This window comes from Callithrix jacchus, chromosome 3 (genome assembly GCF_049354715.1).
Source record: "Callithrix jacchus isolate 240 chromosome 3, calJac240_pri, whole genome shotgun sequence".
NCBI classification, from domain to species: domain Eukaryota; kingdom Metazoa; phylum Chordata; class Mammalia; order Primates; family Cebidae; genus Callithrix; species Callithrix jacchus.
Genome location: NC_133504.1, coordinates 14,338,889 through 14,410,977, shown reverse-complemented (window position 1 = coordinate 14,410,977; position 72,089 = coordinate 14,338,889). Strand labels below are relative to the sequence as shown.

Here is a 72,089-nt window from a genome sequence, read left to right as displayed (position 1 = left end):
AGGGAAACTTATAACACAAAATGCCCATATGAGAAGCAAAGAAAGATCTAAAATCAACACCCTATTGTCACAATTGAAAGAACTAGAGGAACAAGATCAAACAAATTCGAAAGCTAGCAGAACACAAGAAATAACTAAGATCAGAGCAGAAGTGAACGAGACAGAGACACAAAACACCCTTCAAAAAAACAATAATCAAGGAGCTGGTTTTTTGAAAAGATCAACAAAATAGATAACCATTAGCTAGATTAATAAAACAGAAAATAGAGAAGAATCGAATAGATGCAACAAAAATGATAAAGAGGATATCACCACTGATTTCCACAGAAATACAAGCTACCAACCCAGATTACTACAAACATCTCTATGCACATTAGCCAGTAAATCTAGAAGAAACAGATAAATTCTTGGACACTTACACCCTTCCAAGACTAAACCAGGAAGAAGTTGAATCCCTGAAAAGACCAATAACAAGGTCTAAAGTTGAGGCAGCAATTAATAGCCTATCAACCAAAAAAAGTGCAGGTCCAGATGGGATCACAGCCGAATTCTACTAGATGTGGAAAGAAGAGCTGGTAACATTTATCTGAACTTTTCCAAACAATACAAAAAGAGGGAATCCTCCCTAACTCATTTTATGAGACCAATATCATCCTGATACCAAAATCTGGCAGAGACAAAATGGAAAAAGAAAATTTCAGGCCAATATCCATGATGAACATTGACGCAAAAATCTTTAATAAAATACTGGCAAAGTGAATGCAACAGCATATTAAAAAGCTTATCCATCATGATCAAATAGGCTTCAACTCAGAGATGGAAGTTTGGTTTAACATAATGCAAATCTATAAACATAATCCATCACATAAACAGAACCAAAGACAAAAACCACATGATATCTCAATAGATGCAAAGAAGGCTTTCAAGAAAATTCAACAGCCTTGTATGCTAGAAACTCTCAATAAACCAGGTATCAATGGAACATATCACAAAATAATAAAAGCTATTTATGACAAACGCATAGCCAATATCATATTGAATGGCAAAAACTGGAAGCATTCCATTTGAAAACTGGTACTAGACAAGGATGCCCTCTCTCACAATTCCTATTCAACATAGTATTGGAAGTTCTAGCCAGAACAATCAGGAAAGAAAAAGAAATAAAGGGTATTCAATTAGGAAAAGAGGAAGTCAAGTTGTCTCTAATTGCAGATGACATGATTATATATTTAGAAAATCCCATCTTCTCAGCCCAAAATCTTCTTAGGATGATAAGCAACTTCAGCAAAGTCTCAGGATACAAAATCTATGTGCAAAAATCACAAACATTCCTATACACCAATAACAGACATAAAGAGAGCCAAATCAAGAATGAACTGCCATTCACAATTGCTACAAAGAGAATAAAATACCTAGGAATACAACTAAGAAAGGATGTAAAAGACCTCTTCAAGGAGAACTACAAACCACTGCTCAAGAAATTAAGAGAGGACACAAACAGATGGAAAAACATTCCATGCTCATGGTTAAGAAGACTCAATATCATGAAAATGGCCATACTGCCCAAAGTAATTTATAGATTCAATGATATCCCCATCAAGCTACCACTGACCTTCTTCACAGAACTGGAAAAAAACACCTGAAACTTCATATGGAACCAAAGAGAGGCTGCATAGCCAAGCCAATCCTAAGCAAAAAGAAGAAAGCTGGAGGCATCACACCACCTAACATCAAAGTATACTACAAGGCTACATTAATCATAACAGCATGGTACACTTACCAAAACAAAGATATAGACGAATGGAACAGAACAGAGGCCTTGGAAGGAATGCCATACATCTACAACCATCTGATCTTTGACAAACCTGACAAAAACAAGCAATGTTTAATCAATGGTGTTGGAAAAACGAGCTAGCCATGTGCAGAAAGCTGAAACTGGACCCCTTCCTTACATCTCTTACACTAAAATTAACTTCAGATGGATTAAAGATTTAAACATAAGACCTAACATCATAAAAACCCTAGAAGAAAACCTAGGCAATACCATTCAGGACATAGGCATAGGCAAGGACTTCATGACTAAAACACCAAAAGCAATGGAAACAAAAGCCAAAACAGAAATATGGAATCTAATTAAACTTAAGAGCTTCTGCACAGCAAAATAAACAATCATTAGAACTGGCAACCAACAGAATTGGAAAAAATTTTTGCAGTCTACCCATCTGACACAGGGCTAATATCCAGAATCTACAAAGAACTAAAACAATTTACAAGAAAAAAACAACCTCATCAAAAATTAGGCAAAGAATATGAACAGACACTTTTCAAAAGAAGACATATATGACAACAAACATATGAGAAAATGCTCATCATCACTGGTTAGAGAAATGGAGATCAAAACCACATTGAGATGCCACCTCAAACTAGTTGAATAGCAATCATTAAAAAAATCTGGAGACAACAGATGCTGGAGAGGATGAGGAGAAAAAGAAACACTTTTACATTGTTAGTGGGAGTGTAAATTATTTCAACCATTGTGGAAGATGGTGTGACAATTCCTCAAGGATCTACAAATAGAAATGCCATTTGACCCAGCAATCCCATTACTGGGTATATATCCAAAGGATTATAAATCATTAGATTATATTAGATTAGATTATATAAACCATCAATGATAGACTGGATAAAGAAAATGTGACACATATACAACATGGAATACTGTGCAGCCATAAAAATGGATGAGTTCACATCCTTTGCAGGAACATGGAAGAAGATGGAAACCACCATTCTCAGCAAACTGATAGAAGAACAGAAAACCGAACACTGCATGTTCTCACTCATAATTGGGTGTTGAACAATGAGAACAAATGGACACAGGGAGGGGAACATCATACACTGGGGCCTGTTGAAGTGTGAGGGGGCTAGGGGAAGGATAGCAGGGGGTGAGGGGATTGTGGAAAGATAACATTAGGAAAAATACCTAATGTAGGTGATCAGTGCAGCAAACCACCATTGCATGTGTATACTTATGTAATAATCCCACACGATCTACACATGTACCCCAAAACCTAAAGTATAATAATAAAGCAAAAAAAAAATTTATGGCTATATTAACATATGATTATAAATTTAGTGAAATCTGAGTTTTAATCACCTCCTTTTACTATAAAGATTGGGACAATATCAAGAATAATGGATAATATCCACCAATGTGTTTTCTACTGATAACATAATAACATATTTTCATAACTTACTTTGAAATATGATAGGAGATATATTTTAAGTTTCTGGAAAGTTCCTGAATGCCATGCTGTTTCTGATTTTAAAAGATCTCCCAGATCTTAAAAACATTAATAGAAACAACATGGTCATTTAGTCACAAGTATTTTCTGTTTGTTTATTGTACTTCCATTTTTACTTAATCTAAGTACTCTCAGTTCTTGATTGGAGCTTAATGATATTAAATATTGATTTTTACTCTCAGATATGTTTTATACACCACCTAACAAAAATGAAATGCTTGTCAGAAAATATTCATTCACTTTATACCTATAATTCTTTTTCAGCATACATGTACAAAAAGCTTTTGGTCCAAATAATAGAGCCTGACAGGATTTGCCCCAGGTAGGCCCTGGAAATATTTTCCTTTGTGCTAACATTTCTTTGTGCCTATTTCTTTGTCACTAAGTCTGGAACAAAGGAACTTTTCCAGAACCTTTGCCTTGTGTGGCAGTCCATAAATAAGGCACTATAAAACTGAGCCAGACACAACTTATTTGACAACATGACTATACTCTTCAGCTTAACCTTCATGCTGAACCTTGTATACATTGTCAAAAACACTTTTATTTAGCACTAGGGTTTTAATTTTACTTTTCTAGTGCTTTTACAAGTTACAACAAATCAGCTATTATATAGAGAAATCCATATAGCATTAAGAAAAAGTATAACTAACATCTTTCAAAAGCCATAACGGAGATGATTCTACTTAGTCCTTTGACATTCCTTGGCCTTTGTTGCTATGATGAACCCTACCCATTTAAAGCATCTATGTCACCACGCATATTAACTTCATCATACAACTCAGTGCTTAACTGCACATAATGGTATTCCTTGCTAAAATTGTACATAACGCACCCCCAAAATTGGTAGAATGTATCATCATAAATTTCACAGCATACATTCTGAAGTAACATCAATATGAGGATGAATTGGGACAAAGCTCTACTTAGGCAAATGGTTCAGCTGAATGAGTCCGACCCATAACTTGCAAATTTTGGAGCATGGACAGAACAGAACAGTAAACAGCTCAGGATATTTGCTAATGTATATTCACCAAGTACATGAAATTAATTTAAATATGTATTTTGAACCCATTGTTTCTTCAAGGTACTTATATTTGAAATAGAGATTAGTAATCAAACTACTTATTTTTAAAATAATACATGTGCAGAGTTTGGTTATTGATCAAAGTATAAGATTAAAAGATCAGTTTCAACACATAGAAATTAGTAAAAAAAAAAATTTTAAGTACCTAGCATGGAATTTTTCTATGATATTGCTATGGTATTATAATAGATTTTTTAAGTTGAGCTTTTATATGTTGCGTGATATGCACAAATATTATCAAGTGAGTTCCATTGAGTTCAGGAAAAAAAAGGTTATATGATGACAGGAGTATCACTTATGTCAATATTTACCCAAAGCCATTCTATTCTAATTAAAAAGCTAATTAATGCAAATGAATAAGAAGCAGTTCAATAAACAGAACCATATAACTAGCTTGACTTTTGTTTCATCTAAAACTAAGCATTTTTCTTTTATTTATTATTCTTATTTGCTGTCTTTTTTTCCCTTTACCTCTAATCCTCAATGCATTTTGTTAAATTCACACCCTCATTACGTCTTTTATTAAGATAACCCTACCATTGCTTACTGAGTTTCTTGATACTTTTAAGAGAAATGCTAGACAAAATACATTCTCTCCAGGAAACTCCTAAACTCTAACCTTTCAGGGTCATGGAGAGCAGCAGTTTGTTGGTTTGGAAAGTGACCTGAGTTCAGCTCTTCTCCAAACAGGCCTTCAGATATTATCTGTGTAATGGATCAGAAGACTGCTCTAACCCATAGAGCTCAACAGGCCTTCAGATATTATCTGTGTATTGTATCAGAAGACTGCTCTAACCCATAGAGCTCAACAGGCCTTCAGATATTATCCGTGTATTGGATCAGAAGACTGCTCTAACCCATAGAGATCAACAGTTGCATGTTTTTTATCACTTTTTAACTTTCTATGAATTACATTCATAGGGAAGGGATTATATGCATCATACAGAAATGGCTCAAAGATTCTTGAAGACTTTTTAAAAATTCCACATTAGCAATAGAAAACTATAAAAAAAAATATGAAACAGAAGTTTATAAGGCTAAAGTTTTTCAAGTCCTAATTAAACCTGTATACGTCTTATATTGAAACTCAATGATCAGTATCTTTAGCTATTCCAGAAAAACAAAAGTTGCAGAACAATCTTAGTGTTTTCAGCTGAGAAGATTTATTAATATGGTTATCTTAAAATTGCAAACATTTCACTGTCATTGAACATTTTTATAATGATAATTAATTTTAGAAGGCAACTTGCAAAGTAAATTTTTAAAAATTCATGTAGCATGAGGTAGGTAATCTGAGAAGTTTTATTTCCTCCTTGTGAAGTTTAGTGATTTAATTACTCATAAAATGAACAAGGTTTATTAGAGTGAAGGGAAAAACTACAGTGAATTCCAGAAGTATTTTAAGAAAACAACATTTTAACTGCTGTTTGTGCTACAAAGCAACTTCACAAAAGTGCTCGCTGTTTTATGTATTGTTTTTCTCACAGAGGTTCAAACTTAAAGATCCCAACATGGCCCCAGCTGCAAAAGCACATCTTCCAGTTTAAATTAGATTGACAACTTCCTATAGTCAAGGAGCAAGTTTCAGGCTTTTAAGACTATATACACTCTTAGTCAAAAAAGTCACTTTCCAAATTAATTTTAAATGAGAAAATTAAGATTAGAATTAGTATCTAAAGCTTTAGGACACTTTATGAAATATATTGTTGGGACATAATTTTAACATATCTTGTTTGTGTTAAATTGTTTTCTCCTTTGTGCAATGTGATTTGTTTGCTATTTATCAACTATGAGTTAGACAATCTTTAATTAACCCAACAAGTTATTTGATTATTTGGGGAGTGATGAGGTTTGATAATTGGTACTTACAATGATTGTGTGTGCTGTCAAAAATACTTGAGTGACCATATTTGACATATTTAGTTTAACATGCTGTTGTAGAGCAAACACATAGATGAGCCAAAAACATGCTGACATAATTCGTATATATTTTACAAAATGCATTATATATTGTTGCTCCTTAAAGCATCCTTGTAATACAAAATTAAATTCTCTAAAAGTAGACACAGGGAGACAGAACTATCTGGCATTTTCCCAGAAGCAGTTGCCAGTTGATTCTGCCTCCTCCTTCACACACTCACTACTACTCCCGAGTTATTAATGAAGCACTAATAAAATCAGACTCTTCACCTGTCAGATTAGTCAGCGGTTCACAGCAACAAAGCCTTGCTTTCCTCGGGCTTTGTTAGGTACCCGTGCAAATCGCTGTTCATGGATACACCTTAAAGGCAAGCTGATTGGAAAAACTCAGTGGTGCTTAGAATCAGTAGCGGGAAGCAATGCAATGTGACTAAAACAATCTATAACTGTTTCTAGGAGTAAACTTTATTAACGACTCTTCTAATTTTCTTTCCTTTTTTTTTTTTTTTTTTTTTTTTGAGGCAGAGTCTCGCACTGTCGCCCAGACTGTAGCACAATGGTGCGATCTCGGCTCACTGCAATCTCCACCTCCTGGGTTCAAGCAATTCTCCTGCCTCAGTGCCCAGCTAAATTTTTTTGTATTTTTAATAGAGACAGGTTTTTCACAGTGTTGGGCAGGATGGTCTCGATCTCCTGATCTCGTGATCTGCCCGCCTTGGTCTCCCAAAATGCTGGGATTACAGGCATGAGCCACCATGCCTAGCCTTCTAATTTTCTTTTTAATCGAAGACATTATATTAACCTTAAAGCACATTTTAGATTTTTGTTCTTTGACAAAATGGCCTTAATTTTATCACCATATTTCTTTGTCTATTTTAAAGTCTCCTTTTATTCTTCTCTCTTCAAATGAATACAATGTATTTCATTCTCTGCTTCCTACCTCTTTGGGCAGCACCCTTCTCAAGGAATTTTTCTCAAAGAATTCACGAGGCTCATATATAAGTGTGTGTGTGTGTGTATATATATATATATAGAGAGAGAGAGAGAGAGCCAGGTGTGGTGCCTGTGCGCCTGTGGTTCCAGCTACTCAGGAGGTTGAGGCAGGAGAATTGCATGAACTCAAGAGGTGGAGGTTGCAGTGAGCCGATATCAAGCCACTGCACTCCAACCTGGGTGACAGAGTGAGACTCCATCTCAAAAAAAAAAACCCAAAACTAAAAAACAAACAAACCAAAAAACCCTTCTGTTTTGCATTTGTCTCTTCTTTTTTCCTAAACTGAGAATTCCAGTTCTTGATGATACCTGAAATATATCCTTAGCATATCACATAATTACTCATCTACTTAATTAATTATATACATACAAATTCTAATAACACCAAAACTACTTGTAAAAATTGGCTGCTGAAAGTAGGTTTTTTCAGTTACCTTATCAATAAGTTACATCCCTTTGATAATGTCTAGTCAAATTATTGTGTTTTAATATTGTTTGTAGTCATTCTGTCATCAACTAAACACATACTTTATTTCTTTGTTTTATTTCATATTATATTTTTTTTAGGGATTGCTTTTTTGGAAAAAAATTGTTAATAATTATGTAAAATATTTCCATGTAGCTCCAAAGTACAATACACAAAACCAGATATGTTCTAGTCTAGCTTGTCACCCCGTTGTATCGATCCTATTCCTTGTCTCTTGCTTTAGCAAAACATTTTTAAAAGTTATTATTTATCCTTTCACTCTTTAATTAAAAACTTCAGATGCATAAACAATTATGTTCTCATATTACTTATATAAATAGCAAAATAATTATATATTGATATCTCTATATATTATTTTTACACTTTTATTGTCATATTTGTTCAGTTGTTTATTGCATTTGATTCAAGAGAGTAACTAAAAAGAGAAATGAAAACATTTATTTGATTGAGTCAGAGGAAACAAAGATGCCACTTAAAGCTTTATATATATTTTAAATGACCTTGCAAATACTAACAGAAATGGCATGTGCTTCAAAAGAAGTACCATCATATCTAAGATGGTGAGAAATTAGTTATGAAATAAATTAAAATATTTAGTGATTTTGTCAGAGTGGTTGAATTAGATAGTTGTGTTTTTTTGAACTTATTAATACTTATCTGTCATTTTTAAGATGTAATATTTAGTAATGAAGCTCAAATTTGGTTGCTTTAGTTCTATTTTATTGTGAGAAAAATAAAATCTTTCTCTCAGGTAAAAAATACAAATGTCATAAACTGATTGATTAAAGCCCCAAGGTTTTATTTAAGTAATAATACTCAATGTCCACAAAAGAACGGAGAGCTTCATATCCTCCATTATTGATGTTGAGATCATGAGAGTATGAAGTAATACAGTATTTTCAGGGTCATTTAGAAACTGTTCTGCTTATGTGGCAAAGGTTTGACCTCGCCATTGTAATTCTAAAATGTTATCCTAATTTTATCTCATACAGATGTGAAAGATAATATATTCAAACATATTCACTTAATGTTTTGTAATAGCTCCCCCCACAGAAAGAAAGAAAAATAACTCATCTTCTACCAGAGGCAGTTTTATAAATTAAGGTTTATCATACAATTAAATGCTATATTGCCATGATAAAATAAACTATATTTACATATTCAAAGATTGCTAATATGTATCAGAGAGTGAAAAAATCTTTATAATCTGTAAAGAGAATATAGAAAAATATGCCAATTGTTAACAGGGGTTAACTTTAAGAAATGGGACTTGGATGTGAGTGAGTGTGTGTGTGTGGGAGTGTGTGTGTATTTTGGGAGAGGCATTATATTATATATAATTGTGCATGGTTTGGATTTCTACATTTACATTTCCAACAGTTCTTTTAGGTATTTGAATTTTTCTTTAAGAATTGCAATTATACATTATTAAAATGACTTCTATCTGGTAGCAACATGCTTGAGTTGTAGATAATGTATCAGAAAAGTCATTAAAAAGGAAATAACACTCATTTATACTCAACTAAGAAAACTTATAAATTACAAAGCACAGATCAAAAATCAATGTTTTCATGCATTTAACAGTCATGTCATATAATAAAGAACACTGTGAGCAAACAGTAGTAGAATCAAGTTCATTACTGTTCTTTGGTTTTGCCAAATTTAAACAATTATCTTTCAGCCCTGCTCCATATCATTTCAAACATTTTAAAATATATATAAAGTAAGAACAGGTAGATTAGGGAAGATCAGGTAAGAAAATTAGGCATTTTTTTCTACATCTTGTATATATATATATATATATATATATATATATATATATGCTTTTCTCTCTCTCTCTCTCTCTGTCTCTCTCTGTCTCTCAATGTGTGTGTGTGTGTATGTGTGTGTACAGAAAATTTATAGAGAGGCTTGTTACCTTCAGATAAATGACATTTGTTTGCACTATACACACTTAAAAAAACAAACAAACTGAGGCCCGGCACTGTGGCTCAACCTTGTAATCCCAGCAGCTTGGTAGACCGTGGTGGGCAGATCACCTGAGGTCAGGAGTTTGAGATCAGCCTGGGTAACATAGTGAAATCCCGTTTCTACTAAAAATACAAAAAACTAGCCGAATCTGGTGGCTTGCGACTGTAGTCCCAGATACTCGCATAGCTGAGGCAGGAAAATCACTTGAATCTGGGATTGCCACTCCGCTCCAGCTGTGGGCGACAAAGCGAGACTCTCTCTCAAAACAAAACAAAACAAAAAGCATAAATGAAATTTCCATCTTCATTGAACTAGACTACTATAAAATTTTGACAATTATAATTTATTATTATTCTATTTTATTTAAAATTCTTGGCATTGAATGGGCTCAGAAGGGTGTTGGCTTCCACAATAGAAGATTCCAAAGAAAGTCTGGATAACAATTTTGTCAAGGAACAGTTTACATAGGTCACGTTGTCCAGTGACTGAACCAGAGGCATGCAGACAGTGCTGGTGTGAGAATTTCAGGCTCCAGGAACAAATGGCAGAGTGCACATCCTGACTCAACATCTAGCCCTGTTTCAGTGTTCCTCATTGGTAAAAGGAGATTTTAATCTTACAAATTTCAGACTTCTCTTCAATATTACATGTTACATGATTCTAGGTAGTCAATATGAAATGAATCAGTAAGAAAATGGCAAAAATCAATTAAATGTGTGGTGAAACATTTACTTACCAAGTTCTGTTAGTGGTACGGACAGAGTTATGGAAAAATGGGTCAAGCCAGAAAATGTTCTCTACTGCAGAAGACTCAGATTCAGACATTTACTGGTAATTTGGATCAGTAAAGTGTGCTGGATTTAATGCAAAAGAAATGGCAAAGGTTGTTGCAGATATGCATTGCATCCAGCTGCTTGTCACCATATGGGAATGTGGATCGTGTTGATACATTTTTCCAATTTTCAAAGAAGTCAAGAATTAGGACCCTTTTGTGAAATTTCTCAATTTCTATAATACTGTGATGGTTAAAGCATGCCTGTGGCTTAAATACAGACTCTGAGTTGCCCATCAGTGGCTCCTATTTCCAGAATTATGTCTATGAAAACAGCTAGAATTAGTAGTATAGTCATTTCCCCTTGGGTGGATCTGTGGTTTTGAAGATCACATCATGGAAATGAAATGAAACATAAATGTACTTGTCACACTTACTCAATATCTAAAAGGAAAATGAAAGAAGACGGTGGACTGCATTTTCCTCAAGCCACTATACAGTTTAGAAAGTAGAAGATTACAATTTAACAGATTTGCAGTACTGGTTTTGGAGTCTTATATATACAGTATCTTCCTAAGATAATCAGTTACTTATGATTTTTTGCGTGTAAAGCTGGGGCTAAGTTACTAAACAATGCTATTTACCCTGGCTTGATGCACTACAATTCTCTCTGGATTACATTTCTATGATCTAGCTTTAGGCACCTTTTTTGCAAAATAGAGAAAAGCATCTGAGTTGCTTCATTTAAATCAACAATTAAATATATGGCAAAGTGACAGGAGACATATCAAATAATATGTAACTGTAATCATTGACTCATGTGCACTATCAGTTATAGATAAAACATATAGCTATGACATGTCTGTACCATGTGTGCTTTTATTCTCCTTTTTTTTGTACCATGTGTTTTTTTTCCCTCAAAAAGAGGAATAAAAAGCATTTGGGGAGCTTTATGTATGAAACTTACTGACCACACAGGGCTTTATTTGGGAATGCTGCTGTGCTTGTTCCAGCAGTCGATTTTACTGAAAATGTCTGTTGAGATGTGATGGCTTAAATGTTTTCATTACCAATACTATGTCATGGTACATTTTTCATATATACAAAGTTTTAGTGCAGAAGATTGGCAGATATTTTTACATAAAATTAAAAACTAATAGAAAAATTAAGAATACTGCACTGTCTTAGACTTATTCCTCATGTTACACAAAGAGCTTTTTTCAGCATGTAAATACATAATTGCAAATACTTTCAAGGTAAGATGTATGTTAGCACTGAGAAGAAAGGATACTTTGAAACCGTGTTGTTCAGTAAAACAAATGTAACCAATCATTGTAGAATATTCAGATTATGACACATAGAACTTGAGATGATCCAAATTTCTCGTGTTCTTTGTCCAATTAGTCAAATATTTGCCAATTTTCTCATGCAGAAATAGTTGAACATGTATATATTGGCCATTTTATGTGACAGCCTGTCAAATCTCAGAAGCTCTTCCATTGGTCCTCTGATCCATATTTGCTCCTGGGAAGTAGGAAGGCGTGATGGCCATGGGAAATGTGTGCGGACAGTGGACTCGTAACAAATACTGTCTCTGAGAGCCACAACTCAGAGATAATACAACTAGTCCAAAGATTTGTTGTGTTTTTCCCATGAGACAAAGTCATTGGAAAAGCTTCAATAAAAATTGTTTTTACCATGTTTAGCTTTCAGGTTTGTTTGTTTTTGTTTCAGATGCAACATATCCATTGTTTTGGTCTTACCTGTAATCAACCAAAGAAAAACGATTAGGTTTAACAATGCAGAAGAACATTAATAAGCTGTTAGAAACCAATGGTGATCTGTAGCCTCTGAAAAACAGAGTCTGTGTTTGTGACTCGAATATGCAGGGCATGGGGATACATGGTAACATTCACCTACAGCCAAATGTTCTGAAATCAGCAGTTCTCTCTGCCTCCTCTACTGCAGCACTCAGTTCTGAAGAGTGCACATTCCAGGCATGCAGTCAAGATCTGCTGATTGAATGTTGTTAAGTGCACAGATTTCTCATACACGTACTTTTCTATGACATCTTGTTTTTCATAAACTAGGTAATTTCACCTTATACAAGTTACAAATTCTCATTGTTAAAAGGACACAGACATATTAGAAAAGTAAGGACATTTTAAAAGCTAGCTATTCTGTTTCACCCATTAATATTTTGTTATAACATCACAAGAGTAAATTGTGATAAACTCTATTTGTTTCAACTACAAAGAGCACTAGCCAAATAGCAAAATATAAAAGTGTTAAACTGAGTTTACTGGGGGCTTTCTGAACCACTGCTCTTTGCCTAGCCATACACACACACACACACACACACACACACACATACACATACACACATAGAGAAATATATGTTTTGTACAAATTCGAGTTACTCAAACATTGTATTTAATGATTCTTTGCCTTAGGGGAAAACAGGGTAATGAAGAAGCTTTCAAAGAGAAATATACTGCTCTGTGTGTTTTTAGTGCCATAGTTTTTGCTGATTACAAAAGTTTTGGCATTCATTGGTTATTACAGTTTTAATATGCATTAATATCATCAATTAATTAATATGCACTACTTTTTCTGGTTTTAGTTTTTCAGTTTTCTTTTCATTACATTTTTTCTTTTATCTTGCATTGCTTTAATGTTACTTGAGCAAAAATATGGACAGAACGATAAATTTTAATTAGTATGTCTTTTATTCCAATGTATCATTCATAGAACTCTTTGTTGCATACGAAAAAATAAAGAAAACTACTGCTGTACTGAACTTTAACTTTTGAACCATTGCTATTATTGGACATATGTTGGCACGTAATCCCCAAGGTCATAGTACTAAGAGGTGAAGGCTGTTGGGAGTTGAGGAGGCCCTGAGAATTCCACCCTCATGGAACTCTATCACTTTTACACTTCCACCAAGTGAGGGCAGAGCATTCATCCCTTCCTCCTTGTAAGGACAAGGTGCTATCTCAGAAGCAGAGCCTGGGCCCTGGCAGACACTGAATCTGCTGGTGCATTGATCTTGGATTTCTCAGCTTCCAGAACTGTGAGAAACAAATGTATATTATTTATAAATTACACACTCTGTAATATTTTGTCATAACAGCAGGGATGAACTGAGATACCCATTAACATTAATATTTTTCATTTGACTGTAGTTAATAATTAAATGTTATATATTAGAGAACAGTACATTTGTAATCTGTCCTTAAAAGTCTGAATCATTGTCCAAGTGAAAGAAAGCTCCATAATCTATTAAAGAATATTTTGACATGTTACAAAAATGTTCTGAGAAATGTTAAAAATTTCTTATTTAAATTTATCTCATTAGTTGATTTGCTTCTAATGTACAGTAGGAAAAAAATGAGTGTGCAACATTTTCATAAATACAAACCTCACAGACAATGGATCTTCACTAAGGCTGTATCTATGAGGACACCAATTTAGAGGTTAGAGTCCCAAAAAGTATTGTCATGAGACATCTTGACAAATAATTGAATTTCTAAATAAAATATATTGATAGTTTTCCTGTATGAAGAGATTTTTTTTTTTCTGATGGCTACCAATATGTCAAGTTCAGGAAGACAGACTCAGTATACAATAGATCCATTCTCTGAATGCAGATTCTAGGTGAGACAAATTTGAGTTGTGTCAAAGCATCAAGATGATTTATACATAACCTTCTAAAATGAAGAAACCTGCCTGTAACAAGTCATATGTCATTTTATACATTATGTTTTATTTTTTAAGTTTTATAATAATAGCTCTAAATATTTAGACAAATAAGCTGTAGTTACTGTTAATCATTAGTTTTGTCATATGTTCCCCAAAAGGAAATATTCTTTTGATTTCTTTAGAAACAAATGAAAAATGTGATGTATCACAGTTGATATATCGGCAAATGAAAGGCCTTTAAAAATAAATTTCCTCAAGTAGTAAACACGTTGTCAAGAACTACGTAAATCAGCTGTGATCGGTCCTGCATTCCTCCCTGTCACTGGGACCTCACGTAAGTCTACTGCACTTCCGGAACTTGCCAGTTTTGTGACTAATTTTACACACAATAAAACTTCCTCGGGCTCTTCGTTTGACAGGGATGACTGCACAGCACTGCTGGTATCCAATAGATCATTTCTGGTATGGTTTCTTGCTTGGTCATTGCCAGTTTCAAATTGTATTGAATTTGAACAAATAAATACAAGATAAATAGATTTCTCTAATGACCTTAAAACAAATAATCCAGTTAAGTTTCATCTCTGAGCTTTTAAAACTTGGAAATACTAACAAAATTGTCTTTTACGTAAGCCAAGTAAATGTAAAGGACACTGTTCAGTGTGTCACAATGTGAATATTATAAATACATTAAAATTTGTTGATTATGCAGTAATGTCAGCATGCTTTCTACTCTTTGTAATCAGTATCTGACACTGAAGTACAAACATCAAGTACATGAGCATGAAATTGAGAGCCTAACAACCAAACACAATGATGTCAAAGTTAAGTTTAAAATGGATTATATTGAAAGAAAAACTTGCTGTGTGACTTTATCAATTGTTAGCAAAATCAACTTTACATATTTTCTAAAGAAATAAACAGTCCATTACCACTTAGTGGATATTTCAAATGCATTCATTACAGTTGCAGAAATTGACCTTTGTGGCTATTAATAGTAATAGTAATTTTTTATATTAATATTATTAGCAAGAAGTAGCACATTATTTCCTAAAGGACCAGATGTTGGTATTTTAGGCGTTGCAGGCCAGAGGTCTTTACAACTACCTAATTCCATGCCTGAAGGCTATCATGGAAAGGATATAAATCAATGAGTGTGATCCAATAAAATTTTGTTTACAAAAGCAAACAGCCGGACCTCTAGATCAGTGGCATTTCATAGTTCTGTAGTGTGTTTCTATTTTCACAAATTAACATGGCAATCTTGTGTTGCCTAGGCACGGATATTCACCTTTGCAGATGCGGAAACAAGAATTCTCATATGAAGCATAATAAGTGAGACTCAAGGCTCCAGATTCTACAACAGATGCTTCCCATATTTATGCCTAATGAAGTAAGCTACTCTGAAAATCAAAATGTGTATTTTTAAAATACAAAACAACTTTCTACCTTGTTCTGAACTTTGTCATATAAGACCATGGAGACAAATAATAGCACAATCTCAGATCCCAGCCAATTTATCTGACATATGCTTAAAATTTAGGAATGAAAGCCCTCAGCCATGTTTAGGAAGACAAATGCAGACACAGAGGACTTGACAGCTGTTGTTACTTCATTGAGAAGAATTAATTCCTTATTCAAATACTATTAAAATATTTATGGAATGAATTAATACATGAACAACTTTAAAGATATGATTAAGTATGTTCTGAAAGAAATAATTAGGAATGATAATAACAACATAGTTTTATGTATATACTGAACCATTTGGTTTCAATTTATTCAACAACTACAAAACAATGATTGAACACAAGGTCTGAGTCAGATATTTCTACAGAATCTGAGAAAGTCCAGGCATAATTTCTATTTTGAAAAGGCTAAAATATAAAAGAAAGACATGGGAATTTTAAAAGGCAATAAAAAGAGAAAATATATGTTTTAGACATAACTAATAGCATAGGTTTTTAAAAGGTAAGTGAAATAACAATATATTTAAAAATATATGCAATGGTCAAAAATATACTTTATCTTTTTCAATCTACTAACTGATTATTACTTACAATTTTACAATTTTGTTTAAAAGTACATATCATTTAAGAAAAAGAAGAAATAAATTAGCAAAACAAAAGGAATCGAAGTCAATCTGAAATAAAAGCATGTTACTGAAATAAATGCCAATATATTTTTTAGACACAGCAAAGAAAGTTATTTTCATATGTGGATTTTGTGGGCTGTCACTTTATTGAGTTCATTAATTAGTTCTAATGGGTTTTTGTTTTTTTGGTTTTTTTTTGAGTTGATATATCAGCAAATGAACTGGTCTTGTATCCCAGAGTGAAATCCGACTTGGGTACTTCTAATATGCTATTTAATTTGATTTGCTAATATTTTATGGAGGATTTTTGCATCTGTGTTCATCAGAGATCTCGTCCTCTATGTTATTTTGTGTTGTAGCATCTGCTGTAGTTTGACATTTGGTCCCACCAAACCTGGTGTTGAGTAGGACCTAGTGGGAGGTGTTTGGTCATAGGGGGAGATCCCTTAGGAATGGCTTGGTTCCATTCTTGCGGTAGCGAGTGAGCTCTTGCTCAATTAGTTTCCACCATAGATGGTAGTTGAAAAGAACATGGCACTTTCCCCTCTTTCTTGCTTCGTCTCTGTACATGCTGGCTCTCCTTCGCCCTCTGCCTTGGGTGGAAGCAGCTTGAGGCCCTCACCAGTAGCAGATGCTGGCACCATGCCTCTTGTACAGCCTGCAGAACTCTGGGCCAAGCAAACTTCTTTTCTTTATAAATTACTCAGCCTCAGATGTTCATGGATGTAACACTAAACAGACTAAAACAGTATCTTTTTCTGACTTTGGAACCAGGCCAATGCTGGCCTCATAAGATAGGCTTGGAATTGTCTTAGTTCAGGCAATTATAACAAAGACTATAGACTGGCTGACTTATAAAAAACATAAATTTATTTCTCACAGTTCAGGAGGCTGGAAATGCAAGATAGAAATGCTACCATGCTCAGATTCTGGTGAAGGCCCCCTTTCGGGATGCAAACTACTGACTTCTTGTTGTAGCCTCACATTGCAGAAAGAACAAGAGAACTCATGGGAGTCCCTTTTATAAGAGTATTAATCCCATTCGTGAAGCTCTAACCTCATGAACTCATTACTTTCCAAAGGTCTCATCTATTAACACTATTACATTGGGGGTTATGATTTCAATATATGAATTTGGGGAAGAACACAAACATTCAGCCCATAAGAAGTGTTGTTTGTTCTATTTTTTTTGGAAGAGTTTAAGGATTTGTTTTAAATGTTGTTTAAATATTTGGTAGAGTTCACCTGTAAAGCCATCTGGTCTTGTGATTTTCTTTGTTTGAAATTTTAGATTGTGGGGAAAGGGCCAAGATGGCCGACTATAACCAACAGCATTTGGAGGCTCCCATGAAAAAAAAATCATAATAAGCATGTGACTCCTTCACCAGCAACCAAAGTATACAAGTTCTCTCATAAAAATTGACTAGGAGGCCGGCGTGACCTACGGAGGGAAGGAAGAGCAGTGTGGTGTGGCGGCCAACCTGAGAGCCACAGGGGAAGAGGAACCACCTGCCTCCAGCCAAGGGAGGCGTGAGTGAGTGCACTGTCCGGCCAGGAAATCTGTTTTTCCCATGGAACTGTGCAACCAACCCATGGATCAGAAGATCCCATTCCTGAACCCACACTACAGGAGCTTAGTATACCAAGCCCAGAATGCACAGATTCTTACAGCCTCTCAGCCGGAATCTGCTTAAACCCACTGAACTCCTGGGGGAGGGGCGACCAGCACTGGCTGCGGCTGCCTGCTGTCAAGCCCTTTGAGCTCCTTGGGGGAGGGACAGCAGCCAGCACTGGGACTTTCAACTGCCTAACACCTAAGCTCTTTGGGCAGGGGAAGGGCAGCACCCATTTCTATAGCTCCAGGCTGCACTTTTCCCCTGCTAGAGCCAGGGAGGCTGGAAGGCTTGGTCCCAAGGCTTGTCCCCGCAGTCCAACACAATGGCTGTGGCAGTCTGCAGCAAGAGTGCATCATCAGGCCTAACTGACCCATCCTTCCCCAGTCCACTGGGCTTCCCTGCAGGTTCTCCAGTAACTCCAGTCACAGGGACAAAATTGGAATCTCTCGGGGCCCAAGTCCCTAGAGGGAGGGGTGGCCACAGTCTCTGCACACCAGCAGACTTAGCCTATCTTTCTGGTAGTTCTGAGGAATCTGGGCAGCCCAGATGAATGGGTTTCCCCACAGTGAAACATACCATCTCCACCAAAGGACAAAGTGCTTTATTAAACAGGTCCTGCTCCCCATGCCACCCAGTCAGGTGAGACCCTCCAAAAGGGGTTGTCAGACACCCTATACAGGAGCGATACTACTGGCATCAGGTTGGTGCCTCTCCAGGTCAGAGGTCCCAGAAGAAGAAGCAGGCAGCCATTTTTGCTGCTCTCCAGCCTCTTTGAGTGACATCTCCAGGCACAGGACCGAATCAGATGAGTAGGGCCTGGAGTGAATCCCCAGCAAACTGCAGCCGCCCTACAGAAGAGGGACCTGACTATTGAAAAAAAAACAAGCAAAAAGTGACAACAATAGCAACAACAAAAAAAAGACGCCACCCTCCCAAAAAAAAAACCCCATCCAAGGGTCAGCAGCCTCAAAAACTGAAACTAGACAAACTCACAAAGATGAGAAAGAATCAATGAAAAAATACTGAAAACCCAAAAGGTCAGAGTGCCCCTTCTCTTCCAAATGATTGCAATGTCTCCCTATCAAGGGCGCAGAACTGGACAGAGGATCAGATAGACAAACTAACAGAAGTAGGCTTCAGAGGATGGGTAATAAACTACAATGAGCTAAAGGAACATGCTCTAACCCAATGTGAAGAAGCAAAGAACCTTGATAAAAGCTTAGAGGAATTGCTAACTAGAATAACCAATTTCGAGGGGAACATAAACAACCTAACGGAGCTGAAAAACACAGCACAAGAACTTCATGAATCATACAAAAGCATCATCAGCCAAATCAACCAAACAGAAGAAAGGATATGAGAGTTTGACAACCACTTTACTGAAATAAGACATGCAGACAAGAATAAAGAGAAAAAAAGAATGAAAAGGAATGAACAAAGACTCCAAGAAATATAGGACTTCATAAAAAGACCAAACCTACAATTGATTGGAGTAACTGAAGGAGATGGGGAGAATGGAAACAAGCTGGAAAACACAATTCAGGATATTATCCAGGAGAACTGCACCAACCTAGTAAGACAGGCCAACATGCAAATTCAGGAAACATTTAACACAGGAGCACCTAGATTCATAAAACAAATACTTAGAGGCCTACAAAGAGGCTGAGTGTGGTGGCTCATGTCTGTAATCCCAGTACTTTGGGAGGCTGAGGAGCATGGATAACCTGAGGTAAGGAGTTCAAGACCAGCCTAGCACACATGGTGAAAAACCAATCTCTACTAAAAATACAAAAAAATTAGCCAGGTGTGGTGGCACGCACCTGTAATCCCAGCTACTCGGGAGGCTTGGGCAGGAGAATTGCTTGAACCCAGAAGGCAGAGATTGCAGTGAGCCAAGACTGGGCCACTGCATTCCAGCCTGGGCAACAGTGAGACTTGGTCTCAAATAAGAGAGAGAGAGAGATAGAGAGACCTACAAAGAGACTTAGACTTCCACACAATAATAGTGGGAAGCTTTAACATGCCATTGTCAGTATTAGACAGATCAATGATAGAAAGTTAACAAAGATATTCAGGACTCAAGCTCAGCCCTGGATCACGTAGACCTAGTAGATGTCTACAGAACTCTCTACCCCAAATAAAGAGAATATACATTCTTCTCAGTGCCACATGGCACTTACTCTGAAATCAACCACATAATGGGAAGTAAAACATTACTCAGCAAATGGAAAAAACTGAAATAATAACAGTCTCACAGAACACAGTGCAATCAAATTAGAACTCAGGTTTAAGGAATTCATCCAGCACTTTGGGAGGCTGAGGCAGGTGGATCGCAAAGTCAAGAGATCGAGACCATCCAGGTCAACATGGTGAAACCCCATCTCTACTAAAGATACAAAAACTTAGCTGGGCATGGTGGTGCATGCCTGTAATCCCAGCTACTCAGGAGGCTGAGGCAAGAGAATTGCCTGAACCCAGGAGGCAGAGGTTGTGGTGAGCCGAGATAGCGCCATTGCGCTCCAGCCTGGGTAACAAGAGCGAAACTCCGCCTCAAAAAAAAAATTAATTTAAAACCACACAATTTTATGGAAATTGAACAACCTACTCCTGAATGACTCCTGAGTAAATAATAAAATTAAGGCAGAAATCAAGAAGTTCTTTGAAATGAATGAGAACAAAGAGACATGTACCAGAATCTCTGGGAAACAGCTAAAGTAGTGTTAAGAGGGAAATTTATAGCATTAAATGCCTACATCAGAAAGCTGGAAAGATATGAAATCAACACCCAAACATCACAATTAAAAGAGGTAGAGAGGCAAGAGAAAACTAATCCAAAGGCTAGCGGAAGATAAGAAATCACTAAGATCAGAGAAGAATTGGAGATAGAGACACATACACACACACACACAAAAAAAAAAAAACTCCAAAAGAATCAACAAATTCAGGAGGTGGTTTTTGTGAAAAAAAATAACAAAATAGATAAAATAGATAGACCACTAGCTAGACTAATAAAGAAGAAGAGAGAGAGGAATGAAATAGACTCAATAAAAATTGATAAAGGGGCTATCACCACTAACCCTACAGAAATACAAACTACCATCAGAAACTACTTGTAAACACCTCTATGCAAATAAAGTAGAAAGTCTACAAGAAATGGATAAATTCTTGGATCTATACACCCTACCAAGACTAAACAAGGAACAAGATGAATCCCTGAATAGGTCAATAACAAGCTCTGAAATTGAGGCAGTAATTAATAGGCTTCCAACTAAAAAAAGCCCAGGACTAGACAGATTCACAGCTGAATTCTACCAGAAATACAAAGAGGAGCTGGTAACATTCCTTCTAACACTATTCCAAACAACTAAAAAGGAGGGATTCTTCCCTAACTCATTTTATGAATCTAGCATCATTCTGACACCAAAACCTGGAAGAGACACACACGAAAAAGAAAATTTCAGGCCAATATCCCTCATAAACATTGATGCAAAAATACTCAGTAAAATACTGGCAAACCAAATTCAGCAGCACATTAAAAAACTTAGCCACCATGATCAAGTAGGCTTCATCCCTAGGATGCAAGGCTGGTTCAACATACAGAAATCAATAATCGTAATCCATAACATAAATAGAACAAAAGACAAAAGCCATGTGCTTATCTCAATAGGTGCAGAAATGCCTTTGATAAAAATTCAACATCCCTTCCTGTAAAAATTCTCAATAAACCAGGTATTGATGGAACATATCTCAAAATAATAAGAGCCATTTATGACAAGCCTACAGCCAATATCATATTGAATTCCCTTTGACAAACAGTACAAGACAAGGATGTTCTCTCTCACCACTCCTATTCAACACTGTATTGGAAGTTCTGGCCAGGGCAATCAGGCAAGAGAAAGAAAGAAAGGTATTCAAATAGGAAGAGAGGAAGTCAAGTTGTCTCTGTCTGCAGATGACATGATTTTAGATTTAGAAATCCCCATTATCTCAGCCCAAAAACTTTTGAACTGATAAGTAACTTCAGCAAAGTCTCAGAATATAAAATTGGTGTGGAAAAATCACAAGCATTCCTTTACTCCAACAATAGGCAAGCAGAGAGCCAAATCATGGATTAACTCCCATTCACAATCACTACAGAGAGGATAAAATACCTAGGAATACAGCTAACAAGGGATGTGAAAGACCTCTTCAAGGATAACAGCAAACCACTGCTTAAGGAAATAAGAGAGGACATGAACAGATGGAAAAACATTGCATCCTCATGGATAGGAAAAATCAGTATCATGAAAATGGTCATATTGCCCAAAGTAATTTTTAGATTCAATGCTGTTTCTATCAAGCATTGAAGCATTGACATTCTTCACAAAATTAGAAAAAGCTATTTTAAATTTCATATGGAATCAAAAAAGACCCTGCATAGCCAAGACAATCCTAAGCAAAAAGTACAAAGCTGGAGGCATCACGCTAGCTGATTTGAAACTATACTACAAGGCTACAGGAACCAAAAACATCATGGTACTTGTACCAAAACAGACATATAGACCAATGCAGCAGAACAGAGACCTCAGAAATAACACCACACATCTACAACCATCTGGTCTTCAACAAACCTGACAAAAACAAGCAATCGGGAAAGGACCTCATATTCAGTAAATGGTACTGGGAAAACTGGCTAGTCATATGCAGAAAACTGAAACTGGACTGCTTCCTTACACCTTATAAAAAAATTATCTCAAGATGAATTAAAGACTTTATATTTGTAAAACCTAAAGCCACAAAATCCCTAGAGGAAAACCTAGGCAATACCATTCAAGACATAGGCATGGGCAAAGACTTCATGACAAAAATGCCAAAACCAATTGCAGCAAAAGCCAATTGACAAATGGGATCTAATTAAACAGAAGAGCTTCCGCACAGCAAAAGAAACTATCATCAGAATGAACAGGCAAACTACAGAATGGGAGAAAAGTTTTCAATCTACCCATCTGACAAAGATCTAATATCCAGAATTTACAAGAAACTTAAACATACTTTCAGGAAAAAAACAACCCATCAAAAAGTGGGCAAAGGTTATGAACAGGCACTTCTGGAAAGAAGAAATTTACATGGCCAACAAACATGAAACAAAGCTCAACATCACTCATCGTCAGAGAAATGCAAACCAAAACCACAATGAAATACCATCTCATACCAGTCAGAATGGCAATTATTAAAAAGTTAGGAAACAATAGGTGTTGGAGAATCTTTGGAGTAGTAGAAATGCTCTTACATTGTTGATGGGAATGTAAATTAGTTCAACCACTGTGGAAGGCAGGATAGCAGTTCTTCAAGGATCTAGAACCAGAAATACCATTTGACCCAGCAATCCCATTACTGAGTATATACCTGAAGGATTATAAATCATTCTACTATAAAGACACATGCACATGTATGTTTATTGCAGCACTGTTTACAATAGGAAAGATATGAACCCAACACAAATGCCATGAATGATAGACTGGATAAAGGAAATGTACATATACACCACGGAATACTATTCATCCATAAAAAGGAATGTGATCATGTCCTTTGAAGGGACAGGGATGAAGCAGGAAAACATCATCCTCAGCAAACTAACAGAGTAACAGAAAACCAAATACCACATGTTCTCACTCATAAGTGGGAGTAGAATATTGAGAATATATGGACACAGAGAGGGGAATAATGCACACCAGAGCCTGTTGCAGGGTTGGGCGGTGAGGGAAAGGAACTTAGAGGATGGGTCAGTTGGTGCAGCAAACCACCATGGCACACACATAACTATGTAACAAACCTGCACTCTCTGCATGTGTATCCCATTGTTTTTATCAGAAGAAATAAGTAAAAATAAAATATAGTAAGATAAATGTAAAAAATATATTATTAACTCCTTTATTTCTTTTATTGTTAGATTAATGCTATTTCTTCTTGATTCATATACATATATATCCACTAACAAACTGTCCAAAAAGGAAATTAAGAAAATAATGTTGGCTGGGCAGGATATGAGATTCTAGGCTGAAAGTTCTGTGCTTTAAGGATGTTGAATATTGGCCCCCACTCTCTTCTGGCTTGTAGGGTTTCTGCTGAGAGATCTGCTATAAGTCTAATAGGCTTCCCTTTATGGGTAACCTGGCCTTTCTCTCTGGCTGCCCTTAGTATTTTCTCCTTCATTTCGATCCTGGTGAATCTAACGATTATGTGCCTTGGGGTTGCTCTTCTTGAGGAATATCTTTGCGGCATTCTCTGTATTACCTGGGGTTGAATAGTATCCTGCTTTGCTAGATTGGGAAAATTTTTCTGGATAATATCCTGAAAAGTATTTTCCAGCTTGGATTCATTCTCTCCATCACATTCAGGTACACCAATCAAACGTAGATTGGGTCTTTTCACATAGTCCCATATTTCTTGGAGATTTTGCTCATTCCTTTTCATCCTTTTTTCTCTGTTCGTGTCTTGTCATTTTATTTCATTAAGTTGGTCTTTGACCTCTGATATCCTTTCTTCTGCTTGATCCATTCTGCTATTTGAACTTGTGCATATTTCACTAAGTTCTTGTGCTGTATTTTTCAACTTCGTTAGTTCATTTATATTCCTCTCTACATTGTCTATTCTTTTCATCATTTCATCAAACCTTTCTTCAAAGTTCTTAGTTTCTTTACATTGGGGTAGAACAAGTTCTTTTAATTCCCAGAAGTTTCTTATCATCCACCTTCTGAAATCTACTTCAGATAATGGAACACAGTCCTTTTCCATCAGGGCTTGTTCCGTTGCTGAGGAGGAACTGCAATACCCTGTAGAGGGAGAGGGGTTCTGATTTTGGGTATGCTCGGCCTTCTTAGGCTGGCTTTTTCCCTTTATTATAAATTTATCCATCTGTCGTCTTCACAATTACCGCCTTTCTAATTAGGTTTCTGATCTTGTATCCTGCCAAACTAAGCGTCACAATTGAAGGAAAAATAAAATCTTTTAAGAACAAGCAAGTACTCAGAGATTTTATTACCACCAGCCTGCTTTACAAGAACTTCTAAAAGAAGGATTATACATAGAAAGAAACAACCAGTATGAGCCTTTCTAAAAATATACCAAAAAGTAAAGAGCATCAACATAAAGAAGAATTTACATCAACGAATGGATAAAATAGCCAGTTAACATCAAATGGCAGTAACCCTAAATTTAAATTGACTAAATCCCCCAATCAAAAGATACAGCCAAAACCTAATGGTATATCCAAAGATACACAAAGACTCAAAACAAAGAGTTGGAGAAAAATTTACCAACCAAATGGAGAGCAAAAATAAATAAATAAACAAAAAGCAGGAGTTGCAACTCTCACATTTGATAAAATAGCTTTCAAAGCAACAAAGATACATTGGTAAAAGGATCAATGCAACAATAAGAGATCTTAATACCCAGATACATAAGACCCATAATGAGATTTAGACTCAATGAGACAGAAAATTAATAAGGATATCCAGGACTTCAACTCAGATCTGGAACAAGTAAACTCAATAAATATTTATAGAGTTCTCCATTTTAAATACACAAAATATTGATCGGCCATTATTAATACCCATTTTTAGAATGAAGCAGTATTCCTGTTCTCTCTCCCTCTTTTTCTTCCTCTTTCTTCCTCTCCTTCTCTCCTTTTTTTACTTTTCAACATCCTAGTTCCTCACCTCTACTCAATACATTCCTCTGAACACCTGATTCCTTGTGATTCTCCCATCCCACTAAAACCTCCAATCCATTAAAAAAAAAAAGAAAGAAAATAATGTTGGCTGGGCATAGTGGTTCATGCCTATAATCTCAGCACTTTAGGAGGTGGAGGTGGAGGTGGATACAGCAGAATCTCCTGAGCTCAGATATCTGAAACCAGTCTGGGCAAGAGAGGGAAATCTTATCTCTATTAATAAAGAAAGCTTAACTGAGTGTGGTGGTGCTCCTGTAGTCCCAGCTACTTAGGAGGCCGAAGTGATAGAATTACTTGAACCTGGGATACCAAAGCTGCAGTAAGCCATGATCATGGCACTGCACTCCAGGCTGAGAAACAGAAAGAGACCTTGTCTTTTTTAAAACATAATTTCATTTTCATATCATAAAATAAAGTAAAATATCTAGGAATGAAATTAACCAATGAAGTAGAGGCTTATATACTGAAAACTATAAAACACTAATATAAAAATTAAAGCTAGAAAGTCATCTCATGTTTATAGATTGGAAGAACTAATATTGGTATAATGTCCATACTACCCAATGTGATCTACAGATTGAATTCAGTGCCTCTCAAAATCCCAATGGCATTTTTTACAGAAACTGAAATAACAATTCTAAAATTAATACGGAATCACAAAAGATTCTGAATAGTTAAGGTAATCTTAAACAAGATAAATAAAACTAGAGACATCATACTTCTTGATTTCAATATGATATAAAATTTAAAAGATATTTCAAAGCTACAGTCATCAAAACAAAATGGTATTGGTAGAAAAACAGACATATAAACCAATAAGCAGAATAGAAAACTCAGAAACACACACACATACACATTTAAAGTTATAACGTTAAAATAAAGTCATACCCTTATCTCACACCATACACAAAAATCAACTCAAATATGTAAAACTCTATATGTAAAACCCAAAACCATAAAATTTATAGAAGAAAACATAGTGAAAAATCTTCTTGTCATTGTTCTCGGCAACAATTTCTTGAATATAATACTAAAAGCAAGGGCAACTAAAATAAAACTAGACAATTGTGACTATACTAAACTTAAAGCTTCCGCATGGGAAAGGACACCACCGACAAAATGAAAAGGCAATCTGTGACATATAAGAAGTATTTGCAAACCATATATCTGATTAAGGGTTAATATCAAAAATAGAAAACTCCTAAACTAAATAATGAATTATAATAATAACCCTATAAAAAAATAGGGAAGAGACCTGAATAAGCATTACTGCAAAAGAGTAATGTCACAGATATATATGAAAAAGTGCTCAACGTCACTCATCATCAGAGAAATGCAAATTAAAGCCACGATGACATATCACCTCATACCAGTTAGCATGGCTATTATAAAATAAATACATAAATTCATAAATATTGGTGAGAATGTGGAGAAAAGGGAACCCTCATATACTGTTGGTGGAAATGTAAACTGGTATAGCCTCTATGGAAAGTAGTATAAAAGTTGCTCAAAAAATGAAAAATAAAACTACCGTATGATTTGGCAATCCTACTTCTGAGTATATATTCAAAAGTATTAAACTCGAGATCCTAAAGAGATGTTTGCAACCCCATGTTCATTGCAGCATTATTCATAATAACCAAGACATGGAAGTAACCTAAATTTCCATCAGTGAATGAATGGATAAAGAAAATGTGATATGTATCTATATACACAATAGAATATTATTCAGCCTTAAAAATAAAAGGAAATCCTGTCATTTGCCAGAACGTAGATGAACTTGGAGGACAATATACTAAATGAAATGAACCAGACATAGGAGGACAAATACTACGTGATGCCACTCAGATGAGGAATTTTCAATAGTTAAACTCAAAAGAGGCAAATAGTAGAATGGTGGTAGCTAAGGGCTGGGGTAAGGGGAGGTAACAAATGGGAGGTATTACTCAAAGAGTTCAAAACTTCAGTTGCAGAGATGACTAAGTCCTAGAAATCTAATGTACAGTATAGTGCCTATAGTCAATAATACTGTAGTTTATAATTAAAAATTTGCATAGTATTCCATGGTATGTGTGTGCCACATTTTTCCTTATCCAGTCCATCCTTGATGGGTGTTTGGGTTGCTAAAAAAGGATGAATTCATGTCCTTTGCAGGGACATGGATGAATCTGGAAACCATCATTCTCAGCAAACTGACACAAGAACAGAAAACCAAACACCGCATGTTCTCACTCATAAGTGGGTGTTGAACAATGAGAACACATGAACACAGGGAGGGGAACATCACACACTGGGGTCTGTTGGGGGTGGGGGCTAGAGGACCAATAGCAGGGAGTGGGGAGATTGGGCAGGGATAACATTAGGAGAAATCCCTAATGTAGATGACAGGGTAATGGAGGCAGCAAACCATGGCGTGTATACCTATGTAACAATCCTGCATCAACTACACATGTACCCCAGAACTTAAAAAAATTGCTAAGGAGATAGGTCTTATGTAAGTATTCTTATCACTAATAATAATAATAATATAGAGGGCAGAAGAAAAGTTATTTTTATGGTTTTATATAAAAAGATTATACATTTTAAAAATGTACACTTTAAAAGTTTAAATCAGTACAAAGCTTACACATACCTATATTTTAAAAACTAAAATGTGAAATTATCAATTATTTTTACTGTAGAAATGTAAATCCCAGGGTTTATCTTTTAAAATGAAACCAAAAGTTTATATTACAAGTGTAATGTCACATTAAATTGGAAGCATTGTATATTAATCATCTGCTTACGTATTTAAGCAACAGAAATTTATGTTATAGGTGTAATATTTTTATTTTAAAATTAGATTTAGTAAGTTATTATTTGACTAATTTACCACCATACTTAAAAACTTTGTTATGAAAGAAAAGTTACACATGACACTGGGAACTTTTGACTTTTATTTCCTGATTTTCAATTTGTGGGAAGGGAGGAGAGGGCAGATATTTTGATATAGAGTAAAAAGTGATAAAGTATTTAAGATAATGGGAATAAAGATTGCTACAATATTCAGGATATAAGTAAAAACTGGTAACAGTATTTCACCTCTTTAAAAAATTTGTTTAAATAGGTTTTCTAAAATCCAAATAAACAGTACTCTATTATATTCTTTCAATTAAGTCAATTACTAATTTTTTGAAATTTGGGTTCTCTTAATACAATTCTAGTTTCAACTTGAAAAAGATAAAAGACATAAGAAGAAAATAGGGAAAAAATGAGATGGGAGAGGAGAAAGGCAAATTCAGATATAACACTATGCAGGAAAATTATGAATGCATAAAATTTAGGTTCTTTTGGCCTTTTCCTTCAGACTAACACATTTGATAACGTTCTTATTCTGCCCCCACTATCTCTCAACCCCATTGCAAGAAGACACAATGACAAAAATACTAATAGGCCTGATTCACATCCTTAATGACTGTCTGAAAAAGAGTTTGTCATGATGAAGGATATGAATCATGTTCATAGGAGGACATTTCATATTTATGGTAACTGTCCTGCTTGCAGGAAATGGAAATGTTAATTAGTCTTTTTACTTCATAAAAATAAATGTTTCAGAGTTTGTTTTCGTACTTTCAAATTATTTCCTAATGAATTACACAGACTGTCTATAAATGTGTACTCAAATGCAAAGTTAGTGTAATAGATATGTATCATTGTCATTATAAATTACTGTTCCAAGCTAAATGGGAAAATATCAGTGTCCCTGGAACAATATCAATCTGTCATAATTGAACACATATATAATATTTGTAGTGTGGACCCCTTATTAATTAATGATATACAAATGACTAAAATTCTCCTGGAAAGATATGAAATATGATCTTCAGTAATCACACAATTTAAAATTATACTTTGTCTTTTACCATCTTGAACACGCATGTCTTTCTATTCAATATACTTCATTGTGTGAACACTAGTTGCTTTAGTCATCTTGCTCACTTTTTGCCAGAGGGTGGATGTGAGACACCTTTGTGGTTGTTCTTAATATTTTGGAACTTCATTATTGCTTATTTAAAAAATAGCTTCCTACATGCTCAATAACATATACACTTGAATGGCATCAAATAAAATTAGAATAAGTTAAAAGGAGCACACCAGAGCATACTTATTTTTTGTTTGTTTAAAGGACATCGTATTTGAGGAAACATACAGAAAGAAGAGAAGTCTCTGGAACCTGAACAACAGGATGGAAAGAATCAAAGCTGTACTAAGGTAATCCACTAGTGCTCTCTTAGCAATCTCTGATTTTCCAATATTTAAGCCTGTATTTCTTTTCTTTTGTTCCAATTAAATTTTATTGTGTATATTTAAGGTATACTTATAAGACACAAACAGTAACAAGGGTACTATAGTGAAACAAATTCATATATACATCATCTCATGTAAGTACCCCATGTTTTTTTTGTTTTTGTGGCAAGAGCAGCTAAAATCTACTAATTTAACATGAATCCCAAATACAATAAAATGTGATTCCTTACAGTCCTCATTTTGTACCTTAGATCTCTGGACTTGCTAATTCTACTTTCTGTTCTTTAATTATTGAATTGTGAACCTTGAAGTCTGATTATTTCACTTTATAAAAATTATTTTATAAAATGATCCTTGAGTCAATTCCTCAGCCATGGGAAATATAATAGTAGGTTTTTGGATTGTTTCACTTTGTTGAGGCTAAACTAAGCTGAATAGTAGGAATTGCAGGGTTAAAAGAGCCTCGAACGTTAATCTTAAATAAGCCCCTAGCTCAGATTGCCTTCTCAGGCTGGTGAGCCATCCTGCCTACCCTTCAATAATCAATCTGACAATTTTGAGGACAAGGATGCAGCATCATGGGAGACAACAAAAATACTCAAAACATTCCTAGAGACTTGGAAATGAAACTAATTAGAGTCATATTATAAAGAAATTGAAAGGGGGTAAGAAACAAATGGGTAAATGAAAAGTGTTATTTGCTGCTAGTAAGAATTTACATGACTCTTCTCAGCTGTTCACTACCTCACATTTTAGAATCATTATTAAAAAGTTACTTTCCTCATATCCCGCTATCAACATTGAAAAAAATCAAGAAACTGTGAGGATATGAAATATATCAGATAACACACTTGCAGTTTATTTATTTATAGTAATTATTAGTAGTTTGAGGCAGAGTCTCCCCGTCACCCAGGCTGGAGTGCAGTGGCAAGATCTCTGATAACTGCATTTTCCACCTCCTAGGCTGAATCAATTCTCCTGCCTTAGTCTCCTGAGTAGCTAGTGGCACGAGTCACCACACCTGGCCAATTTTTGTATTTTTAGTAGAGATGGGGTTTTGCCATGTTGACCAGGTTGGTCTCACATCCCTGGGCTCACACAATTGCAATTCAGAAAAGACTGTTCTGCCTTCTAATAAAGTAATACTGAAATAATGCAAAAGTGTTTATTTATTGATAGATACCTTTAGGAAATCATGATAACATTGCTATGTGCCAGGTATGATCATGGCAAGTCAATTAATCTTTTTCTTCTCCATGGATAAACTGAATATTATAATAGGAGCAACCTCATAAATGTGTTATATAAATTAAATGTATGAATGCATGCAATGCCCTTTAAAAAGAACTTGGGAGCAAAGTAAGAACTCAAAAATGATAGAGATTTTTATTATAATTAAACAATATTTGTTAGGAGAAACAAGAGGATTTAAATAAATATAGGACAATAAACACTGGGGACTATAAGTGGGGGAGGTAAGGAGGGAAAGGCTTGAAAAGCTAACTATTGGGTACTATGCTCGCTACCTGGGTAATGGGATTAATCCCACCACAATCCCAGCATCATGCAATATACCCATGTAACAAACCAGCACATGTACCCACTGAATCTAAAATAAAAGTTGAAATTATTAAAAAATGAATAAATAGGCCGGCTATGGTGGCTCACGCCTGTAATCCCAGCACTTTGGGAGGCCAAGGTGGGTGGATCACCTGAGATCAGGAGTTCAAGATCAGCCTGGCCACCATGGCGAAACTCCATCTCTACTAAAAATACAAAAAAATTAGCCAGGCGTGATGGCATCCCTGTAATCCCAGCTACTCAGGAGGCTGAGGCAGGAGAATTGCTTGGACCCAGGTGGTGGAGGTTGCAGTGAGCTGAAATTGTGCCATTGCACTCACGCCTGGGCAACAAGAGCGAAACTCCATCTCAAAAGAGGAAAAAAAGAAAAAGAAAAAAATGAATGAATGAATAACAAACAAATAAGTAAATAAATAAAGGGAAAGCGCTCTGGGCATTCAAAGGAGGAAGAGATTCCTTCTTCCAAATGTCACCAGAATGTCTCCCTCCTTCCTCCCGTTATTATCTCAGAAGTTAGATTACTTGCTAAAGAGCTTGAGTTTATAGTCACCCAGACCCTTAGTTCCTTAGGTCCAGTCCATAAAGAAGCCTTAAGCAAGCTAATTGATCCCTTCAAGAACTGACTTCTTACTGCAACATATATAAAATGTTTGGTACATAATTACTAATTCATGCATATTGATTTCTCATTAAAAGTCTCATTTTAATAGAATATGACATTGATTGAATGCTGTTTTGGGGTATTAGTAGAAAAGAAGGCCTTAAAAATCAGAGAGAATTTGCTCAGATGAAAATAATTCAGTTGAATTTATTAAAAGATAGAGTAAATTGGAGAAAATAATAAGGATTATTCAAAACATATCAGTCATGTTTAGTGATGTAAAAATGTTAGTACTGTATGTATAATCTATGTTAAGAAAAATGTCAAACTTTGGGATCTTGAATGTTTTCAATGATCATTCTGATTTTCATTTTTAAATTATTTCCATATGTATGTATGACCTTTTGTGAAAATGAAAAGAAAATGCTTCTTACTCCCACAGGGATTGGGAATTATGATTATTTTTCTGTTTGTGATCATTAAGAATGGAAATGACTATTTCAGACCAAGAAAAGCAACCAAGTTCATGATGATGACTATATAGTATAGTATTATCTCTATCTATCTATCTATCTATCTATCTATCTATCTATCTCTCTCTCTCTCTAGTATATGTATATATATGGCTTAAATATGTATATGGTTTATATATATAATTTATATATCTATATGGTTTATATATATAACTTATATATCTATATGGTTTATATATACATAGTGTGTGTGTGTATATATATATATGAAACCCCCATACACATTGACTTTTAGTAAAATAAAGACTTTCATTAGTGAGAAATTTAAGAGAAGTAAGCTTTTGAAAATTTAACACAGTAAAATGAAAAAAAAACTTGACAACAGAAATGTTCAGGGAAATAATAAAAATATATTACTAAAATATTTATAGTGTAATATAAATACATTATTTTATGTCTTTATATATACATATTTTACATTATATATAAATAATATATTTATGTGTATGATTTTATATATGATTATATATAAAATATTTATATATATATAAATATACATTCATGTTTTATACCATTATATTTCTATATTTATTTCTATGTGCTTATATATTGATTCATGTTTATGTATTTTATATGCTTATTTTATTATTTGTTCTTCCATTACATTTGCTTTTCTTTTTTCTTTTTGTTTTTTGGAAAAAGTGTATTTATTTAGGTAGAGAAAGAGGAATAAAAGGGGAAGAGAGAAAACTTCCACAAAGAGTGTGGAAGGGGACTCCAGAGGGGAAATCAGAGAAGGAAAGCTCCCTTCACACTGAGTGAGAGAATCCAGAAAGATGGAACCCAGAAGAGGAAAGACAGCTTTCACACTGGGTGGAAGAGAACTGAAAGAGAGAGAGATGGCGTTTAGGAGGGGAAGACAGGCTTCCACGAGAGAGTGTTCATGCAAGGGGTCTTTGTTTTTTTTTTAAGTCTCTTTAAACACTCTTAACCTTTCAGATCAGGGTTATGTTATCTCAAACTCATGGAATTCTAGTCTATGAACTGATTAAGCTTATTGACTCAAGTGCCAGATTGTCTAGGTTCTAATTCCATGTCTGCCATTTACAGTTTGTGTGATCTTGAACAAGTTATGGAACATCTCTGCACCTCGGTTTCACATTGGAAAACTGGAATAACAATAACGCTTAGCTCACTGAGTTGTAAGGATTAAAATAGTTTTTAAGTAAGAGTCGAGGACCTGAAAGGATCTGTGGTATGGAGAGTCTGCCATCATCACTAAGTTTTTAGCTCCCCCAGACTGGGCTCGTTCTTCTGCTTGCCTGTTCATGATATCTGGAGATTACTCTCCTCTTTCTCTAGCAAAGCTATTTATTAAACATGTAACATTTTATATAGAATTGCTGGGTGTTTGCAGTTGAAGGGTTTCACATTAGCCAAGCTTGGCATCTTGCTGAATGTAGAATCCATTCAGGATATTTCTTATATCTACATTTGGACAGAACTTCTACCACAGGTAAAAGTTTATGTTAGTTTAACTTATTTTTTTTTACTGTGTGGACCTTTTACTATAGTCCCACACAATTAAAGAAAATAAGTTAAACTAAAGTAATTGAGGCAATTAAACTTACTGGGTGTAACTGTAACTTACCATAGCTTACAGGGCATAACTGTAACTTACTTACCATAGCTTACAGGGCGCGACTGTAACTTACTTACCTTGACCTATTGGCGTAACCTACTTACTGGAAGTAACCTACTTACTGGGTGTAACCTACTTACTGGGCTTAACTTACTTACTGGGCATAACTTAGTGGGTGTAACTTGCTTACTGTAACTTAAGTACGTTGATCTGGTGTAAACAACTTTGGCTTCAGAAAAGTATATAATGAAACGTATTGCAAAAATAAAATTGCTGCTTGGACATAGCCTAAGCCAGCTTTCCAGACTCTGCTTTCCTTTATTCTTTCACTTCCGCGCACCCTCTCCCTCAGGTTGAACGAGACATCTATGCTGGCAGTCTTGGGGACTCCTGCAGGTCGGTAGTCCCCCTGCAGATGTGCCGGACCCCAACAGTCTGGGTAATTTTTTGTATTTTTAGCAGACACAAGGTTTCACTGTGTTAGCCAGGATAGTCTCTATATCCTGACCTCCTGATCCACCCACATCAGCCTCCCAAAGTGCTGGGTGTCTGTGAAAAAGTGACCAATAGCCTAGGAATCTTATCATAAGGATAATTTTCCTTATTTTTAATTAAAAATTCAAGTTTTTCTGCCAAACAGCCTTAGGCATTTGAGCATATATTCGAATGTCTTCCCATATTCATATCTTCTACTTCTGAGAAACAATCATAGCTTTAGACAACTTAAGGAATAATTTCTGACCTCTTCTAACAACAGATTTGACCTTTTAGTTATTCTTCTCTCACTAGTAGGAAATCCCCAGAGTTTCTTTTTTATGAAACAGCTAAAAAACATCTAGTTCAACTGCCATCAACACATCATCTATTCAATTGTTGTTACTCAACTCCTGGGCCCTTAAATTCTCTAAATCTGAGAATCATGATTTCAGAACGGAAGATCATGCTCTTCCTGGAACATTTTCAGTGGAGGATTAGCTATAGCGGTTTAGCATAATGTGATGATTCATGGGGTAGATTGAGTTTATAACTTTGTATCTTTATGAAAGTTTTACTTAGATTATAAAATCTCTTGGAAAACACTAAAAGTATAATTCTGGAAAAGTACAATAACCACATATTTCAAATAAATTGGATTTTGGTTTAAAATAATGATCAATTGGCTATTTCTGATTTTAGGAATGACTTAAATTGGGAGACATATATTTTTTTAGACCATAGAATAAATGTGCTATAAATAATTTTTCTCTCATAAAAGGTTTATCAGTCCAAAGTTGAGTATGAAAGGCAAAAATGACACACTGAATGTGTTTGAAATTGTATAAATTAAGAGAAAATTTTTCTTCAGCAGAAAGGTATGAGAGATAAATAAAAAATTGTAAAAAATAAGAGAAAATCTTTCTTGTAGTTTTCTTTCAAATGCAAATTTTTCCAATTTCTTCAGAATGTTTCAGAAATCTTTATCTACCCTCCTCTGAGATAGAAAAGCTAAGAATATTAATTAGGTATAAGAAATTCAATACTAGAGGTTGTGCTGAGTGAAGTCATGTTAATGAATGTGGTGTTTACCAGTACAAAATCCTGGATAGAGGGAGTTATCTAGCTTTGTCTAAATAATGATTCCCTCTGTCTGCCTCTGATTGGCACAGGAGCCTAGAGCTAAGCCAATTGGTGCATAGCATCACCTGGACATGTGAATTGGTTTCAATGCTTCAAAGACTGTTGTAAGGAAACAAGTAGTAATGAAGCATCTGTTAAATGAATGAGCTGGGTACCTAGTTGATCCCAACGTAAGCATGGATTTCTGGAAATAGTTTCTCATGCTTAATGAGTCTCTGCAAAAGCAATTGCAATCTTTCTTTCTATACATTTTTTTACATAGAAATGAGACCTAGAAATTTTTTAGCTGTCTTCTACTAGTGTGTGAATGTTGTCAACACACAGAGAGGGCAGAGAAGAAAATCTGGAGAAATGGAGTTGAAGCCTTGACTAAATCATGATTGATCATTCCTAATCAATGAAGATTTTAATAGTATTCTCTATTATTTGAGACAACTTAAGTTAGATTTTTCTGTTACTTGTGTCCAAAGCATGACTTTTGGATATACTGTTACTTGATTTACACAGCTTAACTGTACAAAATATGAGTCAACATGCTTTCCCTGAGTAATCTGTAGATTCCTTTCTTACATTGACTATTGTTACAGAGAATACACCTTACAAGTTACTTGATATTTTTATTCATTAATGATAGTATTTTTTCTTCACATTTAAAAATACAATAATTTTTTTTAAATGCCTACAGCACCTGGTATTCCCAGATGGTCTCTCATCCAAATACTAACCAGGCCCGACCCTGCTTAGTTTCTGAGATCAGACAAAATATGATAATTTTGCCATGCATATTGATTGCTCCATATAAATTTTCTCCAAGAATATGTGTGTCCTTTCACATATAGATTTAATTCATATTTTAAGCTTAGAAATTTTTATTCCAAAATACATCTAAATACATTTTGTTTCTTTTTTCTCATTTATGTATATATTAGATCTTCTTTCCCTAATATAGCTATACATTTTTCAATTCTTTTAAACTTATAATATAAATAAAATTAAAAACTATACCAAATGTAGAAAATAAAAACACTGCTACACTGTTACTTTGAACTTTTAAAAATGCTTAAAACAATTTCTGGAATAAAAAGAAATTCAAATGTAAAATATTTAGAAAATAACAATGGCAATAACAATATGTAGTAATTCAAGGGTAGAAGTATTCAAAAGAAGAACTCATTTAGAATCTTAAATATATATTAAGAACAAGAATAAAAATAAAATGAATAAAAATTTAAATGATAGATTTAGAAAAGAGAAAAAACCCAACTTAAAAAATTATGAAAGCCTATCTTATTAAAGATAAAATATAAATTTATAAATAAAAACAGAAAAAACTAATAAAATAAAATTCTACAAACTAATAAATCAAATTAATAGTTGGCCTTATCAACCAGTACTGGATAACAGTACTGCCCCCCACCCACCCAAAAAAAGAGTTGGCTCTATTAGAAAAGCAATGAGGAGACCAACATCATCCTGATACCAAAACACAGCAGAGACTCAACAAGAAAAGAAAACTTCAGCCCAATATCCATGATGAACATAGACGCAAAAGTCTTCAATAAAAAACTGGTAACAGCACATCAAGAAGCTTATCCACCATGATCAAGTAGGATTCATCCCAGGGATGCAAGGCTGTTTCAACATACACAAGTGTATAAATTTAATTCACCACATAAACTGAACCAAAGACAAAAACCATATGATTATCTCAATTGATGCAGAGAAGGCCTTTGACAAACTTCAACAGCCCTTTATGCTAAAAAACCTCAATAAACTAGGTATTGACAGAACGTATCTCAAAACAATAAAAGCTATTTATTACAAACCAACAGCCAATATCATACTGAATGGTCAAAAAAAGGAAGCATTCCCTTTTAAATCTGACATTAGACAAGGATGCCCTCTCTCACCACTCCTATTCAACATAGTACTGGAAGTTCTAGCTAGAGCAATCAGGCAAGAAAAAGAAATAAAGGGTATCCAAATAGGAAATGAGGAAGCCAAATTGTCTTTATTTGCAGATGACATGATAGTATATCTAGAAGACCCCATCATCTCAGCCCAAAATCTCCTGAAACTAATAAGCAACTTCAGCAAAGTCTCAGGATACAAAATCAATGTGAAAAAATCACAAGCATTCCCATACACCAATAACATACTTAAAGAGAGCCACATCAAGAATGAACTGCCATTCACAATTGCTACAAAAAGGAAAATACCTAGGAATACAACTAACAAAGGATGTAAAGGACCTCTTCAAGGAGAACTACAAACCACTACTCAACAAAATAAGAGAGGACACAAATAGATGGAGAAACATTCCATGTTCGTGGTTAGGAAGAATCAATATCGTGAAAATGACCATATTGCCCAAAGTAACTTACCGATTCAATGGTATCCCCATCAAGGTACCAATGACCTTCTTCACAGAACTAGAAAAAAACACCTTAAGCTTCATATGGAACTAAAAGAGAGCCCACATAGCCAAGTCAATTCTAAGTTAAAAAAAAACAAAGCAGGAGGCATCATACTAGTGGACTTCAAACTGTACTACAAGGCTACAGTAATTAAAACAGCATGGCACTGGTACCAAAACAGAGATATAGACCAATGGAACAGAACAGAGGCATCGGAGGCAACACAACACATCTACCACCATATGACCTTTGACAAACCTGACGAAAACAAGCAATGGAAAAAGGATTCCCTGTTTAATAAATGGTGTTGGGAAAACTGGCTAGCCATGTGCAGAAAGCAGAAACTGGACCCCTTCCTGACAACTTACACTAAAATTAACTCCAGATGGATTAAAGACTTACATAAGACTGAACACCATAAAAACCCTAGAAGAAAACCTAGGCAAAACCATTCAGGACAAGGGAATACGCAAAGACTTCATGACCAAAACACCAAAAGCATTGGCAAAAAAAGCCAAAAGAGACAAATGGGACCTAATCAAACTCCACAGCTTCTGCACAGCAAAAGAAACAGTCATTTTAGTGAATTGGCAACCAACAGAATGAGAACAAATTTTTGCAATCTACCCATTTGACAAAGGGCTGATATCCAGAATCTACAGAGAACTAAAACAGATTTACAAGAAAAAAACAAGCCCATTCAAAAGTGGGCAAAGGACATGAATAGACACCTTACAAAAGAAGACATACATGAGGCCAAAAAACATGAAAAAATGCTCGTCATCACTGCTCATTAGAGAAATGCAAATCAAAACTATATTTAGATATCACCTCACGCCAGTTAGAATGGTGATCATTAAAAACTCTGGAGACAACAGATGCTGGAGAGGATGTAGAGAAATAGGAACACTTTTACACTATTGATGGGAGTGTAAATTAGTTCAAACGTTGTGGAAGACAGTGTGGCAATTCCTCAAGGACCTAGATACAGAAATTCCATTTGACACAGCAATCCCATTACTGGGTATATATCCAAAGGATTATAAATCATTCTACTATAACAACACATGCACACAAATGTTCATTGCAGTACTGTTTAAAATAGCAAAGACCCAGTCAGGAGCAAGATGGCCATTTAGGAACAGCTCAGGATTGCAGCTCCCAGTGAAAGCGCACAGGGTGAGTGGATGCCACATTTCCAGATGGATCTTTATTGCCCACAGACTAGGAGATTCCCAGGCAGAGGAGCCCCACGGGTCACAAGCGAAGCTGTTTTGGCTGACGTGGCTGTTTTGCCAGTGCCCTGGCATGGCAGTTCTGAGTACAAAATACACTGGTCTGGTTGCCCTTTTAAGCTGGCAAGTAGAGCCCCCAGAAGGCAGATTCGCCCACTCATCTGATTAAACAGAGGACTGAAACAGGGAGGCAGGCCAGGAGATTCCTGGGCAAAAAAGCACCATGAATCTCAGTGCTGTTGTTTCAGCTGGCACAGTGGGTCACTGCATGGGAAATCACACAGATCCCAGCACCTTTTCAGCAGGCAACTGGAATACTTAGGAGAGAGTCAACTGTTCAACTTAAAAAAAAAAAGGCTCTGAGGCATGGAGCCAGGTGATCAGGCTCGGAGGGTCCCACCCCCCACCCCTTACACACACACACAAACAGCAATTGAAAATGCTCAGAGTTGAGAGTTTCACGGCAAGAACAGCTGAACCACGGATGGTCCAGCTCTGTGGGGGTGGGGCATCCACCATTACCGAGGCACTCGACCCCTACGGAGGTAGTCTGCCATTTCTGAAGCAGGCTGCTGTTGCCGAGGCAACCCGACATAACAGAGAGAGTCCACCATTACAGAGGTGGGCCACCATTGCCGAAGCAGTTCTAACCACACCCATATAAACAGGACTGCAGGGATGTTTACATGGCAGCAGGGCGGAGCCCACAGCAGCTCACCAAAGTCCCTGCAGACAGACAGTGACTAGGCTGCTTCCTTGCTGGGCAGGGTGCCTTGGAAAAAAAGGCAGCAGCACAACAGAAACTTATAAACAAAGCCCTAACTATCCGGGACAGAGCACCTGGGAAAAACAGGGGATTCATGAGTTCTGCTGCAGCAGACTTAAACATACCTGCCTAGCAGCTCTGAATGAACAATGGAGCTCACAACTCAGCACTTAAGCTCCTATAAAAGACAGACTGTCTCCTCAAGCAGCTCTCTGACCCCTGTATATCCAAAGAGTCACCGCACAAAGTACTGATCAGACAAATTTCACAGGCATCATTCTGGGACAAAGATAGCAGAAGAAGAAACTGGTAGCAACCCTTACTGTTCTGCAGCTGCTGCAGGTGATCCCCAGGCAAGCAGGGCCTGGAGTGGACCTCAGCAGTCCTATAGCAGAGGGGCCAGACTGTTAGAAGGAAAAATAAGAAACAGAAATAACTTCATCATCAACAATCTGGACATCCACTTAGAGACCCAATCTGAAAATCAGCAACTACAAAGACGACAGGTGGATAAATCCACAAAAATGGGAAGAAACCAGTGCAAAAAGGAGAAAAACACCCGAAACCAGAACACCTCTCCTCCTACAAGGGATTGCAACTCCTCGCCAGCAAGGGAACAAGGCTGGATGGAGAATGAGTGTGATGAAATGACAGAATCAGACTTCAGAAGGGTGGGTAATGAGAAACTTCTGTGAGCTGAAAGAACATGTTCTAACTCAGTGCAAAGAAACTAAGAACCTTGAAAAAAGATTTGAGGAAATGATAACAAGAATGGACAACTTAGAGAGGAATATGAGTGAATTGAAGGAGCTGAAAAACACAACACGAGAACTTCGTGAAGCATGCACAAGTTTCAACAGCCAAATTGACCAAACAGAAGAAAGGATATCAGAGGTCGAAGATCAACTCAATGAAATAAAATGAGAAGGCAAGATTAGAGAAAAAAGGGTAAAAAGGAATGAACAAAGTGTCCAAGAAATATGGGACTATGTGAAAAGACCTAATCTACTTTTGATAGGTGTACCTGAATGTGATGAAGAGAATGAATCCAAGATTGAAAATACTCTTCAGGATATTATCCAAGAAAACTTCCCCAATCTAGGAAGGCAGGCCAATATTCAAGTCCAGGAAATACAGAGAACACCACAAAGATATTCCTCAAGAAGAGCAACCCCAAGGCACATATCGTCAGATTCACCAGGGTTGAAATGAAGGAGAAAATGCTAAGGGCAGTGGGAGAGAAAGGTCAGGTTACCCACAAAGGGAAGCCCAACAGACTCACAGCATATCTCTCAAAAGAAGCCATACAAGCCAGAAGAGAGTGGGGGCCAATATTCAACATGCTTAAAGAAAGAACTTTCAACCCAGAATTTCATATCTAGCCAAACTAAGCTTCATAAGTGAAGGAAAAATAAAATCCTCTGCGAACAAGCAAGTACTCAGAGATTTTGTCACCACCAAGCATGCTGTACAAGAGCTCCTGAAAGAGGCACTACACATAGAAAGTAACAACCAGTATCAGCCACTCCAAAAACAAACCAAATGGTAAAGAGCATAAACACAGTGAAGAATCTGCAACAACCAATGGGCAAAACAGCCAGCTAGCATCAAAATGGCAGTATCAAATTCACACATGACAATATTAACCCTAAATGTATATGGGCTAAATGCACTAATCAAAAGACACAGCCTGGCAAATTGGATACAAAGCCAAAGCCCATCAGTGTGCTGTATCCAGGAAACCCATCTCACATGCAAGGATACACAAAGGCTCAAAATAAAGGGATGGAGGAAGATTTACCAAGCAAATAGAGAGCAAAAAAAGTAAGAGTTGCAATTCTCATCTCTGATAAAATAGACTTTAAAGCAACAAAGAGCAAAAGAGACAAAGAAGGACATTACATAATGGTAAAAGGATCGATACAACAAGAAGAGCTAATGATCGCAAATATACATGGACACAATGCAGGAGCACCCAGATACATAAGGCAAGTTCTTAATGACTTACAAAGAGATTTAGACTCCCACACAATAATTGTGGGAGACGTTAACACTCCACTGTCAATATTAGACTGATAAACCAGACAGAAAATTGACAAGGATATCCAGGACTTGAACTCAGACCTGGAACAAGCAAACCTGATAGACATTTACAAACTCTCCACCCCAAATCCACAGAATATACATTCTTCTCAGCACCACATCACACCTACTCTAAAATTGACCACATAATTGGAAGTAAATCACTCCTCAGCAAATGCAAAAGAATGGAAATCATAACAAACAGTCTCTCAGACCACAGTGCAATCAAGTTAGAACTCAGAATTCAGAAACTAACTCAGAACCGCACAGCTTCATGGAAACTGAACAACTGGCTCTTGAATGTTGACTGGATAAACAAGGAAATGAAGGCTGAAATAAAGAATTTCTTCAAAACCAATGAGAACGAAGACACAACATACCAGAATCTCTGGGACACATTTAAAGCAGTCTCTAGAGGAAAATATATAGCAATAAGTGCCCACATGAGAAGAAAGGAGAGATCCAAAATTGACATCCTATTGTTAAAATTGAAAGAGCTAGAGAAGCAAGATCAAAAAAACTCAAAACCTAGTAGAGGACAAGAAATAACTATGATCAGAGCAGAACTGAAGGAGATAGAGACACAAAAAACCCTTCAAAAAATCAAGAAATCCAGGAGCTGATTTTTCGAAAAGATTAACAAAATAGACAGACCTAGCTGATTAATAAAAAGAAAAGAGAGAATAACCAAACAGAAGCAATAAAAAACAATAAAGGGGAAATCACCACAGATTGCACAGAAATTCAAACTATCCTCAGGGAATATTACAAACAACTCTATGCACATAAACTAGTAAACCTGGAAGAAATGGATAAATTCCTGGACACCTGCCTCTTCCCAAGCCTAAACCAGGAAGAAGTCGAAACCCTGAATAGACCAATAACAAGACCTGAAGTTGAGGCAGCAAGTAAGAGCCTACCACACAAAAGAAGTCCAGGTCCAAATGGGTTCACAGCCAAATTCTACCAGACACACCAAAAGGAACTGTTACCATTCCTTCTGAAACTACTCCAAATAATCCAAAAAGAGGGAATCCTTCCCAAATCATTTTATGAGACCAATATCATTCTGATACCAAAACCCGGCAGAGACTCAACAAGAAAAGAAAACTTCAGGCCAATATCCATGATGAACATAAACGCAAAAATCTTCAATAAAATACTGGCAAGCTGATTGCAACAGCACATCAAGAAGCTTATCCACCATGATCAAGTAGGATACATCCCAGGGATGCAAGGCTGGTTCAACATACACAAGTCTATAAACGTAATTCACCACATAAACTGAACCAAAAACAAAAACCACATGATTATCTCAATAGATGCAGAGAAGGCCTTTGACAAACTTCAACAGCCTTTTATGCTAAAAACCCTCAATAAACTAGGTATTCATGGAACATATCTCAAAATAATAAAAGCTATTTATTACAAACGAACAGCCAATATCATGCTGAATGGGCAAAAAAAAAAGGAAACATTCCCTTTTAAATCTGGCATTAGACAAGGATGCCCTCTCTCACCACTCCTATTCAACATAGTATTGGAAGTTCTAGCCAGAGCAATCAGGCAAGAAATAGAAATAAAGGGTATTCAAATAGGAAATGACGAAGCCAAATTGTCTTTATTTGCAGACGACATGATAGTATATCTAGAAGACCCCATCATCTCAGCCCAAAATCTCCCGAAACTGATAAGCAACTTCAGCAAAGTCTCAGGATACAAAATCAATGTGCAAAAATCACAAGCATTCGTCTACACCAATAACAGACTTAAAGAGAGCCAAATCAAGAACGAACTGCCATTTACAATTGCTACAAAAAGAATAAAATACCTAGGAATACAACTAACAAGGTATGTAAAGGACCTCTTCAAGGAGAACTACAAACCACCACTCAACGAAATAAGAGAGGACACAAACAGATGGAGAAACATTCCATGCTCATGGTTCAGAAGAATCAATATCGCAAAAATGGCCATACTGCCCAAAGTAATTTACAGATTCAACACTATCCCCATCAAGATACCAATGACCTTCTTCACAGAACTGGAAAAAACCACCTTATACTTCATTTGGAACCAAAAGAGAGCCCGCATAGCCAAGACAATCCTAAGCCAAACCAAATGCCCATCGATGATAGACTGGAAAGGGAAGATGTGGCACATACACCATGGAATACTATGCAGCTATAAAAAACGATGAGTTCGTGTCCTTTGTAGGGACATGGATGAACCTGGAAACTATCATTCTTCTCAGCAAACTGACACAGAACAGAAAGTCAAACACTGCATGTTCTCACTCATAGGTGGGTGTTGAACAATGAGGACACACGGACACAGGGAGGGGAACATCACACACTGGGGTCTGTTGCGGGGAAATAGGGGAGGGACAGCGGGGGCTGGGGAGTTGGGGAGAGAAAGCATGGGGAGAAATGCCAAATATAGGTGATGGGGAAGAAGGCAGCACATCACACTGCCATGTGTGTACCTATGCAACAGTCTTGCATGTTCCTCACTTGTACCCCAAAACCTAAACTGCAATTTAAAAAATTGAAAAAAAAGAAAGAAAAAAGGAGAAATACTTAAATGATATAATCAAAGTACAGAGTAAAGTCAGTTATGAGGTACTACTTTATATAATTCTATGAAAAAAGTTGAAAACCCTGCTGAAGCTGAGGATCAAATAAAATATAAATAATCAAATTGTAAGTTTAAATGTCTCACATTGCCAAAGATGGTATCAAGATGAATTCTATCAAATCTTCAAAAGACAATGCCAACTTTATTTACATAGTTCCAGATCATGAAATAGAAATCAGTCTTCCAAATTCTTTTTACAAAGTCAAGCCACCATTTATAACAGACCTTGTGGAAGGTAACATAAGAAAATAAAACTTTTAACCATCTTGTACCTGTCAAGTTTCCATCAGGAGGGAGAGAAAGACATGTATGAATTCAGGGGTAAAAAAGTTATTATAGGAATTAGACTTTACACAGTGTTGGAGGAAGCTGGATGGAGGGGAACTGAAAGTTGAACTAGGGAGCTGGAAGATCAGAGGCATCACCAACCTGTTAATATGAGTAGCCCAGCAGTTTTAGTTGCTGAGAGGGAACAGGAAAGGCTGGCTGGAGAAGTCTACAGAAAGCCGTTCCCTCTGGGCTCCTCCAGCCACACATCTGGTGATGGGCCTGTAGTGGCTATTTGCCAGCAGGGCCAGCAGTGAAGATGAAGACCTCCAAGCAGAGAAGAGAGTGAAGACAAGCTGAAACCTGCCAGGTAACCCTGTGCCTCTGCTTTACCTCATGCAACCATGATGAAGCAATAATGGCCATTGCTTCACTTGAACCTACCAAAACCACAAAAATTTTTCTTTTAGCCAACTCTAACCGAGAACAGTACAAGGAAGGGGATGCTGAGGAACATTCCTTCCAACTAAACCAAGTGGGCACTCAGCATAGTCTATCTCTGTCAGTATGGCATTAGCATGGAGTTTTTTCAACCACATTTAACTTCCAAATAAAGGCAGTAACAAAATCATGCTTTTGCCTAATAATGCTATTATACCTCTACAACCAAAAAACACAATAGCATTCTCTCCAGAAAAGACCGCACACAGTCCTATGTCACATTGTCCACCTTTGTGTGATACAGACTTCTATTTGAGTCATATTCTCCCTTGCTATCTGGTAACATAAATAGTGAGAGTTAAGTTTAACCACTATTAACATACTGTATATAGTAGAAGAAGGAAATGTGATCAAATTAGAGAAAGAATTGATAAATATATTCACTCTTTCCTGTACACACCTATTTAAAACATAGTAAGAAGGAAATGCTCAACTACTACAGCACTTGTTTCAAACTAGTCAATCAGTTGTAACTGACGATTACGTTTCTTTTTCCATACCCACTCCATATTCCTTTGCCCCTGGCAAACGCCTCTGGTGGTTAGGTTCCTTACCTGGTGGGTGAAACACATCTTCATTTATTATTCACCAATATGGACTGTTATATTTTTTCAAATGGGCCTTTATCATAAGACATGGGGACTATAGTAAGTGAGAACTTAGAGGATCTTCTAAATTTCTCCCTGATCTCATTGTATGATAACGACCAGTTTCTCCTTCACAGTCAGATTTCATTACCTCGGACAGTGTTGAACTTTGTTATCGATTCAGTGGTGTGAGGACCCGAAAGTAGCCAGGTGGCAATCTCAGTTCCTGCTTGAATAGAACCACTGATGTGCCCATTGGTGAATACATTCCTTCCTTGGATACCAAGACCTCTAGAGAAGCAAAGCCCAGAGTTGAGGGCAAGACAAACAAAATCCTATTAGTGAATCATATAAATAATGATGAAAGGAGTCACTCTGACTTCTGCCTTTTGATTCTTGGACCCATAATTCCAAAATAGCACCAGTATATTGATCGCTGATTCAGAGTATACTGGTAAAAGCATCCCAGATCTGTAAAGTATTGCTACCCACCTGAATTTTTGAAAGTCATTTCTACCGTAATGTTTACATTTGCTAGTACAGAAAACTGCAAAGACATCAACTTACATACTCCTTGTGGAAGCCCATCAAGTAGTGATAACCACAATTAAGCTTTTGGTATATTTGTGTGTTTAAGGAATGTGTAAATAAGTATCTATTCTATGTGCCTCTTGCTTTCTATATGCATTTTTATCAATCTGCACTTTTACCAAGGACATATTAAAATGTTTGCTGCAAGTTGTTTTTACCAGAATGGCTCTTTGTTGGGGAAAAGGCCAAGTTCTTAGGCAAAAAATTTGTTTTCATTTGCATTTTTTATTAAGAGAGAATGAACAATTTTTCATGCCTTTAAACTACTTAGAATTATTGGTCGATTATCAGCTTCCCTTTTTCTCATTTATTAGAATCCTGAATTTATTAGTTCTTCCTATGAGACCTATAAATAAACACAGTGACAGTCTAGGTGTTCCTGCTTTTTAAATTTTCATGGGAGCGCATACTGTAGAGTATGTTCTTACATTAAATGTACCATAGCTTTTTTATTTCTTTGTAACTTCTAAATCTAGAAAGTCATTTTTATCCTTCAGTGATTTATATTCAATTTTATATTTGCTTAATTTTTATGCTTTGATTTTCTATATTTAATACTTGAATCTATATGTTATGCAAATTTTTAAACTACATATAAGAAAGAGGTTGTCTCCTTTCGATGTTTGTGCCTACTATTTTATTCGACGACTTGGTATATTTTCTCGGAGTGTGTGTTTCTGTATTTGTGTGACCACATGGCATGAACCAGAATTATTTTATTTATTTATTTATTTTGAGACAGAGTCTTACTCTGTCACCCAGGCTGGAGTGCAGCGGTGTGATCTCGGCTCACTGCAACATCCACCTCCCTGGTTCAAGCAATTCTCCTGCCTTAGCCTCCCGAGTAGCTGAGATTACAGGCATATGCCACCACGCCCCGTTAAGTATTGTATTTTTAGTAGAGATGGGAATTCACTATGTTGGCCATGCTGGTCTCAAACTCCTGACCTTGTGATCCACCCACCTTGGGATCCCAAAGTCCCAGGATTACAGATGTGAACCACCATGCTCGGCCAGAAATTCTAAACAAATATTACATAATATAGGTGATACAAAATAAATTTTGTTATTATTTTAGTAGCACATATTTTGTTTAAGCCAATGTATTGGTTAGCAATTATGTTAGATGATGTTTTTCTTTTTTTTTTTCTACTCCAGCTTTGTATTGTTATGGAGCAATTGTATCCAAAATGTGAGATTTCAAATATTACTTCATGTGGATTCTCGTCATGATTTTGATATGATCTTACAGCTCAAACAATATTGTAAAAGAAACTCTGGCTGCCATTGAAATGATTTTATCTTTTAAAAATATTAAATTTAATTTCATGTAGTTGCTTATTTTTCCCTTAAAAACAATGATATATTACTAACAAAATGAGACTAATTGCACATTAGTATCTCAAGAATCAATAACAGAACAATGTCCACAGTAACTAGGATGCAAAATTAATATAATTATCTTTATCTTTTACTTTCCATTGTTAAAACAGCATTTAAAAGTAAACAGTATTTCTCAGGAATATCCAATGTCTTAATTCTGATTACTCTAATAAAGTGCCATAAACTGGGTGGCTGATAAACAACAAAATTTGTTTCTCACCCTTTGGAGGCTGGAGTTTAAGAACAGGGTGTTTGTAAGGTCAGCTTCTAGTGAGGGCTCTCTTCTGGGTTGCAGGCTGCAGGCTTCTGGTTCTGCGGAGAACCAGGTTCCATGCAGAAAGACATTGAGCTAGTCTCAGGCCTCTTCTAATCAGGACACTAATTCCATTCATAAGGGCTGCACCCTCATGAACTGATGACCTCCTACAGCTCCACCTCCAAACCCCATCACAGTGAGATGAGAGTTTCAACATATGAATTTTAGGAGGACAGAAATAGTCACTCCATGGTATATCAACAAAAATAAGTGTGTCTTTGCATATAATTTGTGGAGGTATTTTTAAGAGTATAAAACTTCATCAAAATCAAGTAAATAAATTACTAGAAAGTCATTTTTATCCTTCAGTGATTTATACATATATGATACGAAATATACATATATGATAATAGAAAATATTAAAAGGCATAGTTTACTAAAGATTAAACATTTAAAAAATCTTGAAAAGGCCACTAAAATCTAAAAAGGATGTATACATATAGAAAGATGCAAAGTTGTCTCATAATACATAAAGCTTTGTGCCAAACCTATGAAAATTCAGGGATTATTAAACAAAATTAATCAGAGGCTTATAAAATTATCTAAATCATCTCCCCTTATGGTGCATAAAGTTTACAATATAAAAATACTCTCCAGCTGGAGATATTTTCATAAGTATTTGTTGGAACAACTTGTGTCAATTTTTCTTTTACCAATTCATCTATTTTCTTTGTGACCATAGCCTTCTAAACCATGAAAACATTCTGGAACCTTAAGCAGACGGTCTCCAAACACCTTCACAGTAGAAACTTTTGTCCTGTCAACTTGCTGGGAGACTTGCATACCTGCTAAATCTTCTATAACTACAGAAGGGCTTCCATAGCAGGTAAGTTCAAGCATTGCTGAAGTGTTTTATTGTGGTGATATTTCCTTATAGATTTTTAAATTTTACTTTTGTTTCTGTAGTTTTCTTCCTATCCTGCTTTCCAGTAATTTGATTTTTTAAATTCTACATTTGACTTATTAGAGTATAATTAACATTGTAATATAATTATCTAAGTAAATTATAAAGCAAATGTCGAGTAGACTTCATGAAAGTAAAGGGAATCAGTACTTGGGTTTTTAATTTGCATACCTACACTGACATCTTTCTTTTCAACGGTCTTTGTTAATCTACTTAAAATTTAACCTTTTAGACACATCTCTCTTTTGAATGTTTGAGTCTTCATTTTCTCTCTTTCTTCTCTCTCTGTCTCTTGCTCTCTTTCCCTCTCTCTTTACTTTGCATAAAGATTGGTAAATTTATTTACCAAAGACTTTCTAAGTCTTATCCCTTTACGTATAACCGGTTCCAAAGCTCACTGCAATCATTTTTCTCTTTTGGATTCTACTGTTTGATTCTTCCATATGACTTTGTACATCCTTTCAGGCAGTTTTGGTTTCAGAAAGCATATTTTTATAGTATTTTCCCTGAGACCTTACGTATTTGATAATATTTCTTTTACATATATATATGAATTTAACTAGGGTACAATTTCTTAGATTCTCCTTTTTCCAACTCACTGTTTTTGTGGGATTTATTGGTTCATAGGAGGAAAATGATTTTTTTTTTTAAATCTTAATTTTGATTCCTGTAGGTAACTTCTTATATATGAATACTGAAGTTTTGTTTTAAATTTAAATAATTGTTCCAGTTATGTCTCTGGGTCATCTTAATGAAATCTGACAGCAATTTGATGAAAGTTGAGATCTTCATGCTGAAACTAGTAGTTGTCAGCTGGGCCTCTCTATAGTCTATAACACACTTCCTCTCCCTTTAGTGAAGTTCATCTAACGTCTTTCTCAAGGTAGTCCTCTAATTCCTGAATTCGATTTTCTGCCAGCATACTGCTCTTCTCTCTAACCTGGATGGCTTTTCCAGCACAGTGTTAGATAGTAACACTGTGGTTCCATTTTCGCCAGTGCACTGACCCCAGACTCTAAATCCCAGTAGCAATGTCTTCAGCTTGCTACTGGGATTTAAAGTCAATAGATGGTACTGGCTTCTTGCTGTTGGTATTCTATGGGTGGCTTCATGAGCCTTTGTGTTTGTTTGTTTGTTTTTACTTCATGGTATGTTTATCACCTATGTATAAATCACTATAGCCAATCTCTTCTGTTTTAAATATTTTGTAAGGTTTCTGTTTTCCTGGTTGGATGCTAATACAACCTCTCGGTGCTTACTATTAATATTTTGGTCTGTAGACACTAACTTTTGTTTTGCCAAAATAGGATTATCTATTCATACAGTTCTATAACATGCTTTATTTATGTGACTTTTTTATTATACCTCATTCATTTTAATGGCAGACTAACATTGCTTCATGCTGGTATATCTTAATTAATGAATCTACTCTTGGTGGCTACTTACATTGCTTCTAAATATTCTATTATTATAAACCTTCCTTTACATGCATCTTTTAGCATTTGCTTCACCTGTGATTTCCTACACTGGAATTTTGTGGAAGTAAAATTAAAATTACTGGGTAAAAGTATGATTTTTATTTTAAGTAATGCATAATCCTAAATTTCCAACAAAAATTATACCAATATATTATATCCCCCAAAGTGTCTGACAAAGAGATGGAAAATACCTCATTGCCATTTTAATTTATTTTTATTCAATTATCAGTTAAAACGGTTGGAGGCCAGTTTTTTCTTATCCTGGGAATTGCCTATTTGTGTGCTTTCCCTACCCTTTTACTGAGGTTTTCTGACTTTTCTTTTTTATTTATAATCTTTACATATATCATACATGTATGAATATGAGCTCTACGCTGTATATATTTTAACCACTTGTGTTTATTTTGTACGTCTCATGGGTGCAATATAGTTTTGAAGTCAGGTTTTCTAATTTCTATGTATTCCCTTCTTTATCTTTTCCAAACTTGCGAGTCTTAGAGCTTCTTTGATTTCTGTTTCAGAGCCCTTGGAACATTATTATTTGATATTTTGTTTGGCCATCTTTTAATGGAGGGAGGCACATATATGTCCAGTGTTGGAGATCAGAAAGGAGAGACCCTATACTTTCAAAGAGTAGCTAGAAGTTAGCAGAATCATCTCCACCTCTGATTAATAGCTGGAGGAAAGATAAAAGCAGAAAAATGTTACCTGGGATTGTAATATTCAGGAGGCAGTCACTAAATGCTTTTCTACTTGCAGCTGTGTGTGTGTGTATGTTTGTGTGTGAAAAGAAGGGAGACTCTCTTGTATAGGAATTACAGTTCAAAGAACAAAAGGCTTGGAGGAAGAAGTTTCAACACTTACATTGCTTTGGATTCCATGCACAGTGGTGGACAGAATCCAGGAGCACAGGTTGACACACTCAGACAGGATCAGTAAACAAGCCTTTTTTCTGGGCTACTTCTCCTACTTCCTAACCTGTCCTGATTTGGCCCTTCTTGAGTTGGGACTTTCCTGTCTCAACACACTGGTTTTACTTGCTGGTAGAACTCGCTGAACCAGAGCCCTGAACCATTGCGTGTCCTGCAATGATGCTGGTGCCTTCTTGTTTTTTGCTTTTGTTTTTATGGCACTACAGGGAAAAGAAGAATCCATAGAAAAGGAAATGCCCAATGCACTTCTAATTCCTTGCTCCTGTTGTCCTGGTTTGGTATCTATCAGTAGTAGTCACTGTTGGAATCCTTCCCTTCTTTACTTCCTAGTCATGCTGCTTTGTTTCAGGAAATGCAAGATCCTAATATCACTAGTACTGAAATTAATGAAAAAGTCTCCCAAATTCTTGCATGTCCCCATTTTTTTCTATTTCTGCTTTTCCTTTTTAAAATCGTGACTTAAATGACACTGTATCCCAGAAATTTCTGTAATTAGAGTTTATCCTCATTCATTCATTCAAAAAAATTGAGAACTTAACTATGTTCAAGAAACTGTACCTCCCAATATACCTAACAGAGTTCTCAACAAATATTTATTCAATGAAATCATACATGATAATCCAGGAATAGGGCTCTAAAGGGCTATGGATGGAATTATGCAAACTAAAGTAACCAGTCTCATTCAAGCTATATTTTTAAGAAAAACAGAAATTTGTGTCTAACAGGAAATAAAAGTAGAGTAAGTTATTTATTCTTAGGTTGTAATATGGTTTGGCTCTGTGTCCCCCACCCTCCAAATCTCTCCTTGAATTGTAATCCCATAATCTCTGCATGTCGTGGGAGAGACTCAACGGGAGGTAATTGAATCATGGAGGTAGTTTCCTCCATGCCGTTCTCTGACAGTGAGTGAGTTCTTACAAGATCCGAATCTTTTTTTTCTTGAAGATGGTGTCTCACTCTATTACCAGGCTGGAATGCAGTTGCATAATCTTGGCACACTGCAACCTCTGCCTCCCAGGTTCAGGTGATTCTTCCGCCTCAGCCTCCTGAGTAGCTGGGACTACAGGCAAGCATCCACCATGCCCAGCTAATTTTTGTATTTTTAGTAGAGATGGGGTTTCACCATGTTGGCCAGGAAGGTCTCGATCTCTTGACCTCATGATTTGCCTGCCTCAGCCTCCCAAAGTGTTGGAATTACGACTCTTGGCTGAGATCTGATGATTTTACAAGCATCTGACGTTTCCCCTGCTGGCCCTCATTCTCTCTCCTGCTGCCCTGTGAAGAGGTGCCTTCCTCCATGATTGTTTCCTGAAGGCTTCTCAGTCATGTGGAACTGTGAGTCAATTAAACTTCTTTCCTTTACAAATTGCCAAGTCTCGGGTATTTCTTCATAGCATGAGAACAGACTAATACAGGTTGATAGTGAAACATTTATAAATATGATGACAACAAAACTCTGAGGATTTTATACATGTTGACTTCAGATGAAAATGTGGCTTGAGTACAAGTCAGAAAAAGAGATGTGTATTTCAGCATGGTCTGTATTTAATAGTTGCTATGAACCTCTCAGATTCATATATTGAAGTTCTAATGACTAGTGTGACTATATTTGGAGATGGGGCCTCTAAGGAAGTAATTAAGACTAACTGTAACTGCAAAGGTGGGGACTTGATACATAGACCCCAGAGATCTCTTTCTTGCCCTGTGTGCCATGTGAGGAACGAGCAGGAGGTCATCATCGGCAAGCCAGAAAGAGACCCCTCACCAGAAACTGAATCAGCCAGAATGTTGATTTTGAACTTCTAGCCTCCCAGTCTGTGAGAAAATAAATTTCTGTTATATAAGCTATTCAGTTCGTGGTATATTCCCCCAAGTTGACTAATACAGTAGTTTATTAAAATTGGTAAGTACAGAGAATATCTGTGAAAAGACAAAATAAACAGGCAAGTCTTTTTAAAGAAGAAAAGCAAAGTAGGAGGGCATGCCCTACTGCATATCAAACTTTTATATACTGTGAAGATGGGGCCTCAAATGGGGCAGTAATAATCTGTTAGAGAATGGTGGGGGTACAAACAATTTTCTAAAAACTGTGTCCCTGGGTCATTTAATAGAAATCTCAAAATGGGTTGAAAACACCAAAAAAAAAAAAAAACAAACAAAACAAAAGCCAACAAACCCAGGCAGAATTTCTTTTTTTTTTTTTTTTCCTGGAGATGGAGTCTCACTCTGTCACCCACACTGGAGTGCAATGGCACGATCTTGGTTCACTACAACCTCCACCTCCCAGGTTCAAACAATTCTCCTGCCCCAGCCTCCTGAGTACTTGGAATTACAGGTGCCCACAATCATGCCCAGCTAAGTTTTGTATTTTTAGTAGAGATGCGTTTTGCCATGTTGGCCAGGCTGTTCTTGAACTCCTGACCTCAGGAGATCTATCTGCCTTGGCCTCTCAAAGTGTTGGGATTACAGGCGTGAGCCTCCACACCCAGCCTAGATATTTATGTTAGCAAAATGAGAAAAATGTTTTCAGCATTAGAGTTTACATTCATCTCACTGTGTTTCTGCCTGGATTCCCTTTTATTGAACTAAATCACCCTCTATTGACTCAGTACGTAAATCCTTTAAAGACTTTTGACAATTATGTTCTCTCTAGAAGTCTTTAGCCAAGGACTGCATACTTTATTTCTTTTCTCTCACTATATAAATCAAGCCCTCTAGACTCTTAATTGTATGTGCTGTTCTTTTTTGAACTCCTTCCAGTTCCTCAGAGTTTGAAAAGAGAAAAAGAACTCTAACTCAAAGTGATTTCTAGTTCAGGTACACTTTCTTGCTTGGTAACATGATCGGCCACCTAGATGATTGCTAGTTTCCCCCACTGAATCCTCACAACATTTCAATTTCATCTAATTTGTTGTGATTTGAGTGCTTTCCAATTGTTTCCCTTCCATTGAATGTCTGTTTCCGATTATTTTTCTACAGAGATGCTCCTTCATATTATTTCAAGTTAAATCTCAATTTCTTATTTTTTCACCATGTTTCAAACTTCTTTAGGCTTTTTTTCTTCTAATTTTCCATCTGCCTGGTTGTTCAGTGTCCCTCTATATTGAGAAACCTCTGCACATTTTATCAAAGCTTCATTAATTCCTGCTACACTATGAAGACATTTTTAAAAGACCGAACATGAGGCAAATTATCATGTGCACAGCCATTCTCAATTAACATCCTCTTCTGATGTGTTGTTTGCCAGCATTCAATCATTCCACAATTTCAAGTCATTCTATAACAACTTAATAACAAACATGAGATTATTAACTTCTCACCCCCCTCCTTTTTCTCCTCTTTAATTTTTAATATAGTCCTTTGGCCCCCAGGATTTCTTTCTATCTGTGAATCTTCAGGCTTATCCACATAAAGTTGGGTCCATGATGATTTGTTAATAAATGTCACTAAGCTTCTGATAACATTTATGAATATTAAGCTATGTTCTGTTGGAGCCTGCATAAATTAAGGCCATACTAAAATAGAAAACATTCCATAGAGAGCCAAGGTGTTCAGTGAGAAATGTCAAAGCTTCTATACCGATGATTTTCCCATGATCCACACTGCCATTTTGTAAATTAATCTGAGACACTGAGATTTTTTTTCCCACAGAACCCTTTTGCAGAGAAAATAAAACTTAGACATATAAAGAATACATTCATAGATAAACAATATCATAGTTCTTCACAGAATGTCAAATGGTATGTAGATCAGCTCACTATCTTCAGATAGAAACTTACCTTTTTGATTCAAACATGTGAATATTATTTTCAAAACTTACCATCACAAGGTACTGTGCCTCTTGAAAGTTAAAAAAAAAAAAAAAGATTCGGCCCTCTAGGAACTCACAGTCTGCCCTAACAAAAATATCCCACAGTCCAGAAGAAAGAGTTCATGAAGCCATGATGGCCTGGCTCAGAGGTAGAGGGCAAGGCAGCAGAAAGGAGATCAATATTCCGAGTGCTCTTGCATCTCATTGTTTGTCACAAAACACACTTTCCTCACTGGAATGTAAAACATGAAAATGTTCTGCTTTCACAGTGTATGAGGATGTTTTTAGTGCTACAATTTGGGGAAGGATAATAGAGTTCAGTAGTTCTTGAGTTTGTGTGTGATTGACTCTTAAGACTCATAAAATAGCCTCTTTCATCAGAAAAAAATGGTAATATATAAATTTCTAAAATATTGCATGCAATTTTAGGAAACCATTGTGTTTTGTTTTTCTATCTCTGCCGTAACAAATGACCACACATTTAGTGGCTTACAACAACACAAATTTATGATTTTACAGTTCTGTGGGTAGAGGAAGATAGGTCTCACTGGACACAAACTACAGTGGGAACAGGGCTGTGCTCCCTGCTATAGGCCCTTGGGGAGAATACACTTCCTTGCTCATTCAGGAGTTGGAAAAAATCCATGTGACTGTAGAACTGGGTTTGTGTCCTTGCTGACTGTCAGATGGACCACTCTCAGCTCCCATAGGCATCTTTCTGGTCCATGCACATATTTTCCTTTACATCCCAGAATCAGCAACAGGGCCTCAAATCTTTCTCAAGCTCCCTCTTTCTGACCCACTTACCTGCTTTTCTGTCTGGCTCTTAAGAACTCATGTGATGAAACTGAATCCATTTGAATAATCCAGGATAGTCTCACCAGTGTAATGTTTCCATACTTAATCATATCTACAAAGTCCATTTTGCCACAGATAACATCACATAGTCACAGGTTCCCAGGATTGGGGCATGTGCTCCTCTTTTGGGGAACATCATTCTACTTCCATCTTATTGTTTGTTTGTTTTTTGAGGTGGGAGTCTGGCTCTGTCATCCAGACTGGAGTGCAGTGTGGCACAATCTTGGCTCACTGCAAACTCTGACTCCCGGATGCAAGCAATTCTGTTGATTCACCCTCCCAAGTAGCTGTGACTACAGGCGGCGCCACCATGCCTGCCTAATTTTTGTATTTTTAGAAAAGACATGCTTTCACGATGTTGGCCAGGATGGTCCTGAACTCCTATCCTCAAGTGATCCACTTGCCTTGGCCTCCCAAAGTGCTGGGATTATAAGCATGAGTCACCATGCCCAGACCTACTTCCATCTTATGATCTAGAGCCTAGTTATAGGTCCTCAAGAAGTACATGAAATTTAGATTAAAATCCCTCAATTATTTTTTTCTCCCACCTCCGCTTTTTGTTCATCCCAAAGAATTCCCTGATAACCAACATGTACAGCACTTTTTTCATTTTTCTTAAAAGAAAATTTCTATACTTTATTCACCAATTACATAGTTCAGTCATGGCATTAAAAACCACATGAAATCTTACTCTATTTTGAAAAAGAAATTTTAATATGTGTCACACCAAATTCTCATACTGCCATATTGGTGCCAGGGACAATTTCTCATAGGAAACAAATAAACTGCAGCTTCATCTGTGAAAACATTAACTGGTAATTGGACATGGCTGCTGTCTCTGTACAATTCCTGACCTGAATCCTATCCCACACTTACTTCTCCTTAAGAGTCTCACTGCTTCTTATTGTGAAGTAAAGTAGACAGGAGATCATACTGCTGTTCAGCCACGCTGCAGCTTCAGATGCTCCTTTTCAAACTTGGCCCATCCTTGACCAGAATCTCCCAATCACTGCCCTGGCTCCATTCCAAATCCTCATTCCATCCCTGACCCATTGTATACGGGTCTTTGCCTTCTGGAAATGTAAAAACACTTAAAATACCAAGCTATATTCACATTTTTTTTTGTCTTTGCAAAAACAGTCCTAGAAAACTGTAAATAATTTAAATGAGTTTGAAGAATATATGTGCAGTAACAAGCACACATCATTATAAACATTTTTTGTTTAGTTTATAAGAGAACAGTGATTGTCTATGTCTGAAAGAGCTGCTTAGATAAAGCAGTTCTTCATTGTTTGCAAATGAAATTTAGAGTGGATTATCTAAACATTTAGAAATCCACTGTTGGTATTCACTGGGTAAAATTCAATAAAGATCCAAATTTTAAATGTTAAGTGAGTAAAAGCTGTAATGGAGGTTAAAGAGGTGATAATTTAGTGAAAATTTTCAAAGACTGATTTAAAAAAACAAGAAAATAAAACTATCCTTGAATAAACAAGAAGAATATTTCATAATTGTTGAATGACTCAACTAGAAATATAGTTTATTTCTTCTGATATCCTTAATAAATGTTATTTACTTCTAAAAAATAAAACCTCTCATGAAGAACAAAGAGTAGATTTGCATTTAGTTTACCGATGTCCACTTTATTCTAGTCAATTACTATTTCTATAAATCCCAGTTCAACAACAGCAACAAAATGAGTGGTAAAAATGAAGTTTAGGAACCATGAGAGGAAGGGAGGACTCTGAAATGCAATAAATGTGAAGGACGTCTTATGTAAACATTACATGGTGACAAAGAAAAGTGGGTTTGTGCATTTATTTGACTCTTTGTTGTGGCTGATGGACAATGGTGACATCAAAAGAATTTGTGACACCAAAGTACACTGCTTAAATTAAAATTCTGCTTTCCCCCCATCTATTTTTCAATTTCGGGAAGAACACACAAAGTAAAATTTGTGTTTGGACATTCTTCTGTGAAGGACGGGCTGTACACCGGGTCTCTTTTCTCTCAGCTTTGGCTGCAGTACTGGGGGAGCTGCCTCTCCCTAATAATGCCTGAAGTGTTTCTTTAAAATTTGATCTTAACTCAGGCAAAAGAATTTTCTTTGAAAGTGAAGGTGCCCACTGTATTAAACAAACAAACAAAAAATACAGTTTACCAACTAAATACATGGCATCTGTGTGTGTGTGTGTGTGTGTGTGTGTGTGTGTGTGCGCGCGTGCGCATATGTATAATCTACTCTATAGCTATGCCATATGCTCTAAGATTAATTACCATTTCATTTTATTAAGGTTTTAGGAATAATCTTAATGATTCAAATTGTGTCTTTGTGTTAATTTAGGTTTTCTTTTTAATCTTTTCTGCTGATTCTACAATGAAGTATCACCTGGTTTCTGGCTATCAGAGCTAATATATTAAATGCAGACACTTCATAATCTGCTTATAAACTATAAGCTGGAATTACCAATATTAGGGGGTTTTACATGTGGTTATTTTTAAAAGTTTTTTTGGAATACTTATTCAGTCCTTATATTCTACTTTAACTCTTAAATATAACTTTTAGTTTAAAAAGCAAAAAAATATAAAGCATACAAATATGAAAACTCTTAAAAATACAAAGGAAAATATTCTCTATAGCTACCATCCAAGACATGAAGGTCTTTCTTTCTCTCCCTCTTTTTCTCTTCCCCTTCCCTTCCTTCCTTCCTTTACAGGGTTTCAATATGTTACTCAGTTTGCAGTACAATGACTGACATCATCATAGCTCACAGAAACTTCAAACCCCTAGGCATCAGCAATCCTCCTGCCTCAGCCTCCAGAGTAGCTTGGAGTATAGTCGCATGACACCACATCTGGATTATTTTTGAATTTTTTGTAGATTCGAGGTCTCGCTATGTTGTGCAGGCTTGTTTTGAACTCCTGGCCTCAAGTGATCCTCTCACCTTGGCCTCCCAAAGCACTGGGATTATAGGCATGAGCCACTGAATCCAGCCTTATACACTTTCTATACTTACTATATCTAATATTGCAACAAAATTAAGGAGATTCTAATATTACAATAATAAATGATCTCTGGAAGTTCTTAAAACTTTAGAAATCTTGAATTTCTTTTTTTCTAATGGTAGTGCCCCAACATAGATCATCTATTTTTTAAAGGCATGAAGTAACAATCTCTGCCCTTCTTAGTCGTAACTCATTTAATTTTCCCGACATGCTCTTTCATTAAAATAGCCTTTTTTGTCCCCTTCAGTGGCAACAATGATTATTTTTGTTTCCGTTACCCTCAACAAGGTTATTACTTCATACGAGCCGGGGTAACTTTAACTCTAAAGTATAATGTATATTAGACCAGTACTTAACCTTTAGCATAACAGAATCCTCAGTGACATAACTCATTTGCAACTAAACTTTCAATATATACCACAAAACCAAGAAGTCAAATAAAATTATGCATCTTAGCACCTGCTTAGATGTTCACCAGAAAAAAATACTTTATATTTGGGAGAGAGGTAAAGTCGGTCTTATCTTTAATAATGAAATACTAAATTTGAAACTGGAGAGTAAGCTCCTATTACTTTTAGCCTAGTATGCAGTGACTGGTATATGGATTATTTCTCTAAGAAACAGGATTAACAGAAGAAAGGAGGACAAGACTAACAGGGAAAGTCTCTGATAAGTTTGTCGATAGCCAGCCTCCTCTTATTGTCTTCACATTACTAAAGTAATCTAGAAGGATCTATGAAAGTAGTCTTTCTAAGGGTAGAAAAGGAGTTCTATTTTTTTAACAAAAGAAACTTGGTACATCTGTAATGATTGAAATATTTATAGATGCTAAGAAATTATAAATCCTCATTTAAAGCTCATCCCAAATAGTTGGTTATTTCTACCACATATGTGCTCTCTTTTGTGTATAAATAGACACACACACACTCATGAATTTCAACTATTAGAATACAATGCCTGCAGGAATTGCTGGTCAGACTAAAATATGAAATGATAAGGATGTTTCTGAATCTTTTGAAATTTTACTATTATAATGGAGTTTTTGTTTCTCAAAGAGCTTTCTGATTTTCCTAATGTGGTAGCCTGACTAATGCCTCCCCGAAGATATCCACATTGTAATCCCCAGAACAGGTGAATATGTCACCTTATATGGCAAAAAGGAAATTGAAAATGTAAGTTAAGGATCTTGAAATCAAGAGATTATCTGGAGTTATCCAGGTGGGCCCAATATCATCATAAGGGTTCTTAGAATAGAAAGGCTGGAGGGTCAGAGTCAGAGCAGGGGACATGATGACAGAAGTCGAGGGAGAGGGACATGTGGCAATGCCAGCAGATGTGAAACTGTTGGAGGATCATGAGCCAAGTAACTCGGCCGCCACAGCAGCTGGGAAGGCTCAGGAACAGATCCTCCTGAGAGCCTCTGGAAGGAACCCAGCCCTGCCCACAGCTTCCTTTTAGCGCAGTGGAACTCATTTCAGACTTCAGATCTCCAGAACTATGAAATATTTGCAATGTTTTAAGCCATTACATTTGTGGTCATTTGTTCTGACAACCAAAGGACACTAACTCAGATAGCATTTGCATTTTGTAGTTTAGCTTTCCGATTTTATCAGACGATGTCCCAGTGAATCACTGTCTTCCCTAAATGTATTACTCCATAGGGAGCCTCAAAAGGGCAATCTACATAGGGTTATTTTGGAGACCTTCTCTGTTCTAGGAGACTCTATACATCCATTTGTCTTCATGGAGTACATGCAATTAATTGGCCTTATCTTACCTGTCAATAAACCAGTCACTTTTTACCTTGACACTAAGTGAAGTTGGTGAATACCATCCAAAAGATGTTGGCTTTTGCTACGATACATGCATCTACCTCAATAACATTGGGACACTTTAACAAACATTAATAATCTTTAGTTACTTCGGCAAATTGTATTTTAACAAAAGTATGTGTATTCAAACATACGTGCATATAAAAGCTTACATATATATTTAATGTTAGAGTAATTTTGGCTTTTTATTTCTATACTTTAATCTTTATAAAGAAGTCTTTATAAATAGTCTTTAAATTACCACAAAATATTTTGATAACTTGAAAAATTAACTATTTATCATCTATTATGCTATGTATAAACTACTGTCCTCTACAGTGCAGCAGAGAATACAGTATTAATTATGGTTACTGTCTCAGATAATTAAACAAATGTTGGCAAATCTAGAGGGCACAGTCTTGAAGACTGTAAGGAAAAATATGATGCAATCATTTTGGAAAAATTATTTAAAACTCTCTGATAAATATGATATTTGGAATACCTGATCTTTTGTTTTCAATGTTACATGGAGATTGTGTCAATAATTACAAAGGGATAAAAGCTAAAAATACTAGTAAGACACTTTATATTTTAATCTTTATTGACTAAACTCTTGATAAAACTGGATGCTTTGAGAGTAATATTTTTAGAATAACCACTTTACATTCTCCACCCTTGCAAGTAGAGCATTACAGGGTACCCCTGAGAAGATGGGACAAATTTTAATGTACTCTTTGTATGCCCCTGCTTTTGTGAAATGAGGACAGCACTTGCCAAAAAAAGCAAAAAGCTGCCTTTGATCTGAACAAGAACAGAATGAAATTAATGCTTCACCCTTTGTCAAAGAATGTGTGTGTGCTTAAGTAAATTTCTAAATCCATTCAGTTAAATCTCAGTACCTGACATAAATGGAAGGAAAAGAGGATTTTTAGATTTCAGTCAATTAATGAAAAGTGTTAGACAAAGTGTTGACAGAAGCAGCAAGAATGTGTGTGTGCTTAAGTAAATTTCTAAATCCATTCAGTTAAATCTCAGTACCTGGCATAAATGGAAGGAAAGAAGGATGGGTGGAAATGCATGGCACCTTTAGACTTCAGTCAGTTAATGAAAAGTGTTAGACAAAGTGTCGACAAAAGCAACAAGGTTGTAGAAGCAGAGCACGGTCTGGATTGTACTGCATATGGAAAACACGGTACCTCGATTGGAGGAGGTACCTGAAAACCTGGCTATCTGTCCTTAGTCCAGCCGCCCTTCACAGATGAATGACTGCATGGAGTCCCAAAAGCTAATCTACAATGCCATTTTGACCTAACGTTCAAATAACATTTCATTTATTATTTATTTTTATTGCATTTTAGGTTTTGTGGTACATGTGAGGAATATGCAAGATAGTTACATGGGTACACACGTGGCAGTGTGATTCACCGCCTTCCTCCCCTTCGCCTATATCTGGCATTTCTCCCCATGCTATCTCTCCCCAATTCCCCACCCCACGCTGGGCCTTTAAAAAACAAAAAATGGAAGTTTACGTATGTTCTAAAATACAGCAGCAAGGTATCATAGTTAGAGATATTGAGCCTGGAATAAAGCCTGCATAACTGAAACAAAAAGCAATCAAGAATGTATAAAACACAACAACAATCAACATTTACATTGCAGGAAACTAAAGAGTAAAAGCTCCACTAGAGGAAACTTAAAGAAATAGATTATGAACAACAAAAGCAAATAGAAACAAGTAAGATTACATCAAACTAAAAAGCTTCTGCACAGCAAAAGAAACAATCAACAAAATAAAAGGCAACCTATAAAATGGGAGAATGTATTTGCAAACTATATATTTGACAAGGGATTCATTTACAAACTACATGAAGAATTCCCACAACTCAATCTCAAAAAACAAATAATTTGATTTATAAAATGAGCAAAGAACCTAAATAAACATTTCTCAAAAGAATACATACAAATGGCCAACAGATAAATAAAAAGATTATCAATATCGCTAATCATCAAATAAATGTAAATAAAACCATAGTGAAAAATCATCTCACACCTGTTAGGATAGCAATTATCAATAACAAACAAAAAAGAGATAACAAGTGTTTATGAAGATACGGAGAAATGGAAACCCTGGTACACTATTCATAGAAATGTAAAAATGTTACAGAACTTTCTCCTCAATTCAGCTATAAACCAGGTTCTTGTCACATGACAAGGAAAGATTAGGTTCATGGCCACATAGAAGGGTGAGAAAAACAAAATTTATTGTATGAAAAGGAAAAAGACTCTCAGTAAAGTAAGAGAAATTCCTGTTAACAAACCCCCATCACACAGATTGAGTCCCACGTTACCACCCAGGAATATTGGAGGCCAGGCTTCTCCCCCTGCAAATGGTGTGAACTTTCTGCCGCTTCACCACATCCTCAGTGCACAGGCCAGTCAGGGAGTCTCTAGGGAGCTCTTTTTTTTTTTTTTTTTTTTTTTTTGAGACGGAGTTTCACTCTTGTTACCCAGGCTGGAGTGCAATGGCACAATCTTGGCTCACCGCAACCTCCGCCCCCTGGGTTCAGGCAATTCTCCTGCCTCAGCCTCCTGAGTAGCTGGGATTACAGGCACGCACCACCGTGCCCAGCTAATTTTGTGTAATTTTTAGTAGAGATGGGGTTTCACCATGTTGACCAGGATGCTCTCGATCTGTTGACCTCGTGATCCACCCGCCTCGGCCTCCCAAAGTGCTGGGATTACAGGCTTGAGCCACTGCACCGGGCCTAGGGAGCTCTTTTTACTTGGCTGTCTCAAAACGATACAGCCTCTATGGAAAAAGTATGGAGAGTCCTCAAAAAATTAAAAATGGAACTACCAGATGACCCAGTAATCCCACTATGTATGTATATGTGCGTATATATAGTATATATATATATTGTGTATATATACAATGGAATATAATTGAATCTCAAACAAAGAAAATCCTGCCATTTGTAATAACATGAATGAACCTGGAAGACATTATGCTAAGTGAAATAAGCCAGGCACAGAAGGACATCTACTGCATGATTCCACTTCAATGAGGTATCTAATGAACTATCTAATATAGTCAAACTCATAGTAGAATGGGAGTTGCCAGGGGCTACAGGGAAGAAGAAATGAGGAGTAGTTGTTAACTGATATTGTTTCAATCATGTCAGATGAGTAAGTTCTAGAGACCAATGTCAGCAATAGTGTACTGCACACTTAATCATTTGTTCAGGGTAGATATAATGTTAATTGTTCTTAGCATAGCTTTAAAAATGCCAACCAACCGGATAAACAACAAAAAAGACCCATCATCAATTATAATAGAATAAACCACAGAAATATCATCCAGCATAAAAATACAGGCCAAAGAGGTTGAAACATTAAGATAGAAGATAAAATTTCAAGAACAAAGAGAATAAATATTACATCTAAGAAGGATGGGTTCTGTCAAGGATGGAACCAGAACACAAGCAGAAAGAATACACAAATAAGACACGTTTCCAAAGCCTAGATTGTCTTCATCCTGCCCTCGTTCACCACCAGGTATGTCTCTACCATGATTGTTTTCAGCTGTAAATAGGGCTCCTTGGATGGTCCTACAATTTGGCACTGACCCAGCCATTTCCTGAACCAAAAGAAAATGAAGGAAACACGATCTTTTTCACTCTGGGTGAACATATTTTCTTTTCTCTTATTCTGTCGCCTCTCTTCTGTAGGCATATCATACCCTCATGCCAACCCCCCACCACATGCTGGAATTTCTTCTACAATAAGAGTCTCTTCTACTTTGTGCTGGTGTGTGTAGTATTTTCTTGTCATACAGCATCCACCCCCAGTAAAATACCATGGCTAAAGCTGCCAACCTGCTTCATGTCTACTTAAACACATGTTATGCATTGAAGTCTACAAACAGTTGCTTTCTAATCAATATATTTTGGGGTAACATTTTTACTGGTAATCTTGTCTGTAAATCCTTATTACCAAATGGAAATTTTTCAAAAAGGAGGCCAATTTGTGATTCAGGGACCCTAATAAGAGTTCTTGAATTCTAGCATTGCCTTTATACTTAGCAATATTTGTATTTGAATTTGAATACCAGAATACCCACCCTGACATTCTACTTTCATTGTTTTCAGTGTTTATATTATATTCATTGACACAGTTTTAAAAAGAAAAAAAATCAAATAAGTGCTCTCTGATAAATAGTTTATCACTTTTGTCATGCGGATGATAAGATATTTATAATGGTAATCACGGTTAACATTGTCACTACACATTAGTCTCAAGGATGTGTTTCTTTCATTTCCCACAGGGGGAAAAAAAAAGCAAGCAAACAAACAAAACCAATACTCCACTGTACTGATTAATTTAAATTTCTGAAAAATGTTTCACATTTCAATGTTCTAAACACAAGACTACCCCTGTCTTATGGTATTATTTGGTTGTTGTTGATGATAAAACAGTTTTTGTTTTTGTTTTTTTAATTTTTGTGGGAATATAGATGTATACATTTATGGGGTACATGAGCAATTTTGATACAGGCTTACAATATGTAATGTTATACCAGCGTAAATGAGGTATCCATTATCTCAAGAATTTGTCCTTTCTTTATGTTACAAACAATCAAATTATATGTACTCTTTTAGTAATTTTAAAATGTACAATATTGTTGACTGTAATCACCCTGTTGTGCCACCAAATACTAAATCATATTCATTCTCTCTAACTATATTTTTGTGACCATTAAACATCCCCACTTCTCCTACCACTGCCCAGGACCCTTCCCAGACTCTGGTAACCATCATTTTGCTTTCTATAAGTTCAATTGTTATCACTTTTACCTCTCATAAATAAGAGAGAACATGCTAAATTCGTCTTTCCATACCTGGATTGTTTCACTTAATATAATGTTCTCTAATTCTATCCATGTTGTTGCAAATGACAAGATATCATTCTTTTTATGGTTAAATAGTACTCCATTATTTATAAGTATTAATATCACATTTTCTTTATCCATTGGTCTGTTGATGGCCACTGAGGTTGCTTCTAAATATTGGATATTGTGAATACTGCTGCACTAATAGTATTACCCCACTCATATTGCAATGAAGAAATACCAAGACTGGGTAAATTATAAAAAAACAAAAGAGGTTGAATTGACTTGCAGTTCCACATTGGAAACTTACAATCAAGAGGGAAAGCAAAGGAGAAGCAGAAACCCTCTTCACAGGTTGGCAACAGAAGAGATGTCATATGTTTATATCTCATGAGACTCACTCACAAGAACAGCATGACAAAAACTGCCCCCATAATCTGTACCTCCACCTGTTCCTGCCCTGGATATATGGGGATTATGAGGATTACAATACAAGATGAGATTTTTTTGGTGAGAACACAGCCAAATCATATCATTCCACCCCAGGCCCCTCCCAAATCTCATGTCCTCACATGTCAAAACACAGTCATGCCTTTCCAACAGTCCCCCAAAGTCTTAACTCATTCCAGAATTAACCCAAAAGTCCAAATTCAAAGTCTCATCTGAGACAAGGCAAGTCCCTTCTGCCTATAAGCCTGTAAAATCAAAAGCAAGTTAGTTACTTCCTAGATACAATGGGGGTACAGGCATTGGGTAAATAAACCTATTCCAAATGGAAAAAAATTGGCCAAAACAAAGGGGCTGCAGGCCACATGCAAGTCCAAAATTCAATAGGGCAGGTATTAAACCTAAAAGTTCCAAAATGATCTCTTTTGGTTCCATATCTCACATCCAGGTCATGCTGATGCAAGAGGTGAGCTCCCAAGGCCTTGGGTGGCTCCACCCCTGTGGCTTTGCAGGGTACAGCCCCCATCCTGGCTGCTTTCATGGTCTGGCATTGAGTGTCTGTGGCTTTTCCAGATGCATGGTACAAGCTGTTGGTGATTCTACCATTCTGGGTTCTGCAGGATGGTGACCCTCTTCTTACAGCTCCACTAGCCAGTGGCCCAGTGGGGACTCTGTGGGGGATCCAAACTCACATTTTCTTTCAACATTGCCCTAGTGGAGTTTCTTCATGAGGGCTCCACCCCTGTAGCAAACTTCTGCCTAGACATCCAGATGTTTCCATACATCCTCTGAAATCTAGGAGGAGGTTACTAAAGCTTAGTTCTTAATATGTGTGCACCCACAGGCTCAATACTATAGGGAAGCTGTCAACAGGCTTGGGGCTTATACACCCTGAAGCAACTGCATGAGCTGTATCTTGGTCCCTTTTAGCCATGACTGCAGATGAAGCAGCTGGGACACAGGGCACTATGTCTTCAGGCTGCACAGAGCAGGGCTCTGACACCTGCCCATGACACCATTTTTCCCTTCTAGGCCTGTAATGGGAGGGGCTATCATGAAGGTCTCTGATATACCCTGGAGACATTTTCCCAATTGACTTGATGCTTAACATTTAGCTTGTTAATTATGCAAATTTCTGCAACCTGCATTAATTTCTCCCCAGAAAATGGGATTTTCTTTTCTGTTGCATTGTCAGGCTATGAATTTTCCAAACTTTCATGCTCTGCTTTTCTTGAACACTTTGCTACTTAGAAATTTCTTCTATAAGATACCCTAAACCATCTTCCTCAAGTTCAAAGTTCCACAGATCTCTAGGGCAGGGGCAAAATGCTGCAAGTCTCTTCGCGAAAACATAGTAAGGGTCATCTTTACTCCAGTTCCAACAAGTTCCTCATCTCCATCTGGGACCCCCTCAGCCTGGACTTTATTGTCCATATCACTATCAGCATTTTGGTCAAAGCCATTCAACAAGTCTCTAGGAAGTTCCAAACTTTCCTTCATTTTCTTGTCTTCTTCTGAACCCTCCAAACTGTTCCAACCTCTACCTGTTACCCAGTTCCAAAGTCACTTCCACATTTTTGGGTATTCTTATAGCAGTGCCCACTACCTCAGTACTAATGTACTGTATTAGTCTGTTCTCACACTGCTATGAAGAAATATTCAAGACTGGGTAACTTATAAAAGAAAGAGGCTTAATTGATTTACAGTTCCACATGGCTGGGGAAGCCTCAGGGAACTTACAATCATAACAGAAGGCAAAGAGAACCAAGCACCTTCTTCACAGGGCAGCAGGATGGAGTAAATACCAGGAGGGGAAATGTCACATGCTTATAAAACCATCAGATCTCATAAGACTCATTTACTGTCACAAGAAGATTATGGGGGAAATCACCCCATGATCCAATTACCTCCACCTGGTCCCAAGCTCTGACACGTGGGGATTGTAGGAATTATAATTCAAGATGAGATTTTTGGTGGGGACACAGACAAACCATGTCACATGGGAGTGCAGATATCTTCTTATGCTATTTCCTATTATTTAAATCTAAGAAAATAAATGAAATTTAATGAACACTGAATTATATATATATTACCTCTAAAATAATGTTTAGCATACTTAAAATAAGATGCTTGCTTGAAATATGATACCTGAGCATATGTGTCTATAGTTTCTTCGTGAGATTCAGAAGTAGATTTAAACGGATGTCTACAATTTCCAAAATTCAAGTATAATGCCTGCTCTCTTTAAGGGAGAAACAATTGTTTTATTCATCAATGTTTCCAAAATTTGAGAGAAAAAATTAACTTCAGCAATGAATAACTAGTTTGGATATTATGTATTTAGAGCTAGGACATCTAAGCAAAATCTAGGATTCAATCCTTAAACAATATTCCCTCCCTGGCATTTCTATTTATGAGTTTCACATATATTGCAAGGGTCACTGAAATAAAGCAGTAATATTGTATTAGTAAAATTCCATCAATATTTCTCTAAATATACTTTAATTTTCTCGTGACTTTCTGCCTTTTGGTGATTTCTAGCCCTCTGGCAGCAGTGTCAGCATACTTATAGTAAAATAACATGAAATAGAGACAAAGGATAATGATACAAAGCCCAAGATACAGTAGTGTAGGAAAAATAGAGTTATGTGGGGAAATAATAGTATAGCTACTTTTTAAAGTTCTGACAAATACACGACTCTGTCACTGAAGTCTTTCCCATCCTTGTTGTTAACTGAACATTCCCCATGCACAACTTGCTGCCCTCTGGAGAATGTTAGCCACGCCTTTGAAATAAATAGCCCCAACTACGAATTATTACTGCTGATGGCACTAAAGCCTACAGCAAAAAACAGACTTTACAACTTGACTATCAAGTAAAAGAAACAACTCTAGTTTCATGAGGCTTCTAGGGGTTTAGAATACTTGCAATCCTGCCCTTCGCAGACATGTTTGAAGTGTATTTCTAAACTTAAACCTGTCATTTAAAAAATTAGAAAGTAGAATCTTTACTGGAAGCCTGTAGCACCAACTCTGCTTTTGGTATGAAAAAACTACAAGCAATGTTTTCATATGGAAATGAAGGCACGGATAGCCAGTTTTAAGAATAACCTTAGCTAGATTCATTTCACAGTGAGTTAGAGAAGTTTCCAATGCAGCTGCGGTTACAGAGAGTGACTTCTTTTTGCTTTCAGCAAGCTAACCTTCATTCAAAGAACGGTTCAATTGTTTCTGTATTTACAGTCTCATGTGTGGAGACATTCTCTTCAACCTTTAGCTTCTATGGACATCAGCTCTTACACAGTGAAGAAACAGTCCAAGGACAGCTTTCTGCACTCATCAGAAAGCAAAGCGATTTGGGATAAAAATGCCTTAGTACACATTGCTCAAAATCACTGTTTTTCCATTTCTTTTCTTATGTAAATAGAATGGAGAATACCAAGACTATGAGCCTTGATTGAACTTGATAGATAACTTCTTTAAACCTCCAATTTGCTATTTCAGACATTCTCATCTCATCTTCCTATTAAAATCTTCATTAATGAGTATTCTTTTGCGAATTGTTATTTAGGTAAATGTTTTCATTACTGAGTGTTCTTTGGAATTTTTATATGAATGAGTGAATGAATTTCTGATTTGACCTCATCATTTCCCTGGACTGTAAAAAATTTACTTGGTTTTGAACTTTTGTATGCATATGCTTTTCAACTCTAGAGTCAAGTAGAAATGATTTTTTTCCAGCAAATCATTCAGATAAATTTTTATAACTTAATACTTGTATTATGTAAATTAATGCTGCCTTATAGAGATGATTTTATTGAGCTTGTAGTAATTTAGTCCTATATTTTCTTTCTTTTGTCTTTAGTAACACATTTATTTATTTATTCCAGTTGCAAACATTTTTCTTACATTGTAAACATCTGTATATTTGAGATCGATCTTACAACTAATAGAATCTTAGATTAGGAAAAAAGCAGTATTCAATGACAGTGGGTCTTATAGATTTCTTCCTCTGAGGGATGTTTCCATTATGACCTGGGCTTAACATTTGAAGATATACATTTTGTCAGGCCTCCATGTGCAAGCCCAGACCCGGAAAGTCTGAAGTCCTGCCTACCTTGGCTGATCACCCCCCAGCCCCCACATACGTTCGCCATTATCCATGATTGGCCAGCAGAGCTTCCCCCAGACTTAAGCTTCCGCTCACCCCACCCTGCCATCGTAACTAATTGTTCCTATGATAATGTGAATACTCCTCACCCCACACTACCATCTTAACTACTCTTACCCCAGCCACCATTGTAACTGAACTTATGGTAATGCATACTCCTTGCCCCTACCCCCACCACTGTAGCTGATCTTACTCTGTAACACCCCTGCCCCCTCCTCCAAAGATTTGCCCCAACCTATAAAACCAACTCCTATCCCACCGCCCTTTGCTAACGTCCTTTTTGGCCTTAGCCCACCTGCACCCAGGTGAATAAACAGCCATGTTGCTCACACAAAGCCTGCTTGGGGAGTCTCTTCATTAAAAGCGTGTGATTTTAACACATTTCCCCTATCATCCTATCATCCTGCCAGTTTAAGTTGTAATTTAAATTGACAATACAAAAATAGTGGGTCTTTAATAAAAAAATCTTTCATTTTAAGTTCTAGGTACCTGTGCAGGTTTGTTACACAGTTCGATTAATGTCATGGGGTTTATGGTACAGATTATTTCACTGCCTGAGTATTAAGCCTGTACAGATTATTTCATCACCCAGGTATTAAGTGGTCCTGTACTTTCAAAGGATTGGCTTTCCTGCTGCTCTGTTTTCCTATAGTTCATATTCTTTAACTTCCTTCATCAGTTTTAAAAGTGACAGAATATTTGTGACAAATAATTTTAAATGATATGCCAAATTGGTAGAATTTTTAAACAGTTGTGTTAGAAAAAAATAAGAATTTATTTGTTTTCATATTCAACAATGTAGATGCTAACAAATCAGTTTGATTTTTTTAGTAAGATATTCCCAGAAGTCTTAGTCTTTTTTCCCCTAAGGTCCTATACCACTAATTCTAACATAACCTATCCAAAGAAAATCTCCACAAATTCCTAAGGCTATCACCTTAAGACAGGTAACACTGTGATAAAGCATAAAGTTACTTTTATTTTCTCTAAAAATAGGTAAATTTGAGTAATATATTTATACAAATAATGGTAATAATTTGTGTATCAAAATTGTAAGATTTTAAGCAGAAAATGTTGGAGAGCATGCACAGAAAAATAAAAGACAGATTTTAAATGATTAATTTTTCTCAAAATGTATGGCTAG

At 36.2% G+C, this 72,089-nt stretch overlaps 1 long non-coding RNA gene across 1 annotated transcript; it reads left to right on the top strand.

Annotated features, from left to right (window-relative positions):
* Positions 1 to 15,470: 15,470 nt before the first annotated feature.
* LOC118152046 (uncharacterized) lies at positions 15,471 to 49,441 on the top strand. The gene is made up of 3 exons (XR_004740396.3): positions 15,471 to 15,627; positions 29,822 to 29,907; positions 49,322 to 49,441. It is a non-coding gene; the product is annotated as an uncharacterized LOC118152046 (long non-coding RNA).
* The last annotated feature ends 22,648 nt before the right edge of the window (positions 49,442 to 72,089 follow it).